Here is a 60,433-nt window from a genome sequence, read left to right as displayed (position 1 = left end):
GACCACTTGCCACACTGTATCCGTCTGGCTCTTTGGCAATACGTTATGGCTTCTAAGCGAGATAATAGAGCTTGGATCAACTCCCTAATTGAGGGGAGAAAATACCTCCGCCAATGACCGCTGCCTATGATACAACATTTCTCGCCACTTTAGTGGCGTTAGAATCAATGCGGAAATTCCAGTCAAGGGAAGAGCCGGACAGTTTTGTTGGGCTGACTACTTTAAACAACTCTTCCGAATCTGAAGTGTCGCAGGTCTGCAAAACAGGCAGCCCGTGAAGCCCAAATCAACTCCGAGGCTCCGAGATGCCTAAAGTTGACCCAGTACTGCACTAAGGGCAAAAACGAATGCAATTCAGAATCGGCCGGCGAAGCGTGAAGTGCCCATCCAACTTGGTCCACTAGCCCCCTGTACTGCCGGCATCCGTTGCATCCTCTTACTGTGTTACAACCAAATACAGTCAAGATTAAATTTTTGCAGGATAGTTGTCTGGCAGTTTACCAACATATTATGTCTAGTCTGTCCGTCCGGTTTCAAATAACTTGCGCCAATTCGTGGTTCACATTTCGTCTCCATACTCCATTCTTTTATACACTGCGAAAGATGGTTTTAGCACCTCTTCGTTCAAAATCTTTTCTTCCTTCTCTTTGAGCAAAATCCACATTTCGTGCCTCAACCGGTCAAATGAATATATCTTCTTGTTATCTTATCCTGGTGTGATGCCTTTTAGGATATCACCTGCATAACAATGTTTCGCCAACAAACTCGGTCCATGGCTGTCGGTCTCCAATTTCTCGAATGTTTCACACTTTCCAGGTCTTGCTCCACTTGGTCTGACCATCGAGCACGCTGCGCGCCGCCACGTTTGGTACCAATCGGATTCGAGGCGAACACCATTTCTGCGGGGTTGTCACAACATGTTCCACCAATTGTACTCTTCCAGCTTTACCAAATTTCTGAACACTGGTTTCGCCGAAGATCAGCGCCAGCTCGTGGTTTATTTTTCTTCTCCATAAAGCAAAGCAAAGCCTAAGTGCTACATTTCGTTATCGAAACTTGACCTTCTATTTTTATACGACAGACTTCGCAGCCAGCTGTTAGAGTACAGGACAATTCCACTTAGAGGACAGCACATTCCGCTCCATTGTATTCGGTGCAGGGCTATTCGTCTCCAATTCGTTGCGAGTCTCGACATACGCAAGTCGGCTTCAAGCCACCTAGCACCTTGGGCCCCTCTATTCTTGGTGCCGGTGGGGACCGATTTCACTGCACAGTCGTCCGGTATCCTTGCGACGTGGCTGGCCTACCGTAATCTACCAACTTTCACCAGGTGTACGATGGGAATCTCTTCAAGCAGTGCCTGTAGCTCGTGATTCATACGCCTCTGCTACTCTCCGCTTTCCATTTGTACTCCTTAAAAAATAGTTCGCAACCTTTCGTTCAAATACGGCAAATGCATGTATGTTCCGTGAGCAAAGTTACTGTCTCAAGTCCGTAGAGGACTACCGGTCTGATTAGCGTTTTGTACATCGTCAGCTTTGTGCGGCGGCGTATGTTCCGTGATCGAAGCGTCTTGCGGAAGGAAAAGTAGACTCGATTTCCAATCTTGTCTGGCTTAGATTGCCTTCGCCGTCCCAAGGTTTATTGTAATCTTGTCGAGGTCGTCAGCGAATGCAAGGAGTTGACTACTCTTGCTGAAGATCGTTCCTCTCGTTTCGATGGCCGCTCGCCGGATCGCATCTTCAATAGCGATATTGAATAACATACAGGAAAGTCCATCGCCTTGCCGCAACCCTCTACGATTCGAAAGGACTCGAGAGCGTCCCCGATTTCTGTCGAAAAAGAAAGGTAATGTCTAAAGACGGTATGAACCCAAGGCTTTTTTTTTTTTGAGTGTCCCCGAAACGCGCACCTAGCACATCACTCGCTTGTTCGCATCACTCAGTTTGTCCGGAAATCCGTACTCTTGCCTTATCTGCCATTCACCACCCACCACTGATGGTTACGTTTAACTGTATGTTAAAAGCACAATTCATAGACGAATTCGATCCCAATTGTTTTGACTTTCGGCGAGGAAACTATGTTGCAATCAATTCCGCCTTAAGAGAAGTTGACCGGAATTTAATCAGCAGTTGCGATGATCCGGATGAAGCAGTCTCTAGGTTCTCCGTAAAAATACAAGATCAGGCTTCTTACTAGGCTTAATCGCTTACGGAAATCCGCTCTTCGAGCCTATCAGAGAAATCGAAACCCTGTTAATCGATATCGTTTTACCTTGGCAAGCAGAACATATAAAGCACTGAACAGAAATCTGTATAAAAGTTATGTACGGAAAACTGAACGCAACTCACGGTTGAATCCGAAAAGTTTTTAGAGCTTTATTAATTCAAAACGGAATGAGGACGGGCTTCCCTCTAGCATGTTTTTGTCTCACAGCGAGGCGTCGACAGATAGCAGCAAATGCGAATTGTTTGCTGAGCATTTTGCTAGCGTCTTTAATACCAGACGTGCTTCGTTGGACGATATTGCAGCAGCCATGGTGCTTATTCCTGACAATGTGGTCACCGCAGAATTATTCGCAGCTACTGAAGAAGAAGTCGCTAAGGCCGTTCGTAATATGAAGCAGTCCTATCGCCCTGGCCCCGATGGCATTCCTGCTGCTTTGCTAAAGAATTGTTACGATGCTTTGAAGTTACCGCTAACTTCTATCTTCAATCTTTCGTTGCAAAGTCATCAATTTCTTTGTAGCTGGAAGGAGGCGTTTATGTTACCGGTGTTCAAGAAGGGCGATAAACGCAATGTAGAACAGTATCGAGGGATTTCCTGTTTGTGCGCCTGCTCAAAAGCTTTTGAAGCAATTGTCTACGATCGTCTAATGTTCAGCATAAAAAACTACATTTCTACGGCTCAGCACGGATTTTTCCCTGGCAGATCCGTAGCTACCAACTTATTAGAATTTACTTCTTTCTGCTTGCGTAGTATGGATCGAGGACTTCAGGTTGACGCTGTCTATACAGACCTGAAGGCGGCATTTGATCGTGTCGATCATGGAATACTGTGTGCTAAGTGCAACAAACTCGGAGAATCTGTCGCGATGGTAGAATGGTTGGAATCGTACCTGCGGAATCGCAAAATTGCTGTGAAATTGGGTACGTTACAATCCAGTTGGTTTAATAACAATTCAGGGGTTCCACAGGGCAGCATTCTGGGACCCCTACTGTTTTCGTTATTTATCAATGATATCACAAAGCTGTTACCTCGCGGTACACGATTATTGTATGCGGACGACACTAAACTCTATCAGGTTATTCAAACTCGTGATGATTGCTCCAGACTTCAAGCTTTAACTAATCTGTTCGCTGACTGGTGCCGACGTAACTACATGACATTAAGCATTTCAAAATGCACTGCGATGAGCTTTCACCGCAAAAAACAGCCTTTGTTATTTGACTACCGTATTGATGGGATATCTCTTCAACGCAAGGAAGTCGTAACTGATCTTGGAGTAATTTTGGACGCTCAACTGACATTTAGGCAGCATTACTCCATGATCATTAGCAAGGCAAATCGTCAGCTAGGTTTAATTTTCAGATTCGGCAAGGAGTTTGACGATCCTGGGACCTTGCGGGCCCTCTATTGCTCGCTGGTACGCTCTATTCTAAAGTCTGCCTGTGTTGTATGGGACCCGTATTATGACATTTGGGTGCAGCGTATTGAGCGTGTACAAAAACATTTCATCAGACGTATCTGTCGTACACTGCCATGGAGAAATCCTGAGAGCTTGCCATCATATGAAGACCTCTGCTTGCTAATAGGAATCAAACCCCTCGAACAGCGACGAAAGCATATCATGTCTCAAATGGCCCATAAAATTCTAACCGGTGGCTACGACTGTCCTAATATCCTCGCTATGTTGCAAATGCATTGTCCTTTGCGCCCGCAACGTCATCAACATCTTCTACGCTTAAACGTTTATCGTACGAATTACGGCCAACATGAACCTATCCATCGTCTGGCAGTGGCTTACAATCTAAGTGATATTAGTTTTAACTTTTAATATGTGTATACTGCTGTTTTTCGTTCATTTTAAATTATTGTAATTTGTTATTCTTATCCATTTAAGTTATTGTAAAGTTTTGATTAGCTGATAAGTTTTATTACTTTATAACCTTCTGTGAAAAGATGCAGGGTTTTTATGCCGGCTTGAAACTGTCATTTGTGCATTTCAAGGTGGCTTTTCCCTGCCATATTTCAATTTTCATTAAGACAACCTATGTCGGATGAAATAATTAATAAATAACAAATACCAACTAGGAAAACAATAACAAATACCATAGCTGTTCGCGTTCAACTGTATCCTATGCTACTCTGAAATCCACGAAAATATGATGCGTGGGCACGTTGTACTATCGACATTTCTGGAGGATTTGTCGGAGGGTATAAATTTGATCCGTAGTAGCACGAGCCTCCATAAAGCCCGCATGATACTGTCCTACGAATTCTCTTGCAATTGGGGATAGACAACGCAACAAAATCTGGGAGAGCACCGACGTTAACCACTGTGATGCGCGGGATGTACAGCAATCTATCCGGTCGCTCTTTTTGTAGATGGGACGACTACACCTTCCATCCACTCCTCCGATAGTTTCTCCTCCTCCCAGATCCTAGAAATTATCCAATAAAGTGCCGTTGCTAGTGGTTCTTGGTCAGTTTTGCAGCTCTGCCGGTAGTCGGTTCTTTCCGGCGGCTCTATTATTTTTCAGCTGGCGAATTTCTCACCGGATCTCTTCGAAATCGGAAGCCGGCACCCCGTTGTTGTGTTGTCGTTTGTAGGCACTCCGAGGTTAACTTCCTTCTGCTATATCGCCGTGCTCATCGAAATACTGCTCCCACCTGTCGACCATCTCGCGCTCATTTGTGATTAGATCCCCTCCCTCGTCCGGATGACCGGAAAACAATATTCATCTGAGAACCCGGTAGAGGTCGACGACTTCGAGGCAGGCCACGTACTTGTTGGATGTGCGCTGTTAACAAGGATGCTAGAACAGCAGGTGTTACGGGCGATTGGAGACCCAAACCACTTACTTACTTACTTACTTAATTGGCCTAACGTCTTATGACAAGGCCTGCGCAGTAAAATTTCTCCATCTATTTCGGTCCATGGCAGCTGGTCTCCAGTTCCGCGGGCACCCATGGCTCGCCAGACCTCGCTCCACCTGGTCTTGCCACCTTGCTCGCTGTGCCCCTCTTCGTCTTGTTCCTACCGGATTTGATGCGCAAACCATTTTTGCAGGATAGTTGTCCGGCATTCTAGCAATATGTGCTGCCCCCCCTCCAGCTTTAACCACTTTCTGAATACTTGGTTCGCCGTAGAGACGCGCGAGCTCGTGGTTCATTCTTCGCCTCCATACACCGTTCTCTTGCACTCCGCCAAAGATGGTTCTTAGCACCCGGCGTTCGAAAACTCCGAGTGCTCGTAAGTCCTCTTCTAGCAGTGTCCACGTTTCGTGCCCGTAGAGGGCAACCGGTTTAATTAGCGTTTTGTGTGGGGGCTCAAATTGTTCGACCGCAAGTGTTTGTGGAGTCCTTAGTATGCCCGACTTCCGCTGATAATACGTCTTTTAATCTCACGGCTGGTATTGTTGTCCTCTGCGCCAGTGAGCCAAGGTATACGAACTCGTCTACTACCTCGAACTCATCCCCGTCGATTACCACGGTACTGCCTAAGTCGCCCTGTCGTGCTCGGTCCCACCCGCCAGCATATACTTCGTTTTAGACGTATTTATCTTCAATCCAATCCTCTCTGCTTCGCGTTTTAGTCTGGTGTACTGATCTTCCACCACCTCAAATGTTCTGCCGACAGCATCCACGTCGTCAGCAAACCAAATAAATTGACTGGATTTATTAAAAACTGTGTCCCGCATTTCGATCGCCGCTCGTCTTATAACACCTTCAACCGCAATGTTAAATACCAGACAGAAAAGACCATCTCCTTGTCGAAGTCCCCTGCGAGGTTCGAATGGGTCCGACAATCCACCCGAGATTCTCACACAGCACTGGATCCCATCCATCGTAGCCATGATAAGTCTAGTAAGCTTACCCGGAAAGCCGTTTTCGTCCAAAATTTTCCATAGCTCTTGTCGGTTTACGCTATCATATGCGGCTTTGAAATCGATGAATAGGTGGTGCGTGGGGACTCGGAATTCGCGGCACTTCTGGAGGATCTGCCGCAGGGTGAAGATTTAGTCCGTTGTAGACCGACCCTCCATGAAGCCGGCCTAGTAGCACAAATCTATTGGCTATTGGCGATAATTGATGAAAGATGACTTGGGACAGCATTTTGTAGGCGGCATTCAGGATAGTGATTGCTCACCTTTCTTGTAGATAGGGCAGATAACCCCGTCTTTTCACTCATCAGGTAGTCGTTTCGTATCCCAAATCAAGACAATCAGTTGATGCAGACAGCCGGCCAACTTGTCCGGGCCCATTTTAATAAGTTCCGGTCCAATGCCATCCTTTCCGTAGCGGAAACTTTTCAAAGCTCTTGTTCTTCAGCCGCTGGATGGCTACTTTAACTTCCCTTATCGATGGGGGTGGCACATCTTCGTTGCGTGCTACACCAATGTGGTCACTTCCTCCACTATCATGGTCTTCCGCCTGCACGCCATTCAGGTGTTCACCGCACGGTCGTCAGTCAAGATACCTCCATCTTTATCTCTGCACATTTCGGCCCGCGGCACAATGCCTTTGCGAGATCCGTTGAGTCTCTGATAGAACTTCCGTGTGTCGTGAAAGTGGTACAGCTGTTCGAGTTCTTCGCTGTCCTTCTCCTCTTGGTGACGCTTCTTCTCCTTGAAGAGTCGGGTTTGCTGCCTCCGCTTCCGTTTGTATCGCTCCACATTCTGACGGGTGGCTCTACGCAGCATTTGTACCCGCGTTGCGTTCTTCTCAGCCAATATCTGCTCAAACCATTCGTTACGTCGATTCGGTGCCACGCTGCCTAGGACGTTCTCCGCTACGCTGTTAATGGCTGTTTTCACGGCATTCTAACAGGTCTCAAGAGGGGCTTCATTCAGCTCACCCTCTTCCGGCAGCGCGGTTTTTAAGCTGAGAACTCGATAGAGACCGATGACTTCGAGGCAGACCAAATACTTGGTAGATGTGCGCTGTCGACAAGGATGCTAGAACAGCAGCTGTTACAATAATAATCATTCTTCTACAAGAACCCTCCATCAAAGATCTAAAGTTGTTCATTTGAGCAAAGACTACAATGCAGCACATGATTCAGTTTGGTGCAATGGAGGATCTTGCTCGTAAACGGTTTCTCAACCAAGTTGATAAAGCTGCCACAGTGCCACTCTCAACGACAACACAGAATAGCAGGCAAAATGTCGGACTCGTTAGTGACTCTTGGGGGTGATGTCTTAAAAATTACTGTTTAATATAGCATGTAAGTAAAAGGGTTCTACTTATGATTTGATTCGAGCATGTAGACTTACCGTTTTCTCCCAGGGGGGCTTCCTATCTAACCGATGTAAAACGAGTAGAACTTTCCCCGGACGCGCATTGGCTGCTTGGCGGGCACGGGACCGTTGTTCGGCGGGCGGGGCTATTCTTAGGTGAACGACACGAGGCTGTCCCCTGGGGTGCAAACTCTTCTTGTGGGTGGATTTCTAAACTCTTCGCGCACTGACTGACACTTAGTCCGTCCACTATAGTGGCTACCACGTGCCCGGGTACATTTTTTGGAATAGAGTTCTTGCACTGGCTCACCCGCCGATATTTTACGGAAACGGGCTATCGAGATAGCAGTTATTATTTTCGCGGACACACTTCACCTCAGGGCACACGGATTCTTCCTTCTCTCTTCGGCGTTTACACGGATCGACACTAAATCGTGTTTCGACTCGTTCGCACGATTTACGCAGCGCGGGTGTAATGCGGTAGATTTAAGTAGCGGGGGTTTTTTCCAGGCTACGCACAGCACTTCACGGAACACGGTCGATCCGAACTTCCTTCTTGATACCGCCACGTGGATACCGCCTGGGGGTAGCAACTCGTTACTCCCACTCTTAGGCACGTCCGATCGCCTCGCTTGCCAGAACAAAAAGCCCCGATCTCCTTGCTGATCGCAAGCAACTCCCTCTTGTAGCCTTAAGCGGAACTACCTTGCGTTACGGCAGAACTCCTCCGCTCTCGGTCGGTTCGTGCAGTGGAGCCAATGGTAACCGCGGCGTCTCGATAAGGGGGTTTTATTATATAAATAAACAATTTCTTTTTTCCTTACTCCTAACATGCAATACAAAATACAATTTTTTGAACTATTTACAGTTACTATGGGACATGGTCACATGTTACAAGCATTATTAGAAGACGTTGTATGAAAGTCAGCTCGTGCAAGCAAATGACATCATCATAACTAGGCGAATATTGGCCACGACTAGGAACCTTCTTTGGGTTGCAACACCATCTGAGGTTACTAAGCTTAGATATTCATTCTAACTTCAAGCTCAATAAGAAACCTATGCTCCGGTGGTGCTCTAGAGTCATGAGGTTTGATTACTAAAAGAGACTAACTGGAAGGTACCAAGCGTTTTTAAGTTTAATATTCTTTGATCTGTTCTTGTCGGAAAATTTTCATGTTTCTCTATTTACAGGTTCTATTAAAATATTCATCGAAGGAACACTCAAGAAAAAAAGTTGATCTGCCACAATCATTCGTTTATTTTAATTTGGCTTAAAATTTTTCCATTTTCGAGTTTTTTTTTAATTCAGCCAAAGTTTGCTTTTGGTTGGTACGATACTATAAAAGAAAGCTGTGGCATGTTAGAATCTTAGAATCGGGGTTCTTCTATGCCTTACGCATAAGGCATTTTAACCAGTAAATTTTTGAATGTATCTAGTAGAGATACCATTTGTTTACGATTGTGTACCCAACAAACACCGAAGCTGAATTACAATGCTACTGATTTGGTCACAGCTGATTTAACTCTGAATACAGGTGGTAGACGCTGAATAAATTGAAGTAAATGCCTCTGTATTCTATAAGTGATTAAGCAGCCAACGAATGCGCTGTAAATCAGCTGCTTCAAATAATAGTGTCACAAGCAGATTGGACGCATCTTCAACCTCTCCACAACCCGTCAATATTCTCAATAATTGTGCTACACTAGCTGAATAAACGATTTGTCATACTAATAAACAGCCCTCCCACGAAACATTTATGCGCTAATTAAATATTTTAGCAGTCATTATTATTCAGCCATAGGTGAATATGCATCAAATAAAATTTATGTATACTTATTCAGCCGAATTTGGAGCTTAAACAACCTATTTCGTTTGAGGCAGAAAAAACACTTGTTAAGCAACTATATCACCCTTTATAAAACCTCTGTGCGCCTTGTTTTCAGCTTCGCGCAAATTGGTTATTGAAAAACGCGCAAAAGCCTATATTAAGCTCCATTGCAGCTTCGAAAGCAGCTATTAGCAGCCACTAAATATACATGTTTAAGAGCTGAAAAAAGGTTTTTATTTCTAAAACTAAACCATAGTTCAGTCATAGGTAGAATAAATGCAGCTAAAAAAGCGTTTGATCAGCCTGAAATTGTTACTTGAGTAGCTGCTTTTAAAGCTGCAATGGAGCTTAATAGAGGCTTTTGCGTGTTTCGAAATAACCAATTGGCGCAATGCAGTCAATTCTATTTTTAGAACGAGAAATAGTTTTGCAATGCTTTTTCAGTCGCTTAATCAACGTCTCATCGACCTTTATGCAGCCAAAAAAATAATCTATTTTTAAATTTCAAAAATGGAACGCGTCAAATTTATTTTGCTGTGGCGTCATAAGCTATATTTTAAATTTCGAATAACTTGAATTCGTATATGCAAGCTAATTAAAAATGCAAGTCGTCATCTTTCGGGAATTAAACCGCCATCTTCTGAAATTAAAAACTTTCCAACTAAATTCTGCCATTTATATTTATTCGTGACAGATACGTATTTCGCCTACGACATGCAGGCTTCATCAGTGTCTGTTTTCAAAAAATCTTTTACACTGGATCGCCTTAAACCAACCCGTAAACAGCAAGAGCAATTGTTGTTTACGAGTTGGTTTAAGACAATCCAAGCTGCATAAAGTAAGCACTCAAATGGTGTTTGATCAAGCGATGTTTAAGCTACTTTAAGTTTTTCCAAACCCGCTTTTCTCCAAAGCTGATAAATAAGCTTAATAGCGGATTTTTCTGCTAAACAATCCGCTTCTAAACAGCCATAAACATAGAACCGTTTTACGGTTGCTTAAAGGTGTTAAAGTGGCTTTATAAACCAGTAGACGCTTTCATTAGGCTCACAGCTGTCATACTTCTTTAAAGCAGCTTAAGGGTGTTAAAGTGGCTTTACAAACTAATACCAAGCTTTCATTCAATTCACAGCACACCTACTGTCAGATCATAGAGCTTCGCAATTCGACTGGCAGCGAAAATATGTCAGTTATCGACATTATCGACTGCTTCAAGTGTAAGGATATTTTCACTGTCTGTTCTGCAGATGCAGATGGGGCGGATTATACGATGAGTGCTTAGGGATCAGAAGATGGCGGTTCAATTCCCGAAAGATGACGACATGTAATTTTAATTAGCTTGCATATACGAATTCAAGTTATTCAAAATTTAAAACATAGCACACGACGCCATAGCAAAATAAATATGACGCGTTCTATTCTTTTTTAAATTTAAAAATAGATCATTTTTTGGCTGCATAAAGATTGGTAAGACGTTGATTAAGCGACTGAAAAAGCATTGCAAAACTATTTCTCGTTCTAAAAATAGAATTGACAGCATTGCGCAAATTGGTTATTTCAAAACACGCAAAAGCCTCTATTAAGCTCCATTGCAGCTTTGAAAGCAGCTACCCAAGCAACCATTTCAGGCTGATCAAACGCTTTTATAGCTGAATTTATTCTACCTGTGGCTGAACTATGGTTCAGTATTAGAAATAAAAACCTTTTTTCAGCTCTTAAACATCTAAGTCAAGCTTCGGGCTTGCTAATAGCTGCTTTGAAGCTGTAATGTAGCTTAATAGAGGCTTTTGCGCGTTTTTGAATAACCAATTTGCGCAAAGCTGGAAACAAGGCGCACAGAGGCGATATAACTGCTTAACAAGTGCTTTTCAGCCTCGAATAAAATAGGTTTTATAAGTTCTCCAATTTCGGCTGAATAAGTATTGTACAGTTGTTTACATAAATTTTATTCGATGCATATTCAGCTATGGCTGAATAATTATGGCTGCTAAAATGTTTATTCAGCGCATAAATGTTTCTTGGGTAACATTTATTTGAATATTTTAAATGAGGAATTAAATGATTCAGGGTTGCAAAATCATCTTTTCTCTTTTGGAAATCTGTAGGAATTTGACAATTTGCATTTGTTCGATTTTAGTTTTAGTCTCTCGGTACCTAGCCTTAATCTAACTCGATTTAATTATGTATTATGCTATGAAAATGCTGAGATAAAATTTACTAGCGAAACAGACGTGATACAGCTTCCTTTCACCAAATGCATAGGCGTTCGTAATCCACCAACCCTCAAAAGGAAAAGCCAAAGAATTGGACGTGACCGAAAGAAAAAACGAAAAAAAAGTAAGTCAATGTCCTCCAAAAATTCAGGCTGAATACTCCTCATGAACATGATGAAATATGATAGCAAGTAAAACCGACCACGTGATTAACTGCACGCGTACTGAAGAAGGATCGATCCGATAGTTTTTTTTCTGCTTTGCACTGCTTCCATGCTTTGCATGGTCGCGTCTGGCGTCGTTTTCTCGCAGATAATTATGCTCTCGCACACACGGGTCTTTGCATTCCACCACCCATGCACGATTTAATACCGGTTGCTCATGCCGGCTTCCACGCTGCGATGATTCATAGCCTGTCGCCGGTAGAAGTGCATTTTAAGGCAATATTACGTCAGATTTAGGAAAAATTTAATATTATTAAATGTAGGTTATAATCCGATTTTTCTCCGAAAAGCAAGCATGAAAGGGACGTTTAAAGGGACCGTCAATCAGCTGTTTGTTTACAAGCAAGCTTCGTACTCTGTTTTCCGCTTTTCCAATTTGTCGGTGGTGGTGGGAGAGTATGAGCGACGCTTTTCTCTTTAAATGTCAAAAAAGCTTCTGCTGCTGGCATTTGAGCAGTGCAAACTGTGCTACGGGATGTGGCTACCATTTTTACTTAAATTTACTGAAACGTTGTTTTACTAGTTAGTGATATTTATTTTTTACAAACTGCCACTCAAATTGTTAAGTTATCTACTGAATTCGAGTAGTTAAATTGTTTTATTTTTTTTTAAAGAATAACTTGGATTAAATTATTTCGATCTTTCATTAAACTACCGGTCGAAGACAATCCGTTGCAAGCGTGAAAACCGACTGGCACCAGTGGAGAGGAAAGCTTTCCGGAAAGTCACCTTGAAATGTCATTCTGGGTAACCTTTGGGCGAAAAACGGGAAAAAAGTCTTCAGTCGGACGGATGGTGGTTTAATAACTCCAGGTTGCATCTCCAAAAGTGCCACAGTATTTCGTGAGATCTTCGCTGGATTAAATTGAAAAGCGAGCAGAACCACACATCAGCTGGTGGTGGATCGACCGTGCGTTTGTTTGTGAGTGAGCAAGGCAGTTTCAGTGCAGTGTAATCAAACAAGTTTTTGGGCAAGGTTCGATTCGAACGACGACGACGACGTCCACGACGAGTGATCGAAGTTAAAGCAGTCCGTCGTCAGCAGTGCAAACGATTAGTCTGTTACGGCACCGTCGACAGTGAACAAGTGCATTTCCTCAAAGGAGCTTGATTTACAAGGAAGACTGCTCCTCTGATTATAGTGATTAATACCAAGTGTTGAGAGATAGAGAAGAAAAGTTGTGCAGAGTGCTGTGTTTTAGATTCGCAGAACAATGGCAAGCAAAGCTCCGGTTCAACGGTTTATCCAACATGGAGCTCACAAGGGCAAAGGAATCGCCGTCTTCACCAGTGGCGGTGATTCCCAGGGTATGAACGCAGCTGTCCGTGCCGTCGTCCGTATGGGCATTTATGTGGGATGTAAGGTAAGATTTTGTACCGATTGCGTTGTTCCTAGAATCGCTTGTCGAACGCAGCAGAAGAGATCTAAAAATACATGCGTTTCCCAAAGCGCGCCAACAAAATGGGGCCACACTGAGTCAAGTACGTTAAAGCAAAGTACATCCGCCTCATTGGCCATCAATTAAAGTCTCGGATAGACCAAACACGGAATCAGTTAAATTTAATTCATCATCACTTTCACTCAAGGGTAAAATATGTCTGAAGGGTGGTGGGTGTGTGTGTCACAGTCAGGCCCATGCGTAGTGCAGTGCAAGTAGCTCAATCAATGACATTTCGAAAAGCCAAGATTGATATGATTATATGATTTCCATAGGAAATCAGCTCAACTTTTTCTGCGTGTCATATGGTCAGTTATCCAAAACGTGCACAGAGCACGCACGTTTGCATCGTCCAAATTGATGGATATAGGATTTTTTTATTTTTGCATGCTTACCGCAGACATAGACATAAACGTTTATTAGCCCTGGCGGCGCTGCGTGAAGAACGAAGAAAGGTCAAGCGAACTTGTCTGCTGGCTGGCGGTCGTTTTGTCAAAATTTGCTGAAAAGCACAAAAAAAAGAAAGAGAGCAACAGTTAAAACTTTGTTCAATTATACCAATTGACTTTTTCAACCCGGCTGATTTAAGGAGGGCAGCAAATTATATTATATTCACTTGTGATAGAAGATCAATGATGTTCAGAAGAGAAAGATTTAATTTACCGCAAAATGATGATCTCAGCCAACTTGAGGCGAGCCGGTTAAAAAAATTAACATTTTTTCGTTATGCATCTCTAAGTTTTGACTAAATTTCCAACATCAGAAAACTCAGCAGAATCTAACATAGCTTAGAAGTAAACGGTTGGGAAACAGTACAACCAGTAAATTCAAATTTTTACATATGTCATACATATAAGTAAAATCAGTAATTATTTCTAAACTGAGAAACTGGCGCGCTTTTATACGCCTTCTTCAAAGAAATGAAAATGACTTTTTGTTTACTCTACGCCTCAGCTATAATGGCTGTTTACAATGCAGTTTAGTAAATATGTCTGAAGAAGGAGGTCGACTTTGATTTACCACTTGATTGTAATCTTTGTTTTTTTACCTTAATTCTGTTGGTTGCGCGGTATGCTACAAAATGCGGTACTATTTACTAGTCAAAAGAATTGTAAATATATAAACTGCTAACACCTTTATGAAATCAGATATTTCATTATAAATGTGCTTTTTACGAGAATTAAAATCAGCAATTCCATGAAAAAAAATTTCGAAATCGACTTCATTCAAAGCTCATACACTTGTCCTGTATTAGAAAATTTACAGACTCGTATTTTTTGATTTGGCGCTTGAAGTTCCCCTTCTAAACTTGGAGTCCAGTTTGAATGTAATAGTTATTGATGACTAAATCATTTAGATTTCGTAAATAACTCAAATAGTTGTGTATACCAGAGAATATTTCTCCCACTTGTGTCTGTATTTTTAAATTGAATTTTATTATTTTACTCCGAGTGACCGTCCGAATTAGCCCCGCAGATAGGAAAATATTGTTTTAGGAAATTTTCGCGGTAGTAGAAAATTCCAAAGAAAAGTTTAACGGGTACGGGGTCTGCTTCTAAGCCTTCGCCCTCTGTTGGATTCTCTGCTGAATGTTGTTTTCATTTGTCTCTCATCCGGCATCCTTGTTACGTGGCCAGCCCACTGTAGCCTGCAGTGTTTTAGACGCCTTCAATATCTGTATCTTTGTATACTTGGTATATATTTACACTCCTTCTTGTAATATGCCGCCAAGAATTGATCGTTGGATCTTATGCTGAAAAACGTCAAGAGCTCGTCGGTCACTTCCCTTCAACGTCTACGCTTCGTGACCGTACAGTACCACCGGGAAAATTAGTAACTTATAGACCGTGAGTTTCGTACGGAGTTACAGGCTACAGACAGGATCTCAGTTGGGTACGTAATCCGTAGAAGGCCCTGTTGGCAGCAACTAACCGCCTTTTCAATTCATCATTCACCTCGTTGTCGCATGTCTGAATAGCACCTTACAATGCAATATTGTACTGCAAATTCTATAGCCCGTCACCTTCAATTTACCTAATGAGTATGATGTATTACTCGCTATTCTGACGCTTGAGTCTAATCTAATCAGGTTTGTTGGAAAACCATGTTTAAGCATAATTCACTATATCTCATTTCGTTTAACTGAATCGTACGCCGCCTGTAAATAAATGGTGAGTCAGTATGTTGAATTCCCGGAATTTCTCAAGAATTTGCTGCAAGGTTAGGTGAACATTTGGTTCGTTGTGGACCGTCCTTTTCGAAAATCGCACTGGTATTCGCCATCAAAGGCTTTCTATAACGGCTTCAGTCTATGAAACAGGATACGGGAGAGAATTGGCGATCAGAAGCACTTTCTTTCCCCGCAAAGATATCCACAAAGTCACCTGGAGATCACCTGACCAACGAACTTTGAACCAAGTCGACCATATTCTCATCGAGGGTAGGCTTTTCTCGAACATCACAAACGTGCGCTCTTTAGGTTGTGCGGATATCGACTCGGACCATTACCTAGTAGCAGTGCATGTGAGCTCGTTTATACCTCGTGACAAAGCCGCCCTCTTCAGTAATTAGTCAATCCGCGAGCTGCCAAAACCTATACGCACGAACTGGATGAAGCTCTTCCTTCCTCTGTGGAGCTGCTTCGACCCTCGAAAACGGATGGAGTATGATACGCCCGTCCTTTAATGGAGTTGCAACCACGGTGCTAAGTGAGGAAACCTCGAGCGCATGAAATGATTGGCTTGACAGGGGATGCCAACAAGCAATAGAGAAGAAAAAAGAGCTTGGAAAAACTATCTAAGCATATCCACGAGGGAGAATTTGGCCAAGTATCGACGAGTGCGGAATGAGTTGACCACAATCCTGAAGAGGAAAAAGCGCCAGAAGGAGGACAGAGATCGTGAGCAGCTGGCACAAATGTTTCGGGCTACACACCTAAACCTGACATGTGTAGGGACAAGGGAGGGAATCTAATCAGAAAACGAGCACGAGGTGGTTGACAGGTGGAAGCTTCTTCTTCTTCAGCAGCAGCATAGAGCCGGGGTGGCTCGGGGTAGTCGTCTCAGAAGTTGCAAATCGCTTTCGACCTGGTCGAGCCATCGTGCACGTTGGGCCCCCTGTTAGCCTGCTAACTTTCCGTAGCCTGCTAACTTTCGCTAGATGTATGATGGGAGTCTCCCCAAGCAGTGCATGTAGCTCGTGATTCATACGCCTCCGCCACTCTCCGCTTTCAGTTTGTACTCCGCCAAATATCGTCCGCAGCACTTTCCGCTCAAACACGGTAAGGGCGCGTATGTCCTCCGTAAGCAGCGTCACGGCTTCAAATCCATAAAGAACTACCGGTCTAATAAGAGTTTTGTACATTGTTAGCTTCGTGCGGTGGCGTACGCTTCCTGATCGTAGCGTTTTACGAAAGGTAAAGTAGGCCCGATTTCCCGCTTGGATGCGCCGCTGGATCTCCTTACTAGTGTTGTTGTCCGCGGTCACCAGCGATCCCAAATACACGAACTCCTCTACCACTTCTAGTTCGTCGCCGTCAACGGTTACCGTCCGTGGGAGACGCGCGTTTATTTTTAGCCCAATTCTCCTAGACACCGCTTTCAGTCTGGCGTAGATTGCCTCCGCCATCGCAAAGTTCCTGGCTATGATATCGAAGTCATCTGCAAAGCCTAGAAGTTGGCTACCCTTGGTAAAAATCGTGCCTCTCGTTTCGATGCCCGCTCGTCGGATCACCCCTCAAGAGCGATGTTGAACAGCATACAGGATAAATCGTCACCTTGTCTCAACCCTCGCCGCGTCTCGAAGGGACTCGAAAGTGTCCCAGAGATGCGTACGAAACACATCACTCGATCCAATGTAGCTCCGATCAGTCGCATCAGTTTGTCCGGAAAACCGTGTTCGTGCATTATCTGCCATAGCTTGTCTCGATCGACTGTATCGTATGCTGCTTTGAAATCAATAAAGATGTGATGCGTGGGCACGGCATTTCTGCAAGATCTATCGGATAGTAAAAATTTGGTCCGTAGTTGCGCGAGCCCCCATGAAACCCGCCTGATAATTCCCTACGAAACCTTGTGCCATCGGTGACAACCGGCGTAACAGGATCTGGGAGAGTACCTTGTAGGCGGCGTTTACCAGCGTGGTAAATGGCTGGATAATGTGGAATACAGACCCCATAGTGGTCGTTAGCCTCTTATCCAGCAACTTCGATCCCGACCTCCTCGTGGTACCAGCCGGAATACGAGCAACCTTTGCGGAGATCGGGTAACCAACCCCGGGTGAAACTAAGGTCGTATACTAACCAGGAAGGAGGTATAGTGAGTCTCGGCACTATAAGATGGCAGCCCCATCGCGAGACTCGGTAGTGTTGTCCCAGTAAGGCTACACACCTAAATTAAATTACAACACTTACAAAAAAGTGTACCCACTAGCCGCCATTAAGCGCGCGAAAAGGTGAATAATGCTTGAGGACGTTCACTTCCGACATTTCTGGAAGATTTGTCGTACAATAAAAATTTGATCCGTAGTAGCACGGGCTACCACAAAGCCCGCCTGTTACTGCCCTTCGAATTCCCTTGCTATTGATACAGGATAGACGACGTAGCAAAACCTGGAAAAAGACCTTGTAAGCGGCGTTATTTAGCAGCGGTAATTACAGCAACTGAGTCAATTGCCCTTTTTCTAGGTGCGACCAGCCTTCGGTAGTTTCTCCTCCTCCCAAATTCATGAAATCATCCAGTGAAGTGCGTTGCTAGTGGTTCTTGCCCTTTTTGTAGAGCGCTGCCTGGAGTCGGTCTTTACCGATAGCTATTACCGATAGGACCCGCGCAGGCTCGGCTGCGTGGTCTCTTTTTGGTGGGACCTTTGTTGCTGATATTCGGCGACGCCGTATCAGCAGATCGTTGCCTTTTGGTAACGACCAGGTCCCGCTGGGCAGGCTGGCCGGCCGGCAGAAGGGCGAGTTCCTCCGCTTCCTCCTTTGAGTAGCCCTTGCTACGATACCACTTCTGCCGTCGCCGTTGCGCATTGGAGAGACGCTTGGCCACATCTCCGGAAGCCTCAGGTTGCCCCTTGACTTCAGGCAGCGCCGCTGGATCGGGAAGGTTATCCGCGTCACTCTCCGCATTCCCGGTTGGTGAGTTTAAGATCAGGGATGAAGCCGAGAGTCCTCCTTCCAGCGACATGCTGTCGAGGTTAAAGTCCTCTTCTATCCCAGTGTCCATCACTCCACCAGTATCGACCGAGCCGATCGGAGTGCGCACTTCCGGTCTATCCTCGTGCGCCACCTCTACACCTACTCCGGTGTTTATCACCAACTCTTGGGAGTTGCCCTATCAGTTATTTTTGAAAGGTTATCCATGGCGATGGTTGTACTCTGCTGGGGAGAAAATCAACTGTCCTTTACCAGCTTGGAACAGAGGGAGCAATTTACTGCACAGGGTGCTCTGGTACCATGCAGGCTCCGTTCGACCTTGGGAAACTTTATTAGAACCCCCCAAGCATTCATCCCTAGGCACGGGTCGCATTACACCGAGGATTGGGGTCCTCTTCCGCATTTTGCTCAAAATGTAGCATGCTTCTAGACTACTTGCTACATTGAGAGCAAAAGATTTTTACAAGATTTGCCGCGGAAGAGACTCGATGTGCGGTTCCGGATGGATCCACCACAAATTTGCCATGGAGCCACCCGGAGACGCACGCCGAGCGACAAATCTTAACACTCCTCCTTTATCCTGGCTTGTGACAGACAGCTCGGGCCCCGATCCAATTTCCCCATTACCCGTTCACTCTTTTTTAGGGAGCCACACGTGGCGGTTCATTGGCAAAGGTCCGTCACTGGCGGATTTCACTAAATAGAATTGTGGATGCCAATTTACAACATCTATGCAGCCAAAAGGCTGATAAACAGCAACCCGCAGTATAAAACGCCAGGGATGCTAATAAACGATTTACATGCTTATTGGTTACCTGGGCACTGTACGGCCTATTTCATTGCTATTGGCAGGTAAAGGGCCGGCTGTACGCTTCAATGGCACTCCCCTCATATAATTTTCCGCTCTTTGCCTTTCACGTTTTATCCCTATACCAGCTGATTGCCCGGCCTCACTCGGAGCTCCTTTGTCTTTCAGTAACTTATACATCTGTTATTACAAACGAAAATTCTCATAATACAAGAAACAAAACCCTTTTTCTTCATTTGAATGTGCCTTCACTTTGTCAGCTCTCGCTTCCTGTTTCCCCCCTGCCATTTGTTAATCTGCGTCTTTTCGAGAATCCATATAAAGCGCGACAAAGTTTTTTTGACGTAGGACTACGTCTTTGTTTACTATCTGGGACTGGGTAGCACTTTGTGAAAACGAAAATAGAAGTGTAACGTTGGAATGAAAGATTTCAAATTCTAATAAGGCCATTGCAAATCATTTTAAAAGTTTTTGTCCCCCCCCCTTGGAAATTGGCTTGAAAAATCGGGGGGCAAAAAAATAATTTGTAGGATATGAGTTAATTTTTTTTATAAAATCAATTGTCTGTGGGCTCTACAGCCTGAAAAACTTGAAAAATGAGTATACGAGTTGAGTTAACGCTTCTAGCATGAAATAGAAATGAAAATTCAAACAGCGGAATTTCCGAAAATCGGCCAAAAAAGTTATCTTTCGTTTTTGTCTTTTTTTCGTAGATTTTTGCATGGAAATTAATAACGTATATATTAAAGCAAGAATAGATTTGGTTTTCACGTTTGAACTTAAAATAAAAATGCCTAAAATCCAATTTTTTTTGCTCGATTAAAAAATTCACTTTGTTTTTTTTTGCCCCCCCCCCCCCCTTCCGTGGCCCAACACCAGAGGGACAAAAACTTTTTAAAATATTTGTAATGGCCTAACTACTAAACTACTGAACGAACCAGAACAATTTATATATCGTTGGAACGATAAAATGATCAGATCAGAGTTTTATGGAGGGGCGACAGAGCACTTTTATGGACGGTGTAAGAGGGGGGGGGGGGGGGGCACCTATACAAATGAAACACAAATTTCCTCAAAACTCGAGAACTAATCAAGCAAATGTAACCAAATTTGGCATGTGGGGGTTTTAAAAGGTAAGATTTTTTTCGATGATTTATGGAGGCATGAATTTATTTTATGATGATTTGAGACCCCTCATCCCTGTGGTAGGAGTATAAGGACTCTCATACAAATAAAACAGAAATTTTTGTGTATGTGCCATATTTTCTGCTATGTAACAAGCGGTAAGCTGTGAAAGTAAACTAGTAAACACTCAGCACCCTGTTCTCCCCTGTCAGAAATCCCCTCTTGTTGTTCAGCCACTTGAACAACCAAATGAAAATGTTCTAAATGTAAGAGAAACGCAACCCTTTATCCATTTGAACCTTCCTTCCCTCTTGTAAGAGACAATCTACCTGTTATCTTCCTTCTGCGCTGATTTTATCATGTCAAAAAATATGTGTGTCAAGTTTAATGAAGTTGTTTGACTCAGAAACGACGGTGAGTAGAATACGAAACCTGGAGTTAAATAAAAGGAAACTTATCCAATTTAATTCTACTATGTATATTTATTCTTATTGATAGATACGTATTTCGCCTACGACTTGCCGGCTCCCTCAGTTCGAAAACAGACACTGAGGGAGCCTGCAAGTCGTAGGCGAAATACGTATCTGTCAAGAATAAATATACATAGTAGAATTAAATTGGATAGGTTTTCTTTTATTTTATTCCAGTTTTCCTCCAATTCGCGGCTGTACTTCTTGTCATAGGAGCAATATCAAAAATAGACCAGCTGCCGGGAAAGTATACATGTTAGGAATATGTTGATTAAAATATGTAGAAGATGTATTAATCCTGATTTTCCAATTTTCAGTAGTTTATTCGTATTCCATCTCGGCCCGAACTTTTCTGTCCATCAAGTTTATCGATTTTGATACTAATTTCCTCCAATGACAATTTTGGCAGTTCCAAACATCTCTTAGAATATCTTTTGACAAAACTAACATCAAAGTGGAATTCTAAACAAAACACACTTACTTTAATTTATTGGCAACCGACAGTCCGTCATCGCAGCGTCATCGATCCTGCACCGAATGAATTATGGTCCTCCAGTAGGATCTGTACTGTCGGTCCTGGGCTACCGTTCTCCAATCCCTTCGATCACCAGTTGACCGTACGTCGTCCTCAACAGCGCAAAGCTCTCGTCCATAGGCTACAACCTCTTCCTTGCTCTCTGCTGAAAATAGTTTTGGCTACTCTTTAATCGAACATTTTGGCTACATGTCCAGCCCACCGCAGCCTGCCACATTGTCTGCCTACCTTCATTATGTGCACATATTTGTATAATTGATACAGCATGTGGTTCATGCGTCTGCGCCACATTCCGTTTTCCATTTTGCCACCAAGTACTGTCGTATTGATCGCAGAATTTTACGCTCAAGACCCCCAAGCACTCATCGGTCAGCTTCCTTTAGCGTCCATGATTCATGTCCGTACGGGGCCAACGGAAGGAAGAACGTTCGGTAAAGCGCGGTTTTTGTGAGAATTTGCAAACTACGGGACTTCAACTGGGTACGTAAAATCCGTAGAAAGCTCGATTCGTGGCTACAATTCGTCGTTTAACTTCGCGGCTTACATCGTTGTCACGTTGTCAGGTTAGAGAGTGCATCCGCTTGCTTCAGTCCATCCAAAGTCACAAGAGCGGCTGAGGTCTCACTTGCCATTCTGACGCATGATTTTGACCCATCCAGCGTCGCACAAATCAGCGTGATTACTTTCGTCGGAAAACCATATTTTAGCATTATCTGCCGCAGCTCATTTCGTTGACTGAATCGTACGCCGCCTTAAAGTCCACAACTGATATGGGGTAAACATTTGATCCATCGTGGAGCGAATTAAGCATAAGCATAAGCATAAGCATAGGATACCGCCCGTGTGCTGCTACTCCGTTATTGACCAGGACCGATGAAAATTGCAAAATGATGGCTGGAAAGAGCATACTTGGGACAGCACGCTATTCCTCATTGTGCAACCTTATCAGGTCCCTGCATGCTGATCAATACCGACGCCGGCCACGTCCGAATGCGGGTCCTGGTGGAATGGGAAGGAATGTTAGTCCAATACTTGTTGATACTAAAGACCAGGGAATCCTCTGCATCTTCACAAGTATTTCGGGAAAGGAATTGTTGTTAGTAGATGGGGGGAGTTATATGAGACTAACCTGACTATTCAAAAATTTTCTGGTAAAGCCAGTAATTACGAAAATTAAGATACCTTTAAAAAATACCTTTTGATAAATTTAATATAATGTCATTGGTGCTCATATACAACCATAATTTGATAATTTATATCTAAAAATATTATGCACATGCGAGATTTAAAGTGACTCGAAAACCTCGTGACAAATTTGAATTTATTATACCTGAAAACAAAAATCAGGCATAATGAAACAAGCCAATATAGTTCCTAAGTTGATAAGCATTTCCTCCTATCAACGCTAATATGCAGAGATATAGCGCCCTACACGCTTTTTGATCCATCGTGGAACGAATTTCGCGAAAACTAGCTTGGTACTCGCCGCAGTCACGAATGACCTAAGCTGTTAAAGTGACTATAATTAAACAAAAAAAATCTTATAGGCATTCCTGATTTATTGGTTCCATTGCATTGTATAAATGAGCTCCCCCAGAAAACTGCTCGAATGCTTAAATATTGAAATCTTTCAGGCGTTGTACAGTTGTTTAGTCTGTGCTTGGGAAGTTTGAGAAATCGTAGAGAAAATAACTGCAAAGAAGATTTCAACTAATTTTTTGAAAAACGAAAAAAAAATTAATTTGTTAAATAAGTTAAATAAATTAACTTAAATTGCCCAGAAATACCGTATGGTGCGTTATAAAACGATATAAGGAAACATTGACGACGATTCGGAAGCCTCAAGCTAATCATCGGAATAGAACTGTCGACCGGAAACTACGTGGTAAGATTTTGAAGATCATCAAGGAGAATCCCAATCTGTCGATCCGTGATTTGGCCAGAAAATTCGGTGCTGCCCATAGTACCGTGAGAAGAATTCGACTCCGGGAAGGAATCAAGTCGTATCGAGCTAGCAAACGGCCAAACCGAACCATAAAACAGAATAGTGTGGCCAAAATCCGCGCTCGAAAGCTATACGACGGGGTGCTAACCAAGTTCGGCGGGTGTCTTCTGATGGACGGTGAAACCTATGTCAAGGCTGACTTCGGGCAAATGCCAGGTCAAAAATTTTACTCGGCAACGGCCCGAGGGGATGTTTCAAGCAAATTTAATTTATGATTTAGCAGGGCATTTGCAGCTGTAGCAGAAAAACGAAAGTTTTCGTTACAAATAAGACAATGACGTCGGAACTGTACCAAAAGGAGTGTCTCCAAAAACGAATTTTGCCGTTCATTCATCCCGTGATGTTTTGGCCAGATTTGGCAAGCTGTCATTACAGTAAAGTCGTTCAAGAATGAGGTGCAGTGCCTTATTGTGGGTAAGGAACAGCATGAAGAAACATTGAACGTATTCAAACAAGTTTGTCGAGAGTTCTCTCTGCTCTATCAGTTTGTTGATATTGGTTTGACGACAAAGTAATTTAATATTTACCATATAAGTATGGTCATCTCATTCGGATTATCTCTAATGTGGAGTGAAACAACATATTTGTTCGACAAGTCCATGGTCTATAAATCAAAACTAAAGCAATCCACAAATATTTAATACGTTTCCTTCTCGTTCCCTCTCTTTCAGGTGTACTTCATCCGCGAAGGCTACCAGGGCATGGTGGACGGCGGCGATAACATCGTAGAAGCGAACTGGTCCTCAGTATCCAGTATTATCCACCGGGGCGGTACGGTAATCGGTTCGGCTCGTTGTAAAGATTTCCGCGAGCGTGCCGGCCGTCTGCAAGCGGCCTACAATCTGGTCAGCCGTGGCATCACCAATCTGGTCGTGATCGGTGGTGACGGTTCGCTGACCGGTGCCAATCTGTTCCGGTTGGAATGGGGCAGCCTACTGGACGAACTGCTGTCTTCCGGGAAGATTACGCAGGAGCAAAGGCTCAAGTATAAGAGTTTGCATATTGCCGGTATGGTCGGATCGATCGATAACGATTTCTGCGGTACGGATATGACCATCGGTACCGATTCGGCGCTGCATCGTATCATCGAGGCCATCGATGCGATCGTCAGTACTGCCTACTCGCATCAGAGGACCTTCATTATGGAGGTTATGGGCAGACACTGCGGGTAAGGTTTTTCGTTGAGTGGCGACACTTGAGCCTCTTTTGAACGTAGATTTAGTAACTGACCTCTGAAAGATAGAACAATTCGGTTTGTTTTGGAAGAAGCAAAATTTGGCAGGACAGAGTTAGACGATTTTAACCCGACCAATCAATCTATCTGATTCTCTTTTTGGTGAACGTTCTGATCCGTAGATATCTTGCAGTCGTTGCTGGTGTGATTTCCGAGGCTGATTATGTTTTCATTCCAGAATCGCCTCCCCCTCATGACTGGGAGGCAAAGATTTGCAGTAAACTAGAGCAGGCAAGAAACGCACTTTTAGAAACGTGATTAGGTAACCATGAACGTGCCTCCACCCTTTCGAATGTTCACACTTTTTCTCAATATTTCCCTATCTTGCCGCCCGCCCATATCGTTGCATTGTTAAAATTGTTCCTGAAATCTGTGTTGTTTGATATTCCTTATGAAAAAGGACTTGTTATATATATTTCATGACGCATAACGACATGTAGGTGAAGCAAATTTACGACAAAACGTAATCGAAATCAAAGACGACTGAATCAAAATCAAAGTCACTAATCAAAGGCAACCGAACAAACAAATCCATTCCATTCCAACCATTCACAGTTATCTAGCAGTAGTTGCCGGTCTTTGCGCTGAGGCCGACTACATTTTCATCCCCGAAGATCCACCAAAACCAGATTGGCCCGAAAGACTCTGCAAACAATTGTCACAGGCAAGAAACTCTGCTCACAGCACGCTCCTTTCATTGTTCTCGCTAAACTCTTAAAAGCATATACTACCTTCTTCTGTCTACAACGAGTTCTGTTTGAATTTAGTCACTCGAATGCCGCCACAACATTAAAAGCTGCGCTCGCTCGCTCGCGAGATCACTTTCATCCGTTATCAATCAAAATAATTCACTCGACGTGTAGTTTTCTTATAGACATACTACTGCCACCGTGTACACTTGAGCAGTTGCAAACACTACCTTGCTTATCTCGTCTCACTAATCACCACCGTTTAGGTTTAGCATTCGTCATCCGATAGAAGTGTTTACTGTTGTTCTGAATTCTGCTTTTAATTTATTTGCATCTACAATACAATACAACACCACCAGTCGCGTTCGGTTTGTTCGGTGGAGAGCAAAATTTCCATCTAGAATTCATCCCTCTACTTAGCAGCCCTACAACAGCAGTCCTACGATGCTGTAACCTTTCCGTTCACTCTCCCTGGTGACGTTTCGAACAGTCAGTCAACTGGTTTGTTTACATCGGAATACGAGTGTAATCGCCGGAAAGATGTAACGTTTCACGTGCCTGGCCTGATCATGTGCTGCAGCAGATAGGATCGGGATGGTGAAAGCGTGCAACATTACATCACATAACTCTGTGCCGCGGGATTAGATCCCGGCCGCCGCCGTTGGCGGTCGGCGAAAGCGTGTTTTGAAATGGTTTTTTTCTGGTAGACAACCACCTGACCTGATTGTACCGAAACGTCCTTTCACGTTCCACTACTGGATCGAATTGCATGCGAAAAAAAATTAATAGAATAATAATTGGTTGTGATTCTTTGTCCTAGTTCACAGTTAATTGGTTTGTAGTGAGTGCAATTGGATTTTTATTTTCCTTTGATTGGCTTCTTCCATATCTCTCCAACAATAATGACACAAACTCTTACGTCACACACTTCTGTTAGTCTTAAGAGTTTACTGCATACACGCGCGTCACCAACATCGTACATGCACACACAGCATCTTCGCCGTTTCTAATCGAACCGCTCCGTACTGTGGGTTCAGATTAAAAACAAACGCAAAAAAAAGAGTGGTTACAGAAGAGCTTTTGGTTTTAGTTAGTAGGTAAAAATAATCACGCCTAGCTGATAAGATTGCGATGATGGGTGTTCGGAAGACCCGAAAAGAGAACGACGGGACACGGGAAACGCGCTTCTCGGTGCTAACGATGAAATAATTTGTCCAGTTTGTTGGTAATTAATTTGTGCAAATAAGCAATTCCTGCCTTGTTGTAATCTAATCTATTATATTATGGATAGTTCAATAGGTCGTAGTAATGAACGAACGAAAACGAGCGTTTCTTCCCGCTGTTTTACACCCTTGTACCCTCTATCTATCCCCGGGTGAATTGATACCACTTTAGTTTCCCGTTTTTTTTGTACCACCCATCTCTTACATACCTATATGTTTTGATTCATCAACCGTCATCCATTTATTATTATTTTATACAGTTACTTAGCCTTAATGGCATCATTGTCTAGTGAGGCGGACTATGTGTTCATACCGGAAGATCCAGTTCCGAACAATTGGCCGGATAAGTTGTGTGATAAGATCCTGCAGGTACGCATTGGAGTTCCGCGAAAGAAAAAACTACGCGGAACCGGGTAACGCTTTTCATTTGTATATACCTATATCGATACCTCTTTTCCATGTATATTTGTTTACGTTCAACAATCTACTACTGGTGTAAAAGCAACAATTGACGTTTTACGGTATTCTTCCAGATTTAATTACATGTCATTATAATTGGGTGGGTTTCTAGAGCAAGATATTTAATAGTTTGGAAAAATATGTATAATCGTCTTTTTCGTAGAAATGCTGATATAATAGCGACTCCGACATGAAAATTCAGAATGTAAATCACATATTGTCACTTTCCACAAAAATATTGATGGGCTTCTGGAGTTCAGTGCAACCTTTAAGAGATTGGAAGTACCCCGTAGATGTCGTCAAAAATGGTCCGAGCTTGCTTCTTTGCGGAACGTTTTGTTGCAATACTCGCTGCTTGAAGATGTGCTATCCTAATGTGAACGTCTAACTAAAGCAAGATTTTTTTCAATTTGAACTCCGCTAATTTGACATCAACGATCGTTAACATAAATAGTCACACACTGTCATTAACGTGAGTCATTGACGGTTAATTTGACTAGACGATATAAAAAATGAACCCGGTTGGTTAAAGTGTAACTTACATTAGCGGGTGGCTCACGATTCCTGGTTTCACTAAGAAGCGATGAATATTTGGATACCATTTTAACCAATTTCCAAAGCTCGATGTGGTACCCATACGAGCTTTTTCGATAATTAAGTTATAGATCAACCTCATGTTTGTTGTGTTGAATTAATAAAATGAAGTCAGACATTTGAATAATTTTTTATAACGATAGATTTTCTAAGAGGGGAAGGGAATTGTAGAAGAAAGTAATGCATCAAAGGTATTGATAGCATCTCCAGGGTGAAACAGTCAACACTTTTGATTCATTACTTCCTTCTACAATGCCCTTCGTCTCTTGGAAAGACTATCGTTGTAAACCACTAAATTAAGTTATAATAAACAACATAGTCAAAGGCACGCTTTGTATTTTATCATGTAAGTACAGCCTATCTGTGAAGCAATCTAGGGTTAGCTGTCTCAACGGATCCTTCCAATATCATAAACATCTTTTGCGCTCTGCTTAATCATAGCAAAGTTAATTCCATGTCGGACTATACTAAGCAAGGCTCAACATCGTCGAGACAGGTAACTAAAATTAAGTTTTTCGCACAAGCTTTTTGTTTCAAACAGAACGCGACTTGTTTCATTTGTTAAACAAAACATTTAGAACCAACTTCAATTAAGGCGGGTGACTGTTTCAGGTGACGATGATTTTTATAGAATAATGAGAAAATTGCAGGAAATGCTATTCAATTTCAATTCATTTACAGGCAAAGGGTTGATCGCTTTTTAAGCATTTAAGCTTAAGCAGAATGTTTGAAAGAATTAAAGAATTACAAATAAAAAAATTAAAAATGAAATCTTATAAGCGATCGTCATGATGAATTGCAATGCGCTTGATGGACGCTGATTGAAGTCTGCTTCGAAGCGAAACGGGGCCATTTCGGTTGAATCCAAAGATTGTTGACGCTTCATCTTCTCATCATTCCACCATCTTTATTTGAACCAACCACAATCCGTATAATGAACACTAAAAGAGTGCCTGTCGTTTTATTACCAAAACGTGCGTGGATTTCTCTCCAAAATTTACGACTTTTTGACTGCCGTAGTTGGATCTCTATTTCATTCCGATCATAAACGAGATCCGATTAGTATTAATGATCATATTTGTTCTGTAATCTGTAATTTATTCATAATATTAACGAGAACCGTTCAGTTACATAAAACCTTTACTCAAGTCAAGGACGGTTCTGTTCAGGCTCTTGGGCGTTGCGCTGCCACTTGACGCACTTGACTTCGTGAAATCACAATATTTTAACCAACTTCTTATAAATTATAACATATGCTAGTCGTACATGACGAAATGAACTACCGGAAGGCGGATTTTCTGTCCTAACCGAAGTTCAGGGACACTTGGTAATCCGGGACGTCTGATCAGTCTAACTTAGATGCATTTGGGAAAAATATATTGGAAGATACTGCATCGGAATTGCTTTTAGTGATCCAATTAATATGATTCCAATCACATAGAAATGCAAGTAATAAACTTGGCTTTCCGATCAATTCTGATATTTTTTTTGAAAGGGGTCCATAGCCTTTTTACCTAGGCCCAAACAAATGAGGCCCAAACAATTGTTCTTACAATCCACAGTGGTCCAGAAACGAAAGTTTAGTAAAAAGTTACTTTTGCAGTTATGCGATTCATAATAGCTTCCCACAATGTTCAGCAAAATTGTTCAACTCTAAAAGACAATTAATGTGAAATTAACGGCCAAGTTCCAGTTTGGCTTGTAAACACATAACACATAATAACTTTTTATAGAAAAGAGATAGAAGAATAATTTCTTCGGCAAAGTTGTAGCTAAAGAATATATAGGGTATATTGTGGTTATGGTCGGGCCATCACGATTTTACAGTTTTAGTAACTCATGATATCTATGCTACAACCGTTGTAAAATTTATTACTGTGATAGCTAACTTTTTACTATATTGTGAGTTTCATTCGGGTATTCAAAACACCCGTACTGAATTCAGTGACTAAATCCTACAAAAAAAAGTTTTCCAAGCGCAATGAACTTTGCTTCAAGAAATGAGTCATGAAATGCAATAATCGAGATAAATTATGAAAATGTATGAAGTGTGTTGTGCTGCACACGAAGACTATAGAAAAATCCCCTCCAGTAAGGTGTTTGGGTAGGCTAAGGTGAAATACTAGAAAAGCGCTGTTTGTAAAGGTCGGGCCACTTGAGTAGTCATGGTTGGGCCACCATAATTTTAAGCGCAGAAGCGCAATAATCCCTAGAGAATGTCAATCACGTAAAATGTGATGAAATAAAGCAAAATTAATGCGATAAAAGCCTAGATTTTTGTTGTTTTTTTCATTGCAGTTGTACACTTCGGAAAAGGCGATTGTAGCAATATTGATTTTACAAGGTCGCCAAAATATCGCAAGAATGCAATTAAAAATAGGATATTTGTACTTATATGAGCCGTTGTTCACGAAATTCATTCTTTTCATGTCTCTATATAAAATTTCAGAACGTATGCCTTAGATTTTCTGCGTTGGCCCAACCTGTACAACACGGCCCGACTATGACAACATTTTTTGTCTTCACGTAAATGCCTATACCTTTTATTATTTTTCAAACAATTAGTTTAAAACTTTCCGGAAATATGCCTTAGTCTTAGACCTTTGCAACGATGTATTTAGATTTCCAAAACTCCTTTTGAAACGAATGGGAGAAATTTCTTTTTGACTATTACATGTTGGTTCTAATTTGGTTTTCAAGAAGATATAAGAAAATGCTGCGTAGTAGAAAATGGTCAAACTTGGAATAATTAAACTCAAATTACTCGAGTTAGAGAAAAAACCAGTTTTTTTACTTTCACATATGTTTGAGATAAAACTTCAAGCTTTCATAAACGGTTTAGTTTGATTTTTTTCGTTTGCCCCTTTTTGAAAAATTCTGTTCTGAAAAAGACTAAAAAGAAACACTAGAAAAACGATAGAACTCGTTTCACGTATGAGTTTTCAACATACAATGTTCTACAAAAATATGTCTTTTGATAAGAAAAACAACTTTGTAAAACATTAAGTTGCAATAAAACCTATAAATTTGAAGTGATTTGCGAAAAAGTGATTTTGGGTAGGTCTTTATATAAAACACCCTGTGGGTCAAAAACTATGAGAAATACGCCTACTATGTCTTTGGCAAAGTTACTTATATATTCTTTAGCTACAACTTTGTCGAAAAAATTATTCTTCTATCTCTTTTCTATAAAAAGTTATTATGTGTTATGTGTTAACTCGACCGATAATTTCACATTAATTGTCATTCAGAGTTGAGCTACTTTGCTGAACATTGTGGGAAGCTATTTTGAACCACAAAAAACTTTCCACTTAATTTTCGCCTCTGGACCAGGGCTTAAAAAGGGATCGCAAGTTGAATGTGACTGCCGTGAATGCGAACTTTCCGCATTCAAACTCCGCTTTTTGAACGATCATTTGACTGTTTTTGGAATCCAGTCAATCTGCCGCTTGCGCTCCTGCCGTCTTACAATTCATGCGGCATCTCAGCAGCAAAAGCAAACAGTCGATCTCCCGTTTTGCTTTGCGCTTTGAGAATGTAAACTGCAAACTGACTGGAAGCATACGGTGACGTATTTTTTCGTTTCTCTTTTTGTCTCCAAATCGGCTGCTCACGGTAATAGTTTGTCACCCGGACGTCGGTCCGACGCAAGCAAACTTTTTCCATGCACATGTAGTGGTTGTTTTTTTGTAGCATTGAATCATACGATTGTGCGGTTACTTTTCGTTAGCGTGTTGACTGCCACTCATTTGACTTTTTTGCAGTCATTCGCTGCTCCAAACGGTAAAGGCAACTTGATCGAAACGAAAATGTTAAAAAGCTTTAGAGTGCGTTCGTTCTACTGCGTGCAATCGGCGTTTGACTGAGCAAACTGCCAGTTGTGTTATGCATAGCGTTCGTATTTCACCACTAAACGGACGGTGTGAACTTGAATGCGCGTTGGTGTGACTGCGGTAGAAAAAAGGATCGGTCGAAGCCTTGCTATGGACCACTGTGCAATCGTTTCAAACAACAATGTAAAGGTAACAACAATGTAAAGGTAGGCTCGATCGAACGCTAAACAGGAAACTGGGCTTTCTTTGCCCTTCGGAAAATGGTCCGTTGAAGAAGTATACGCCGCCGTACGAAGCTGATAATGTACAAAACCCACATTAGACCTATAGTTTTTGGACTTGTAGCGCTTTCGAGCGGAAAGTATTGCAGATGATATTTGACTGAATATAAACTGAAAACGTATGAAGAGGGAGGCGTTTGAATCACGAGCAACAGGTATCGCTTGAAGAAATTCCGTACACTTGGCAAAAGTCGGTAAGATACGGTGGGTCGGACACTTTGTAAAGATGCTGGAAGATAGTGCGACGAAAACAGATCGCTTTAGCAAACCCCACCGTTCCCAGGAATACAGGAGCGAGATGGCTCGACCAGCTCGAAAGAGATTTGCAACTTGTGAGACGCTTAGGAAATTGGCGCCGAGTGGCCCAAAACCGAGCTAAATAATGGAGCCGATTGCTTGAAACAGCGCGAGTCATCCCGGCTCTAGAGTTGCCGGGTCTACCTTGTTAGGTGAGTGGTCTTTTCGGTTTGGTTCGAATCTAGCATGGGTTTATTTACAGCATTTACCAACAAAGAAGTCTCTTGCCAGGGCTAGTTATCAAAATGGTACTGACTCGTGGTGCATTGGAAGTCCCCTGACTGTGGGCAAATCATAACTAGTATGCGCTCTTCCAGACTCTAACGAATGAGATTGATTGAGAAATAGTAAAAAAATATGAAGGAAAAAAGTGAAAACGCCGTTACTTGAGCACGAATAATAACCAGTTTGCTTATTCAATAGCGATAGTGCAAAAGAATGAAGTGTGGAATACAGAAAAATAATTGAACGATACCGTAATAGATCGCAATACTGGTCGCAGTGATAACGAAAACCTGAACATTAATCTTCGAGGTGATCCAAAGCTAAGTCCGGCTTAAGAAGTGATAGCCAAACTGCGCCCCTTCGTGATGATTCGAGCGGCCCGCGGGTTTTGAGCGATGGCAGACTTAGGAATGATTTTTTTGATGATACAGGCGTCACTCGGTTCAGTCGTAGTACCTCGTATTTCCGGTTTAAATCTTGTGGTGATTCCCAAAAATCGACTTTTGCTGGCGCCTATTTTACATTTCGGTATGCGCAAGAAAGGGCAGAGGTCATTGCGGAGGCCCGCGGACTCATGGGGCGATCGGATTTGGCCCGCACCACGCCTATGCCTGGGCACCACTGGGTTCAAGGAACCCGTCCCCTTTCGCGTGATACTTCTTTATGAGAGTGGTAACGTCCGGAAGGCATTGCCAGTTGCTCAAACACGGTCGTCCTCGACTGACATTTCCACATAAAAATGTTGCTCTATTTTGATCAGGTACTTGCGCACCTTTTGGTCGGCTGCGTGGACCTACCGGCGCAAGGTACGGGACGGTGAGGCCACCTTACTCTTGATCTTTCTTTTCAGCTTCTGTTGCACTTTATGGTCGCGTAGGAACTAGATTTCCGATCGACACCCTCACCTTTCTCCAGAAAAGAGAGAATGTTGTGATGCCGGATCGGCTGTATCCAGCGGCGCCGATGAAATGTCTCACAATATCAACACATCTTCGCTCCGAGGTGAAGCTGGCTGCCAGTACGAACAAAGCATCGAGCGTAATTGCTTGACTCAGCTGATAACGCTGTCAACTTTTTATCTATGCACATCCAGGGGAATTGAAACCAGTCCATTTTTAATGCATAAATTATTTACCAAAAAATCTATGCTTCTATCTATTTACCTATTGTTGTACCATATGTTCCTATCCTATTATGACGTGCACGTCAGGTCAAGCAACTCGATTCGACTCAGTCACTGATGCCGGGTGTCGAGTACGGGGTGAACAGACAACAAAGCGGCTCAATGCATGACCGAACTCACAAAACAAACTCACTCGTCGTTTACTGACAGTCGAGTTACTCATATTATATCATGTCGCATGTGACTTATTTAATAACAAAAGTACAGACCAGTCAAGCAGAGTGACACCAGACAGACGTGAGCTCATAATGGAACGCTAAATAAAATCTTCATAGAGACACGCCAGTATCACTTATACTGCCTGACCATAGTATGGTAACATAGTATCAACGATTAGGCAAGAAAACGTAACCATATTACCTTTGAAAAGGGCCAAAACCAAAGGCCGAAACGTCAGGCAGTATAAAAAAGCCGTTTTCAATATAAGTCGAAAATCCGCAATACAATATATGTGCTTCAGTCGATCTTAACAGTTATATCTAAATTTTTACTACTGAAAGATTAGCAAAAAGAAAAAAAATACATCAGTTAGATGATAGTCTAGAATGTACCTACTATTTGTTATTACGATCAAAACTATTTATGCCAGCAGGTTTCTTTTTTAATTGGGCTCTATTTATTCTATATCGCGTGCTTCACCACTTAGACGAGTTTGAATTGCTTAAATTACTGATTGCTTTTCTACCTCTTTATTTCTGTCTCTGATAAATTGTTTTGGTTCGTCTGACCTCCACAGCTGTTGGGAAGGGTAAAAATTTGCATACAACTGGCTTTCTTCCACGTTTTTATATCGTACCCGAAACAATACGAGAGAATAGTTCCTGCCTTTTCAAACTTCATTGTTTGTCGAATTACAAAAGTTTTAGAATGATTTCAACATCCACCGGTATGGTCGAGTATCATTGGGGAAAGTCTGTACATATTCGCAGAGAGTTTAGAAGTGTGGAAGAATACGGGAAAACCTTAATTGTTGCTAGTTTATATATGTCAATAAGCGTAAGAAGGGATGGTTTAATTAAAAAAAAAAGAAAGTATAACTTATGAGCTACTTACGTCAATGGTTGTTGTTTCTCGACGCTTACAAATCGAATCTGGGGGCTTTAGCTGTATTACTTTCGTGCTGGTGTCGGAGTTATGATTCGAAGAATTAACAATCCATCCGCGGTCATTGCAAGCTTTATTGCTTTTAAGTATGTTAAGTATACATACATACTTTTGGTGTGGTGTAAGTTTAAGTTTAATTCAACATGTCATAAAACAGGTGACGGTTCTGGCTTAACTCTCCACCTCATGCAGAGGGTCACGCTTCAAAATCATTATAGTATGTCATTGGGTCACTTCAGGTAGAACGTATTCCTTAAACAATTATTATAAGAAATGTAAGATAGGCAAGAATAAGTTTGTAAGTTATCATCTTATCAATTCAGGAGAATTAAATTCCATGAAATGCTGCGTGTGTACATAAACATGAAACAACAGCAATTTTCATATATTTTCATCGTTTATCATCATGCTTTGCTTAATTTTTACTTTTTTAAGTAGGTTTAATTCTTACCAATCCAACCAGGAGAAGTCATTCAAATCATCCAGATGAGCATTCCATGTCGTGACGTGACTGTGTCGTTCAGCTGTACAAAACACATAGATAGTTTCAGTGTCGTAGATTCGATTAAACCATCTGTAAAGAGCTCCATCCAATATAATACATCAATTGGCACATTATCATCGCCTTTTGCGCTTTCTTTTCAATTATGTTATGTTCAGTTTGCTTTAACACTAACTGATTTTTTGCGAATCAAAAAAAAACTCTCATTTGAGTTTTGACTTCTAACACTTGATTCTACCGAGAATCAAACGCTAGTTCTAATCTGTCATTTTTTCCTATCCACCGTCATTTTTTTGCTGAAATTTCACGCAACCCCAAACAGGAACGTTCCGCCGGCCAACGGTTGAACATCATCATCGTGTCGGAGGGTGCGATCGATCGCGAAGGCCAACCGATCACGGCGGAAAAGGTCCGCCAGGTGGTGGTGGACAAACTGCACCAGGACACCCGAATCACCGTTCTCGGTCACGTCCAGCGTGGAGGCAATCCGAGTGCGTTCGACCGTGTGCTGGTAAGTTCGAAGACCTTCATTATCTCACACCCCACTAGATTAACGCCATAATTTCGTTCGTCCGAACTAACCAGGGTTGTCGCATGGGCGCGGAAGCCGTCCTTGCGCTGATGGAAGCTCAAGAGGACACGGTACCGTGCGTTGTGTCGCTGGATGGCAATCAAGCGGTGCGCGTTCCCCTGATGGAGTGCGTCGAGCGTACGAAAGCCGTCGCACAGGCGATGGCCGACAAAAACTGGGAACTGGCCGTCCAGCTACGGGGTCGCTCGTTCGCGCGCAACTTGGAAACCTACAAGATGTTGACCCGCCTGAAGCCACCGAAGAGTGCCTTCGACTCGCAGGGCCGCGGCGTAGGTGGCTACACGATGGCCGTCATGCATATTGGTGCTCCGGCTTGCGGCATGAATGCCGCTGTGCGATCCTTTGTTAGGAACTGCATTTATCGCGGTGACACCGTCATGGGTATTCACGACGGTATTGAGGGATTGGTCAATGGAAACATCAAACGGATGGAGTGGGCCGATGTAACCGGCTGGGTTGGTCAGGGCGGTGCCTTCCTGGGAACGAAGCGCACACTGCCAGAGGGAAAATTCAAGGAAGTTGCCGCTCGCTTCAAGGAGTTCAACATACAAGCTCTGCTGATTATCGGTGGTTTCGAAGGTTACCACGCTGCAGGTCAGCTGGCTGATCAGAGGGACAACTTTAAGGAGTTCTGCATACCGATTGTCGTTATTCCGTCAACCATCTCGAACAACGTACCTGGAACGGAATTCTCACTCGGAGCTGATACTGGTCTGAATGAAATCACGGAAATATGCGATCGTATTCGTCAGTCCGCTCAGGGTACCAAGCGCCGTGTGTTCGTCATTGAGACCATGGGAGGTTACTGCGGTTATCTGGCTACGTTGTCTGGCTTGGCCGGTGGTGCCGATGCTGCTTACATTTACGAAGAAAAATTCTCCATCAAAGATCTGCAGCAGGACGTTTATCATATGGCGTCAAAAATGAGCGACGGAGTGCAGCGTGGTTTAATCCTCCGTAACGAGAAGGCTTCGGAGAACTACAACACCGAATTTATCTATCGTCTATACTCGGAGGAAGGTAGAGGATTGTTCTCCACCAGATCAAATGTGCTGGGTAGGTTCCCGTAAAGTAGTATAATTTCCTAGGAATAAATTAATAAGATTTTTAACGGGGTTTCAGGTCACATGCAACAGGGTGGATCTCCGACACCGTTCGATCGTAACATGGGTACCAAGATGGCAGCCAAGTGTGTCGAATGGTTGGTTGAGCAGCTAAAGGCTAACACTATGCCCGACGGTAGCATCAATGCCAAATCGCCGGATACCGCTTGTCTGCTCGGTTTGATTCGGCGCCAGTACAGATTCAGCCCGCTGAAGGACCTCATCGGGGATACGAATTTCGAGTGAGTATAGGCTGAATTGTTTCCAGTTTAAATTGTGAAACCCATTATTTGTAATGTTCATTAGGATTTTTATTCGTGGAAATTATTTTACTTTTGTTATAAGAAGAAATTTTATCAAATTTAGTGATAAATGCACGCAACTTTTCTTTTCGAGATTACGTGGCTTTTTGGCTTGACGTATGAGTATGGTCTACCGTCAACGATAGTAGCAATGACTTAAATTTTCCACCAAGTGCAAGTACCCCTTTAAACTTTATTTTAATGCGCTAGAAAGTGGGAAAATTTCGCTTGTGATTTTCAAATGGGACACGAGTTTGTTATATGTTGTTTTCGTTCATAAATCCGTATTTCATGCGAAAATTCTGCGATGTCTCACCGGAAACCAGTAAGACAATTTTGAAAAATCCATCTTCAACGTAAAGTTGTACAGACAAACATAACGCATCACCATCATGTTTCGTTGTACCTATAGTTTGAGCGATGGGAAAGCTGCCATGGTAAAATACGTTTTCCATTTTTTCTACTTATGAGTGCGTGTGGAACATTGTCGGATGACATCGTAAGCCATCTTTCCAAGAACTTAGAACTTAGAGGGAGGGAGCTTAGATCTGAAACTCCGCGAATGTCCGTGGATATTTTCAGCCTTGTGTATTGGAGTAAGACGCAGACAGGGAAGAAGGAATAGTGGCCCCCATCCACTTTAAGATGGCAGCCCCATCAGCGGGGTAGAGACTTTAGACTAACAATCTACTATACCCGAAAACACCACAAATTACAGAAAATCAAAGAAATTGATCTGAACGAATGAAAATATGAAAACACGGACACAAATCGGAACATGGAATATGCTGACCCATACCTAGCCGCCTGAACCTTGAAATCCGGGGGCTGAGCGAAGTCCGTTGGCCAGATACTGGCGAATACAACGCACTGACCATTTTGAACAACTCTTTCGAGTGTCATATGTCAGAGACCAACAAAACCAACAGCACATAATGCCAATAGATCCTCGCATTTATAGCATCAACTCTGAGGTGTCATCATTGGATGAAATTCAGGTAACAATCAAAAGTATGAAATCCAAGAGAGCGCCAGGAATAGATTGTATTTAAGCCGAGATGCTCAAAGCTGACCCATCTTTGTCAACTCACATGATGCTTCAACTTCAATCGAATATAAATATTGCTGAATGTTTGGGATACTGCAATTTTTCCGGTGGACAGGAGACAAGGCATATTGATCTAAATCCCTAAAAAAAGAGACCCAACTATATACGGTAACTGGCATGGCATCATGCTCCTCTGTATTCTTCTCTTCTTCTTCTCCTCTGCTGGGTACTCTTACCACTGCGTCCATCCGAGGTTAAATATCATCTTGTACGAAATTGAAATTCCGAAGATGATATTTACTCGGACAATATCCTGTTGCAAGACCGGTAAGCTTGCTGAGATCTCTCTTATTGAGACTCAGCAACTTTTGAGTAACCTAGGGGTGGATACTCGACGTTATATATTTATTTTTTGGATTGTTTGAGCGATTGTACAGACATCCCACTGGCCATAACTGTTCGGCTCTCCTTTTGTTTCAGCCCACCCTCCAGCACACAGTCAGAGATCAGGCAGAGTGAATCTCGACCCGTGAGTAGAAAATTTTGGAGCCACATCTTCATTTCTCGACTCACAACGAGTCGGCGTGTTGAGGATAGACGAGGATCAGGACTGAATCCCTGCTAGCGCATCGTACAAGTTCTGCTCCTCCCCTACTCTCCTCTCCACCTCATTCGTTTCTTTGTTTTTCGGCAGAGAGAGCTTGCATGGTAAGAAATCGTCCACTGCATCAGTGACCGGCTTGATGCAACAAGGGCAAATTGCTGTAGAGGGCGCCTTGGTACTCCACAGGCTCCGTTGCGGCGAGAGAATTTATAGAACCCCTCCACCATTCATCCCTCGGCACAGGTCGCGTCACACCTTGGATTAGGGACTTATCCATTCAAGTTTTTACATTATAGCCATGGATAACAGCTATTACAACCATCTCCTTTAGAGGCTTTGGACCCTCTGCTTTGGTTCCTGGGAGTCAAGAGAACTGTCCTGCAGGCGGAGAGTTTACACGTCAGCCTTCGCATGAGTGCCCCTTCCCTGTCCGTATACGACCCTAGTTTCCACCGGTTGTCCGATTTCAACTAAGGAACGTATCCCGGATGGTACCACGAGGAGGTCGAGATAGGAGTTGCTGAATAAGAGGCTGTGGAACCTCATGGTGGTTTTGGAGCGCATTATTCAACCATTTACTATCCGCTCCTCTGTATTTCTTGAAAAGTACTTTGTAAGGCAATCTTCAACCTGCAGGAGAGCGGCACTGCTCTCTGGGTGCCGTGCTGGCCATTCATGTGTAGACCATATCACAACGCTCCGCATTATACTAGAGCAGGTCAACGAAACGCAGGACTCTCTTCTGCTAGTGTTCGTTTGAAAAACCATTTGACCGACACAAACACGTAAATGTCTGGGGCGCACTTAGGCGTAAGGAGTTCCGGATAAGCTAGTCCATCTCATCGAGACCCAGTACGAGGCATTCTCGTGCAAGTTTTGGACAATGGCGTCGTGTCCGACCCACCCAGCAGGTTACCCGCTAGTGTGAAACAGGGCTGCATCGTGATGGTGTAACATGTGACCATGTCCCAGAGTAAATGTAAATAGTTTATCGTAAAAAAATTGTATATGTTTTTGCATGTCAGGAGTTAGACCAGAAATATTGTTCATTTTTAAAATAAAATTCCCTCTCGAGACGCCGCGGTTACCAACGGCTCTAATGCATGGACCGAACGGGAGCAGAGGAATCGCGTAACGCTGAGGAGTTCGGGTGAAGCCTGCATGCAAATCGCATCAGAATACGTGGTTTTTACCAGTGTCCTGTGAAGTGCTGGAAAAAAAAACACTCCCGTCGTCGATCCCGGTCCTAGCCACAAGGTGCCGCCAAGCGTCCGGGGAAAGTTGCTCCGTTTGAATACGCTCAGTCAGGCAACCCCTGGGAATCGGTAAGTCTGCAATGCTTTAATCTAGCCGTAAGTGAACACGCTCTTACAATGGATGAGATATTAGTTGGAGCGATTGACGGTAGACCAACTAGAGCATTACCTGGCACCAGAAATTCGTGAACCTAGACGAAAGTGAATCGGACACACCTTGGGAAAAGGAGCGAATGAGATCTTCAGAGAAGTACTTGACTGGAACCCGCAAGGACAACGTAGAAGACATTCATGGCGACGAAGCTTAACCAACGACATCCGGACTGTAGACAAGAACCTGTCCTGGTGACAGGTGAAAACAATGGCGGATAACCGTTGACAGTGGCGATCAACGACCAATAAGAGAGCCTCTATTGCGGTCCATTAATACATCAACTTTTTCGCCAGGTGATAGTTCTGATGCCCGGGATGCTAGTATTTCGACGAAAATCCTTCTAACCTCAGGATTTTCCAGCCGGCGGACGTCGTAACGGCATCAGATTTTCTCTTCCTGTCGTTAAAGGCGAACGATGCGCAAACGTATCTCGGTCGATGATTAAGAGGTGGTCGTATGCGATATCCGTATATATCCAGCATCCTTAGTAGCCAACAACGTCCCAATATATGATCAAACACTGGGTGCCATTGGTATCAATCATGATACCATGCTCAAGTGGTCCTTCACTCCTGGACCCGATGGGGTACCTTCCGTATTCCTTAAGAGACACAAAGACTGCTTGCTCCATATATTGCGAATGGCCATTTCCAGTGGAATTTTCCCGTCGTGTTGAAATTTGCACATGGCATATGTTCCCTGTACACAAAAAAGAAAGTAAACGAGATTAGACAACTATCGCGGCATCACATCGCTGAGCGCAGTCTCGAAACTATTTGTGCTGGTGATCATGGAACTTCATTGTAAGCAATATTTAATTGCTGACAAACATGGCTTCACTTCCCAGCGCTCTACCTTTACTAACCTACTGTGTCTTACATCATACATAACGAAAGGTATGACCTAACGAGATCAAACACATGTTTTATACACCGACCTGTCAGCAGCCTTTGACAAGATAAACTACGTCAGCACAATTGCAAAACTACATAGACTGGGTATTAGCGACTGAGTGGTAACCTTTCGCAATGGTTTCGCTCGTATCTAACCGACAGTTGGTGGTTGCTGTTGCAGATTATCGATCCGATAGCTATCTAGCTTCGTCAGGTATACCTCAAGGAAGCCACGTAGGCCCTCTGTCTGATTTTTCTGCTATATTTCAACGGCGTGTAACCGTCGGCCTAGTCTCCGCCCAAGATTTAGGAGACTGTCGCGCGTGTAAAATGTCACAAATGTCACAGAATAAATTGTCAAGAAAGTAGTTGGAACACCCTATTTCGTACAGCTTTCCTCGGCGACGAACGCAGCCATACGTCAACGGCTTCCACCCACCCACAAACAGGGGGCGGAAAATGGAGCAAAGCAAACATGGATTGCGGTGGGCAATTAAGAGACAAGAAAACGGTAAGCGAGAGACAGTGGAAGTTTTAACGCGCAAAGGTCATAGGTCGTTGGACAAAAGATAACCTGAGCTATTACCTTGTCTGAAGTCAAAGAGAACAGAGACAGTGAAGAAGCGAAGACAAATCTAAAACAAAGGTCTGAGCTGTGTATGAAGCTACGTACCTTAGTGAAAGACAACTACCAAGATTAATAGTTTCAAAGGAAAACTAGAAAGACGTGCGGAAAGAAGCAAACGACAGGTATGACTATTAGAGAAGTCTTCTAGCAAATTCCCGACCATGACCGCTAAACGTTAAATAATCTGTCTAGTGACCAGGACCCCTGTACTTACCCTGTGCTTACCCTGTATTTACCCCGATTACCTGACGTTACCAACGTGACTCGGAACGAGACCTGGGTTGTACCGAATTTGATCCTCACGTCCACCGCTGCCACCACGATCGTCAACCCCGAAGCTGAGAGAGCGTCCCTGCCATCGCAGTAACGTCGCGTCGTCGCCATCGCGCTTGACAGAAGCCCTGAGTGAGCCCGCAGTCGGAACGCCGGAGGTTAGTCGTCGAACCCCGTTCCAACGTCGCCGACCTGACCGCAATTGGATCCCGATCAGCATCGAAACCGGAAGTGAAACCCCGAAGCCAAAAGGTAGGAGTTATCGAAGGGAAAAATTGTGAATAAACGGGAAGAGTTGAGCAGAAGGTTTTCAAGTGTTTTCTTGACAGTAAGTCGCGAACGTTTGCCGTCCCTGAGGCTTGATTTAGGGGGTCTCGTGAATGCTGGGAAGTTACGACCCCGTCAGTTACAGACGTTAATTTAGTCATAAAGGTCAACGACTCTCATATGCAGAACTTAAAATGTACTTCCGGATCCACTCGACTGACGACTGTCACTTTCTTCAAAATCAACTCGAGGCCTTTGCCTCGACTTGGTGCGAACTGTATGCTGCCTATGGATGCATAGTTGACGTAAAAACCCAAATGACCAAAATGTACTTTTTCAGCCCTACGCACTCTTAACTATGTTGTTCACATGCCCAATATTCAAACAACATATGTTTGTTCGAAATCATTCGAGAAATTTAGTAAAATTGAGCTACTCTGCTATTGGTTTCACGTAATGCTACTGGTTGACGTATTTCCCCGCATAATCAATCAGCATAGTAACCTATTTGTTATTGTAGCTTTACGCCAAGTTATGGGAATAATCGTTCAAAAAACAGTCTGTTTATTCGCACAAACTGGCGTTCGCATTTTTTAAACACAATAAATGAGGAATGAATCATAAAGTCCCCTTAGTCCTGTTTTGATTAATAAACTCTACTGAGTTGATAGATTATTCGATTGAAAAAGTTTATAGCAAAGATTATATGGCTTTAACGTTTTGCACGATAAAAATGCTGTTCGTTGGCTTACCTCGTGTTATGTACCAGAGCAAGCGACAAGAATCGGTTCCGCCTATTTTTCTTGGTCCGTCATTCCATCATCTACGTTGAAGAAAAAGGAGCATATCAATTTCAATCTGAACAAAAGAGCAAAGTTACTAGTGCCAAAGAAAAATTACGCTATGTATTACTGTAGCATTGGCGATGGATAGATTTGTGTTTCTAAAGAAAACCTAGTGAAAAACCCTAAGTTCCAAGTTTCCTAAGTTTCATCAATTACCGAAGACCGTTCTTTTAAGAATGGACAAATTCTTATATGATGATGCAAAAGATGTAACTAAAACTGCTAATACTAATACTGCTTATATGAAGATATAAAAGATCTTTGTTCTCCGCTGATCACTATAAAGTTTATTGGTCCAGCAATAATTATTACAACAAAACATTGAGTTTTGTTTTAATTCGTTTTCCTGCTCATTTGTTGCGGTCAATAGTGTTTGATTTGGTGTTAACCTGGTTTTAATTGCTATGACTTGTTCACGGCAGACAAGTTTTCAGTGTGACGATTATTGAAATTAAAACTACTGCGCGCTGCGCCACCGCTCGTGTTGCCGTTGGTGGTACATCACAATAAGGAATTATCAAGCCAATTAGCAATCAACGAGAAAGGGTATTTAATTCTCTTGTAACTTTGTTATAGTAGAATTGAATAGATTTTTCCATCAACTTTCTCGTTGGTTCCTGAATTGTATCAAAACTTATTCGAAAATAATTGTAAATTATTCCAACCAATCACGAAGCAAGAATTTATACCTCGACGAAGAGTTGAAACTGCTGTCTAACTACCGAGTTAGAGTTATTTTCAATTTTTCAATGGCACGCATTGAAAATCAATAGTTTTCTATATTTTCCAATTCGATTTTCCGATCTATTGGTGTAAATAGCTTGGAAATCTATTGGGAATGACTGAATTATAAGGCGAAGCGTGAAAACGTATTACCACTTTGATGACGTCATTTCCAACAACCAATCACGAAGCTAGGATTTCTAGATGGACAAGGCTTCATTATTTCCAATTTAGTGCTCAAAATCTTACATTTTTCGTGACACTCGCATTTTTCGATTTTTTGGAATCTCAAAACTTGCCGTAAGACGTAGTCCTACGTCAAAAGTTCGAGATTTTATCAGAACCAAGAAATGCAAACCAGTTATTTATGGCTTTTTTGCGACACTCCAGTCTCGAGTTGCCCGCCCAGTTAGCTCCGGGGTACGATCCTGGCCTAATAAGCCAGTCATCGTATGTTCGAATCTAGACTGGACGGGGCCGCTACAGAGTTAATAGGATCTTTGCACTAGTTCCGTAATTTTCCTATATTCTAATAACCGGCTGCGAAGTCTGTCGATAAAGAAGGGATTTTGCAGTCTCGAGTTATAGATTGTTCTATGCGTCCAAATTTACTTTTAGCCAGGCTTTATATAGTCCTCATTGAAAACTTTTTTTTAAATTTTGCTTTGCTAGGGTGCAAAATAAAGCCAAGCCTGCCATTCCGTTATCGTTTCGACAGACCTCGCAGCCAGCTGTTATAGTACAGGACAATTGCCGGGCCAGTGCAACGATCCTATTGACTCTAACAGCCTCTTTCAGCCGAGATTTGGACATACGATACCTGCAGCGTACTTCGAGAGAGGGTGGTGTACAAAGAGCAGGACAGCCCTGAATTGATTAACTAATCTATGTTCCTGATTGGCTGATTTAAAGTTAAAGCCTGTATGAAAAGAATCTTATCAAGGGCGTACAGAAATTATGCTAAAGAAATAAATATCAAGTTTCCTTGGTAACGCAGATTATTTATGTTATTTGCTACAAACAAACTGCAAAACATTTCTAGTATCGCATTATTTCAGCATCGGAACAGATTTTGTTATATTTTATCGGAAAGGTTTCTGAATTTAATTTAGGTGATCGGTAAAAGTAATAATGATAACGATAATTTTATCAAAGTGCTAACCTCCATTTTTTCTCTTATCTACCTACAGACAACGCATCCCGAAGCAACAGTGGTGGCTGAAGCTCCGCCCGTTGCTGCGTATCCTGGCCAAGCACGACTCTACCTACGAGGAGGAAGGTCTCTACATAACCGTCGACGAAGAAATGTCCACCGATTCTCCGGTAGCTTAAAGAAGGGGAGAAAAAAATCGTGATTCGCAGCCATTACAAAACAGTGAAAACTGTCCCTAGAGAGGAGCATGGCACGCTGAGATTGGGAATCGGTGCCTATCATCAAATTTGACTGCCGATTGACAGTTTGTTTGCTGATAAAACTAAACCGGTTTCCTTTTGAAGCTTGCGATGTCTTCCTGAGAAAGCTTCCGTATCGCAAAGCGATACGGGATAATTCAGCAGATAGTATGTTTGTAATTCTAGGTCAAAAATAATCAATTCTCTATCCATATTTACACGAAAGGAATTTGGTTGTGTAAGTGTAAGTTTAATTGAACTTTAACAGCCAAGATTCCTTCCGAAAATTCATAACGAATTCATATGTCATATACAGTGTAATCGATATCTTAGACTGCCTTCTTCTATCTGTCAAACAAAAAATATTATGAATCCTATAGGAAAAAAAAAGAACATTATCACAAACAAGAAACCCAAAGAGAAATACCTCAGTTAGAAGAAATCGAAAGGTAAATAAACAAATCTAAACCCATGTTATCGGTGTGAACAATTTTAACCCTTGGTTATCTATTCAGGCTCAGGGGTTAACTGAATCTGTGAGTAAAGGCAAAAATAAAACAACCGCGCACACACTCAGCTTTTGCAGAACTTAGCATCGTTTAGATTTTAGTTTATTATATGCATGCCGCGCCAGTGTACTAATCTGTAGTAGTTGTGTTTTGTTTTTTTGCTCCCACACCTATTATGTACCATAATTAGAGTTAAATTTGGTTCGTAAAACCTTCGCGCGGACAGCATCCATTCAGCAAGCCGGGTGAAGTTCATGACAGTAACTTCAAAGTAAGAAAAAATCTCATCTCCCGAAAAGAAAAATTAACTTATTTCATGGCGTCACAATTGAACGACAAAAACAAAAAAAAAAGAAATTATTTATTTCGCTGCTTTACTATGTGTTGAGTTACTTTGTAGAAAGTATTATTTTAGTTTCGTTCTTACGAATCATAAAGTGAGGTTTTTTTTATCAATAGAAAAATTTTATTTTCTCGTTTGAAAAACAAATAACGTTTCCAGTCAAACAAAAACAACAAACGGCAAAATAAACGGATACAGATAAATAAATGTTTTGCGCAACATACTGTTTTGAAACGTGTTACAATGTCTGAAGATGCAGATTGTTAAATAGATACTAGAACAATTATAAATCACAATCACAGTGTCATTCCTCGCTAATCGTACCGAGAGAAAGCCGTTTCGAGCATTGCTTCAACAGTCGTGCGTTGACCATTCCGCAGCTGCTGGCAGCTGTCGATGGAACCAGACAGTCCGCAATTCTGGCCTTAGCGCACGCCGTGGAATCAGGTCCCTGATCGGTGGATTGGTCTCCGAGTCGAAGACGCCTTCCCTGGGCACTGGTGCAGCCTGCCTTTGCACAGTAGAAGTGTTCCACGTGGGCCGCAATGATCAGTGAAACGGCATCGTAGCGGCAGGCGTTCACTTCGAATGCATCGCCGTGCGATGATTCGATGTACCAGTGGAACACTTTCAGCAGCATCGGTCCGCCGCCTTCCTTCAGCTGCTTCGATAGTACGGTGTTATACTGCATGGGCGAAACTTATATCAAGGTTAGTTCGACGAAAACAGTGGTAAGTAGCAATCTAACTCACCCATTTGTAATGTTGATAAGCATCGTAGCTCATCTGAGTCTTTTGATTTTTCTTAGCCTTGCGATGCTTCTTCAGCTCGTACAAGCTAACTGTACACACATTGTCCAGTGCGATAGTCGGACGAATCCTAAATCCAAACAAAACATTGAATGCAATCAGCTGAAGCCAAAACAATGGAGTCGATCGATGCGATGCACACTAACCTCTTACAGTTATAGCTAAGATAAACCACATCCACACGTGGTATGGAGGGCGGCTCGTCGGCGGCGGCCGCAGCGCAGTCCTCGACTCCATTGCAATCCATCCTGGCCTGAGTGTAGAGTTGATAGTCCGAAAAGAAAACAGAAACGGCTGCCCCTAATCACTTACCTCCAACTAACAGACTTCACACAACGAGAGAGGATCAAGATCTTACAACGAGCGATAGAATGCGACTGAACTGTACTGCCAGTCGACGAAGAGATTGATCCTGAACTTAGGTATGACTTACCCACTGTTGTATTTGTCATCGTGTTGCACTACGGGTAGCGTTTGCTGATGTGGTTGATGTGTTGACTCAGAGAGTATGAACTTACACGCTTTAACGTTACAGGTAGTAACACTGTACTACACAGCTAAATAAGTGATTGGTGGCTGTTCAGATTCGTCTGTCGGTACGACATGTCTCTCAGGTCAGGATGAAAATTATCTTTACGTGGCTGGCACATTTGTCACACACACGAAATGGATCGAATGGATCGGTAACATGGCGCGAAATCATCACTTATCTGACAATAAATGTAATTTGATAAGGATTGCTTCGTGAGATGCTGTCTACAGCATGTCAAATCCATCACTTTTGAGCGATAGATTATTGGACAGGTATATCCATTTTTAATTTCAGCTATCGAATGCTCGTTTATATCACACTAAAAACGGTAATCAATAGTTAACGTTTCTTATTGAATTCAAATCGTACAATTTGGTAGTAATTTTGAAATAGATACTAGAGGTTGGTTGAATTTCAATATTGAACTATTCCATGTTCAATGGTGCAAATAAAATATTTTTGTAATTTGTCAATTACGACTTACATAAAACTTTGAATGTTCTTTTTAAAAAATGTAGGATTTCGAATTAGGCATGGCTCGGTTTTGGCATGCCTCGAATACAAAATATTTCCTTCACAAAAATATGCTTAAATATCAGTCAGTCAACGCAAAAATGATGCCCTCAGTGTATTCATGAAAAAAACTTTGCTGTTATAAAATGTTTTGAACAATTATACTATTTTTACTGTCGTAGGACTACGTCTTACCGCAGGTTACTTACGCCGCACTATGGGATGAAACCCAAATCTAGGTGGACAAAAGTAGTTACGCTAAAACCGTTAGTCCTAGGTATATAGTATCTTCGTAGTAAATTTGTTATTTTAACTTCCACATTTTTTGGTGTATTTGACATTAGGGTGGCCATCATAGTAAGCGAGTGCCAAATATATATTTTTTATGGCATAAGTTAGCTGAATAAAATGTCTACCAATAAATAAATAAAATATTTAGCGAAGTTAAAGAACGTTAAATTTTGAATTACTTTGCTAAACAAATAAAGTCCTATCTCTTATGGTTGATAGGATGCAGCAATTTAAATTTTTTTGGACGGGGTGGACCTAAAAAATCCGTTTTGAAGGAGGACTACATCTTTCAGGAAGGTAACTGGTATAGGGGGTGATTCCAAAAAATCTTTCTCGAAAAGTGATGACGAAGAAAAGTATGGATTTTTGATGTTGAACTATTGAAAAATTGGAAATAATGAACGTATGTTTAACCAGAATTCTCGCTTCGTGATTGTTTGTTGGAAATGACGTCATCAAAGTAGAAACGCGTTGTCACGCTTCGGCTTATAATTCAGTCAATTTTCAATATATTTCCGTGATATTTACACCAATTGATCGGAAAATCCATTTAGAAAATATTGAAGATAAAGAAAACTATTGATTTTCAATACGCGCCATTGAAAAATTGAATTATTTTCATATTTTTACCTTCCCTCGTCAGTGCTTCCCTAGCACGGATGACAGAAATATATACGATATGAGCTATGGGTTATGCTTCTTATGATTGTATTTAATTTACGCCCTATAAAATCCGATCGAAAATTGTTGAGCTTCAGCTGTTGCTGCTTCCCACGGAAAGGCAACGAAGACATGCAAATTCACCAAGCGAGGTGTTGGAGCTGGAGCACTCGTCTCGCTGCCGTGATGGAATATCTGACTGCTGAAGTTCTGAAATTGGCAGGAAATATGCTGCTCGCGACAACAAAACGACCAGAATTATCGTCACTTACAGTTGGCCATCCGCAACGATGCAGAGTTGAACAAATTGCTGTCCGGTGTCACCACTGCTCAGAGAAGTGTCTTTCCGAACATCCAAACTGTTTTGTTGCTGCCCAACTAGACGGAAAAGAAGGCTTAAATTTCCAACACATCACGTCGACAAAATGTTCTTTTAAGGACGAAACATAATGTTCATTAAGATTTGAGGAATTTCCGCTCACTGATTTTAATTTTATTTAATTCGATTGATTCTAATTTTTCGCTTCTTATCAAATAATTTTAACCGATCATCTCTCGCGCTTCTGTTCGCTTGTTGCTGCCGGTTGAGTTGGCCGTCTCGGAAGGTACAAAAGCAGCCAACAAATATACCAGCTCCAAGTAAATGTACTCGGTCAAGCGTCAAAATGCTTAAAACCATGGGTTTAATAAAATGAAATAGTTTTAGTAACATCTTTAGCATCTTCATATAAGAATTTGTTCGTTATTTAAAGAACGATTTTCGGTAATTGATGAAACCTAGGAAACATGGAACTTAGGGCTTTTCACTAGATTTTCTTTAGCAACACAAATTTATCCATCACCAATGCTACAGTAATAATACGTAGCGTAATTTTTCTTTGGCAGCAAAAGGCGAACGGCTCACTGGTAACTTTGCTCTTTTGTTCAGACTGAAATTGAAATGCTCCATTTTATTTAACGTACATGATAGAATGAAGGATCATGAAAAATAGGTGTGTGACCCATTCTAGTCGCTTGCTCTGGTACATAACACGAGGTAAGCCGGCGAACAGCATTATTCAAACGCTAGCTGAGCTACTGCCAACATCGTTTGCCGGGGCAAACGAAAGTCACACTCGACGCGTGCACGTCTTCAGTTCCCGGTCGGTCGTGTTCATCGGCTGCTTAGGAAAGGAAAGTATGCTGAGCGTGTGTTGGATCTGGAGCACTCGTTTCGCTCCCGTGATGGCTGCTGAAGTTCTGGAATCATCCCACGTCACCTGCAGCTGGCCACTTGGAGTAGTATTTCATCGTGACTCAGGACCATACACGAACGGCTTCGTTGATCGCATAGCTGCTGAGGCTTTCCGGTTGGTCTGTTGCAACAAGCCGTGCCTGGTTTGCGGTAATCGGTACTCCAATTTACCGAACAGAGAATTACGTTAAGTCCGTTAGTGCAAGTTTATTGCAAGCTGGAGTTATGATAATCAAACAATCGGTCCTTTTAAGGGCCACACAACGATTGAAGAGTTTATTATATTTTCTTGCCCAGTTAATACCATAATAACACAGGCAACGAGGGAGTTTTGAATTTTTCGCCATTGCGGACGACCAATTAATGACGGAAATAAGTTTTCTGGTCACGGACGACATTTTCTGCGAATTCCAAAATGTCTGCAAGTTGTAAATGCTTTATTATCAGTGTACTTTTGTGAGCCGCAGAAAAGTTGCGCAAAATTTTCAACTTTTTGAAAACTCGCGCGTACCGTCTACCGATTACCAGAGGAAAAGCACTGTTCAACGTAGAAACAGATCATAAAATTTTTTTTATTGTTTGGTTTAGTGTGACTTGGTTTCGTATTAATAAAATAGATTCAATCAATTCATGGATATAACTCCAAAATCGGTTGGGTATTGGACGTATGCAATGTTACTACTTTGATAAACGTTACGTATATAGCTTGTATATATGAAGAATCGTATTATTACATACATGGATATATCCTACTATCGCTACAAAGAGATTTACGTAGTCCTACGTCACCTATGCGGTCGTGTCTTGTTCACAACCCCTCCGATTTTTTCTTAATATCTCCTTTCGTGTTTATTTCTTACAAATCTCATCCAATCCATCTCATCACATCCAATAAAAATTTTTTTCTAAAAAACTGCATTTTTCAAATGTCAATAACGTAAAACTGCTCAAAAGCAGCAAATCAAATTTTTTATAGATGTTTAGTACTATATTGACCACCGAAATTAATTAAGACCGCATCGGTCCAGGTCGACACCCTTTTGCCCGACCGTATTTATTTATTGATTCTTTGTCTTCGAAAAATACTCGTACAGACTGTTGCTTAAGTTAAATTCTTAATTCTATTTACAAAATCGTTCTTACTAAAATGAAAGACAAACTGATCGTAGACAACGTTAAAAGCACGACTGCAGGCACTGAATGGGTTACTGTACCCATAGTTTGTCCTATTGAGTGGCAACAGAAGTGCATCATGAGTTCGGAGAATGCGAGCTGGAGCATTTATATTTATGCTTGTAAGTAATGATGGACAGTCGCTGCGGTTTGTGAGAATGTCGAAAATAAACACTCATTGAAATTTTAGGCGTCTAGCGGAGAGTGTTTCCAAGCCAACCAGTAAACAGCGTGAGGAGGCAACTCTGTAGAATTAGTTTAGGGGAGTTGACGAAGGGCAAACCGTATAAAATGTTTTTGGACTCGTTCTAATTTGAGGGCGTGCGACACGTGATAAGCTGGTGCTGCATACTCAAGTATACTCCGTACCAATGAGCAATACAGTGACTTAAGAGCATATACGTCTGTAATAAATGCTGTATGGCGGCGAACGGTACCCAGAACAGAAAAAGCTTTGGCAGCAGTTTGTTATCTAAAACCACACCTAAGTCACGTATAGAATTTACTCATTGGAGAACGGCCGAGCCAATCTTGTGAGGGAACTCAGTAGTAGTTAGGCAGCGAATAAAAGGTATTACCTTACATGTCTAGATGTTCACAGCCATACCGTTTTCGTCACACCACAACAAAAGTTGATCGATGTCGCTTTGCAAGGCAGCGCAATCTTGGGCGAATGATATCACCCGAAAGAGTTTGAGGTCGTCAGCGAAGAATGATTTTCCGGATTATATCCGATATGCGAGGTCGTTTACGTGCAGAATAAAACTAAGCGGGCCCTTGACGAACTCCTGAAGTGACGTTGAATGTTGTTGAGGTTTCATGGTCAACCTGTACAAAAGCTTTTCATCCGGTGAGGTATGATTCCAGCCACTCAACTATCCAACTCGGGAAACCAAGATGGGCAAGTTTGTCGATTACAAATGTGTGCGGAACAAGGTCGAAAGCCTTCGAAAAATCTACGTAAATTGAATCTACTTGGCGACGGGATTCAACTGCAGGGAACAACGTGTTGGTTGGTATAAGCCATTAGGTTTGTAGTTGTAGAACGAAGTTCGACGAAATCATGCTGATCAAAGGCTTTGCAGCATTGCTCAGGAAACGATGGACGACTGTTTCGAAGACTTTAGCAAGCAACGAAGTATCGATATTCCACGATAGTTATCAACGAGTTGAATGCTTCCTGATTTGTGAATTGGGACCATTTTAGCAGTCTTCCAAATGGACGGGAACGTACGGTCAACAAGGGAACGATTAAAAATCAGAGATATCGAGGTAGCCAGTTCTTGCGCACAGTTCTTGATGATAAATGGAGTCAATCCATCTATTCCAGGACGTTTTGTTACATCAAAATCGTTCAGCACTTCAAGTACATCCCTATGCGAGAAACGAAAGCTCGGGATGTCCACATCGTATGATGGTATCAGATGAAGTCTTTCCGGCTTGGTTGCGGGCAAACTGGTGCGGAACACGCTTTTAAAGAAGTTAGCAAACAGGTTGGCAGCTTCTTTGGCTAAACTGGAAACACGTCCTTTGTACTCCACGTTACTCGGTGTGCGTTTTGACGACCTGTGGGTTCTTATGAAAGCACAAAATGACGACGGATTCGATTTCAGGTTCGATTGCACCCTGTCCACGTACGCTGCAAATGACACTGTAAGTAGATCACTATAGTCACTTTCGATGATTCATAGACGATTACTGTTTTCTACAGATCTGGTGCCACAGAATCGGTTTCGGGCTTTCCAAACCTTATTGCGTAAATTTCGGAGCTGTGGAGTCCACCAAGGCTTGCGACTAACGGAGGACGTGATAATTCTGCGGTGTGGTACAACCCCATCGAATATGTCATACAACGCGTCGTAGAAGGCATTTACGGTCTCATCTACAGAAGAACAACTCAATCGTTGCGTCCAGTCGATTGTCGAAATTTTATTGCTTAACAAGCTGAGATCTGAAGTCGAGGGCAACGTCATCTATCTCGACGTTATTGCTATAATTTGGCACCGTGAGGCGTGAACTATGCGTCGAGTCGTAGAACAAACGGTTTGTGATGCTCGTCGATCTTTAACAGTGGCAGAGGTGGGCCGAAAAGTTCGACGTAGTCCAGAACGTTAACATATGCTAAATCGAGAATTCTGCCGTTGACGTTACGCAGCGGCTTTCGCAGGTGCATCCCGGTGGAGGTATATTCACTATCAGTTTGTTGCTAGGTTCGGTGTTACTGGTGACAGAACAGGAATCTCCGAAATTTTTGGACGGTGTAGTCCTCAAACTGGCGAAACATTATTCCTTCTGGCCATGTTGAACGATCAAGCGCTTTGTCCTTCAAAACGGGATCAAGCCCAACTTTAAACGAAATAAACGACATATTGCTGCTGCTGGTGTCAGTCCCTTTGGCCACTAATTTGTAAACATCAGGGTCGTTGTCTAGTTCCAAATTTGCCTTCACCATTGAAGATATAGCATCGTTGGTTACGTCTGGTTTAATACGTGACAGATAAAGCCAGCACTTATTGACTGGTTTATCACTGACAGGCACAAATATCACGTTCTGGCTGTCGTTGGCTAAGCTGCGTTGCCATGAGTCTCTAGGTCTGCCTCTTCTACGCTTTTCTTGTGGATTCCAGTCAAGTGCTTCTCTGCAGACTTCGTTCGCTCCTTTTCTCAAGGTGTGTCCGATCCACTTACTTACCTACTTACCTACACTTACTTCCACTTACGTTCACAAATTTCAGTGGCTATCGGCCGTTGATGACACCGACAATGGACTTTCTTATTGGAACACATTTCTTAATTCAGCTCCGGACCCGCTCCGGATCAAACGCTGTCGTGAGCCGCTCCTAATCTGAGGTGCAGCCGCTCACTTGGTTAGGAAGTCGTCTAGTAGCCGCCACTGACATGGTAATAGATGCTCAAGGCTGATAACGCTAATTGTCGTTACTGCACTCAGCCTGCCTTCCCTGTCGATATGCGATCTTAGTTATCTGACTTATATCTGAAGAATTTTACGCTTGGATTCTTGTATTTACACTGCACTCCACCCCTTAAGTTTGTTGCTTAAATTTGTTTTTCATTCAATGTTATTAATTTAATGACTCACCTTTATTTACTTACTTACTGGTCCAGGTCCACCGGTCCGACACAACTAAGGGATTAAATTAGATATCCACTGCCGACGGTTACCCGTCATGGCTTTCACCTGTCGCCAGGACAGGTTCTCGTAAACAGCCCGGTTGTCGTTGGTTAAGCGGCGTCGCCGCTTGGTATGCCTCTTCCACGTTGTCCTTGCCGATTCTAGTCGAGTGCTTCTCAACAAATCTCGTTCATTGTTTTCCTCAAGGTGTCTCACCTCTAACGAGTTGAATATCTCACCCGCTATCCTAATGCTTGATGTGGACCCAACAAGGGTGCCACAAATACATTTTGCTTGATTGAATCATGCATCGCCTTGAAGTTTATAAATTGATGGTACATCATTCATTTCCCTATGAAGTAGAATGCGAGACAATTTTATATGCACAGTTGAGAGTTATTTTTCGATAAATTGAACACATGACACCTTGCAAACGGCCTGGGATGAAGTCATCGTTATTTTCCTGAAATAAAATTGATGCGATTCCGTCCAACTTTATTCCACACAAACTAATATTCGCTTAATCGATTCTGCTGCACATTACTGCCAGTTAGTTAACCAGTGGACGACAGCACTCTAATTACTCTACTGGACTACATCCTTCTTTCGCAAATTATTTCCAATAAAACTGAAAATATTGACTCACTTTGGGAGCAAATGAAAATCCCCCGAGTTATAGAGAGGTCTATTATATAACGTTTTTAGTAGACCACAAATGCACGCACCGCACAGGGCGAGGGATAGTTTACTGTGAGATCCTTGGAAACCGGGTCTATTTCTCCGAACCTCGACCGGCAATCGATCGCAGCAGCCGATTACCGCAGAGGAATGTAAGCACAGCTAGCGGAATCAGATAGCTGATCGTTTTGAACATGTCCAGCTTCAGCCAGAAAACACCGAACAGTGCGAGGATTGCTCCGAAGGTCAGGTGGAAACTGAGACCGCTCAAAGTGAGCGGGAAATTAGCCACGTTAACACGCAGCTTGGCCCACAGGATCAGCAGCAGTGCTAGCGGAGCTAAGCACAGGGCGGTAAACAGATCCGATACCAGCCGAGGTGGACGTTTTTCCGGTACGCGGAACTGGTGAACGATTTCCGGCAGTGGTTGCCGGGGCTGGTTGACGTTGTCTGAAATTAAGACAAACATTTTCATCTGCTGTTCTGTTCCTTTTACACATGAGATTACTGATAATTTACCTTTAGCTGTTTCGCCGGAAAATTTAATGTTTACATCAGCAACCAACCATTTGAAGGAATTAGAAATCAAAGCATCTCCTACGATTAACTCAACTGAGTAAAGTCCGCTCTTGTAACCGAAATCGGCACTTCTTGCTCCAACATCCTAGATAAAATTGAACCATCATTTTGCACTCTAGAAACTAGTTGGGAAAAAAGATTAATTTACCATTTCAAATTTGTACGCCTTCGTAGAATCTGCCTCGGCAACGAAGATAATTTCTTGCTGGGTCGCTTTGTTGCGCAGCAACACAAACGCCTGATGTACATTGACCGGCTTGTCGGTGGCTTCATCGGCCAGCTGAACACGTAGGACAATCTTTTGCTGAGCATCGGCAGCCAGTTCGGTGTTTAGCTTGTTGGAGTACTGGACTGTGTGCTTTTTGATGGCCGACGTACTGTCGGAATCGCCGACACCGATTTCCAGCAGGCTAACCTTCACCTTTCCGAGTACATTAACTTTGAGCGTTTGTTTGTAACCACCTGCGTCGATATCCACTTTGTATTGTCCTCTTGGAGGGTTCAGCGATTTCAGGTTGTACGTAAAGATGCTTGGGTTGGAGTTGCTTGGTACCAGATTAACTTTGCTGGCGAGTGCTTCGTTGGACAACTTTGATTTTACGGTGGCACTCACAACGGCTAGGGCCGGAGTTAGCGGTTTTCCCAGGAGGTCACTCACCCTCACACTAAGGACCGGAGATTCGGGCGACAGCTGACCATTTCCGGAAAGCATTACACAGATGGGTGCAATTGTTTTTTGCCCAGAAAGGGTGTTCAATGCTTCCAGCAGGATGCTCACGCCTTTCGGGGTTTGTACTGAAGCACGGGACAGGAAATAAGTGGCAAATTTCACCGCCTGTTCGGCGTTAATCGGGAGTGGCTTTTGCAGGCTGTTCGAAAGTTTGAATGCACTATTCACAATCAAAGCGGTAATACTTAGACCACCTTCAAACTGAAGCATCTTTCCATCAACCTCATCAGCCTGAACGAAAGCTTCCTCAACTCGTTCGTAGGTGGCCTGACCATGGCTTCCGATTTCAGCAGCCACTGCAAACGCATGACCCAGGCTGCTCAAGGAATCGTCTTTCAACAGCACAAATTGCAAATTCTTAGCCATACGCACTTTTTGTGCTTCATCGATTGGCAAATTAAGATTTTTAACCGCTTGGAAGTAAAAGTACAACTCCTGTGCCGAACTAAATTGTTTCTGGGCAAAGCTCTTTACAGAATCTTGAACTTTAGCCGGGACGGCGTCTTTACAGTTGAAGTTCTTCCATGCACCTGTTAGATAGAAATTCTTCTCGACATCCTACAAGAATAAAAACCCTTGAAATAGATCAAAAGTAACAAAACAACTAAATAGGTATTACATTAAGTTTCGACTCTCCGAAGACCGCAACGAGACGCTTGCAAGCGTCCTGCGGTTTTTCAACTTCCGCTGCATTTACTGAGGAGTAATAGACGGCCTGCAAATCATTCGATTGCAGCCCTTCACTGAAGATGCTTTGGTATCGGTCCTGATCCAGAGGGGTTATAAATTTGGACACCGTTTTCGCAGTCCAAACCGCCGGAATTAGGCAGCCGATCAGAAGTAAAAAATACCCTGCAATACAGTGCGGAAATTATTGATGATTAATCTACTAGACATCATTTTGGACGGATGTTGTTTGACGTTTGCACAACTGCTTTTTCAACAAAGCAGACCGGTTGGCTTGTGGGTTGTGAACACATTTTTGTGATCAATTTCCTAAGCAAAATCTTTGATAACGGTCACACAAAACATCACCGAAGTGCTCACTTACCTATTAACTTCATTTTCCGACTAGTTATCACTGCACTCTTTGCTAAATAAATAAGGAAAATTAGATTTCAATCGCACCGGTATGCGAACAAATTAACACTCCAGCCAGCAGGCGATACCCACCACGTCAGAAGCAAAACGTTCGCACAAACTTCCAGCACAGTGACAGTGACAGCCTGACAGCAACGTCTGAGGTCTGACAGCAACACAAGTGCGCACAGTGGCGCCGTTTGTGAATACGCGTTGCCCCCACCATTCGAAAAATGATGCGAAACATGCGAAACATCCGTACAACGGGTCTGCCAATGCGCTTGACAGTCAGCATTTCAAAAATAATATAATTTTGAGACTGCAGTATATATTAATAAAATATATCTTGCGATTTCCAACAATAACGTGAAACACCCCTATTCTGTATTTCGAACGAGTTGTTATTTCGTTCGACTTGCTTCGAACGAGATGTTTTACCCATTTGATTTTGCTGGCGGAAATTTCGTTCGAAAGAACTTTCGTTACCGAAATATCAAGTTCGTCGAAATATATAATAGCGGTGAAAACATTGGCGTAGCTACGGGGGGGGGGGGGGGGCTAAGCCACCCTACACACTTAAGCACCGAATTCGGTAAAATCTTACCGAAATCTAAACAGCTGAACGTTCGGTAAAAATTTCGATGGTGCCAATCGATGTTTACAGATCATTAGTAATGTTTGGTGCAATAAAAAATTTTACCGAACGTTCAGCTGTTTAGATTTCGGTAAATTTTACCGAATCGTTTAAGCACAGACAAACAGACATAACTCTTGGAAGAAAAATCAACAAAAATTATCGTACCTCACATTTATCCTGAACACTAGAACCATCTTTGATCGACATTCCCAAATATCAAATAGCAACATGGGTATCCCTCGAAGTAACAAGTATTTTTTATGGGGAATTCCCCTTCTTTCGTCAAAAAGCGCCACTTTGACCAAAACGGAGACATTCCCAACTAAGCCCAAATTTGAAATGACGGTTTAATCGGTACGAATAATGGAAAACGAGTGTTATGTCTGTTTGTCTGTGGTTTAAGTGTGTAGAAGACATTTAGCCCCCCTAGAAAAATTAAGCTGGATTTTTAAATTTAAGAAAAAACTATAGTTAGATAACTTTACATAATAAAAACTTGAGAGTAATTTTTATATGCATCAGAACTTAAAGTTCCTATGCATCAATGTACATTTAATTTTGATATGCCAAGGAAATAAAATGGTCGAAAAAATGCCGGGGGCTATAGCCCCCCCTAGAAATGAGCGCTAGTTCCGCCAATGGGTGAAAACCTGATTTAATCCACCTTAGTGGTGAAAGGAACCTTTGTTATACGGTCTTACTTGTTATTTGAGATAGAAATCGACACGTCTTCGGAACATAATTCATGTTGGTCAATGTTGCGTTGTGCGTTCATGCGTTGGTTTATATCACATAAAATTTTCGGAAATTGAATAAGTTTACAAAGTTTCAACAAAATAGAAGCACTTTTAAATTTTGATAGATTTTTCAAAGGAGTTGCTGAGTAAGTATAAGTAAGTTGTTATTAATTTGAGTAAGTGCAAGAAAAAGTAAGTTGTAGGAGAAAATATTATTCTTTAACATATACAATGCCTGGTAAAGGTCTTAGTTTTTTGGGATTTTGAACTATGTATAATTTCCTGTAATACCATTCTATTTGATTAAAGTTTTCTTGAATAAATATAATCAATTTTAATTATTCAATGCATTAATAATTTAAACTGTTGGGGAAATTGATCAGTATAACCGACATCACGGAAACCAAGCGAGCAGCAAGTGAGGTGTACCGCAATTGACCCCAACTGGATTTTTTTACTCATTTCTTCATATAAAATGGTACAGTGGGATTTCGAATTTGTCATGGCTCGATTTTGGCATGCCCTGATTTTGGCAACACAAACCATTTCACTTCCAAAAATATGCTTAAATATCTGTCAGTCTTCGCATACATGCTTTAAATGACGAAAAAATGATGCCCTCAGTTTGTGTTAATGGAAAAAAGTTTGCGGTTATAGAATGTTTCGAACAATAATATTTTTATTGCCGTAGGCAGAGATGATTCCTCCTCAGAAGAAAAAAAGAGAAGGGAAATTCAAACTGTGCTCAGTCTTCAACGCGATTTATTCTGCTCCGTTTCATTTTGACGTTTCTCTTTCTTGCTGAACGCAGTTGTATGAGCAATCGCATACTGTGCTACTCCTTGAGGAGCAACAGAATGTTAATACACTTTGAATACGTTGATGCGATGCGCTGACGTATGACAACTACGGGTCGTTTTAACATGGGTAGTGCGTTGAGAAAAAACGACGATTGTAAATAGCGGTCATTGTCATCAGAAAAATATTAATCCATTAATGCAGTTGAATCATGATTCCTACATTTAGTATTGCAGATTGCAGGAAAAATCCTCACATTGCGGTTATCTTGACAACTGAACCAACCACCAAAAGATAACCGCATGATTTAATATAGTAATTAAGTATTTGAAAATTTACCAAATCAATTATTTTCCACCACAAACACGTTACACAACTGATCTTTTGTCGAACCACAAACAAGAAAACCTAAATTTTAATTTTGCAGTTGTCTCGCGGTTATCTCCTAAGCGCGTTACCACCATTTATTATAAGCGCCGCAATATATTCAGTTGAGTTTGGCTGCCCGTGAACGCAACTGCATCATATGGTTAGGCATGTCACAACGGCAACAGTGCGAGAAATGTTATTTAGATATGACAACATTGGAATTCCCATGCACTTGCTCCTTGACGCGCACCTACAGGAAAGTCCCATTATAAACAAAGGTAAGATTCTCCGCTAAGATTCAAAATTTAACGACGTTTGATTGCCTTGACGCCTCTGAGTCTATAGTTTTTGTACACGCACCGGTTGTTTTGTTTTCACGTTTACTGCTGTAGCTACCGAGAGGACCGGGAGTAAAACCGAAAGTTGCTCATTTAAAGAGCGCATTAAGAAGTTTTTCTGCGCGTCAGTTTTTCTCTTTATGTTTAGTCTGTTTCTCATTGTGTGGATTTATTTCTCATTTCTGAAAGCAGTTCTGCTCATTGTGTTGAAAAAAAAAGTTGCACTTTTTCCACAATGAGTGAGGAAATAACAAGCCTGACCGTAGGACTACATCTTAGCGCAGGGTGCCAAACACTTAACACACAATGCATATGGATTT

The 60,433-nt window shown here is 42.3% G+C and overlaps 3 protein-coding genes across 3 annotated transcripts; 1 reads left to right on the top strand and 2 right to left on the bottom strand.

Annotated features, from left to right (window-relative positions):
* The first annotated feature begins 12,502 nt into the window (after positions 1-12,502).
* LOC128734390 (ATP-dependent 6-phosphofructokinase) lies at positions 12,503-46,110 on the top strand. The gene is made up of 7 exons (XM_053828564.1): positions 12,503-13,096; positions 23,938-24,434; positions 26,673-26,781; positions 35,213-35,401; positions 35,476-36,538; positions 36,605-36,827; positions 44,769-46,110. The coding sequence occupies exons 1-7, from the start codon at positions 12,947-12,949 to the stop codon at positions 44,908-44,910; spliced, it is 2,373 nt and encodes a 790-aa protein (XP_053684539.1). The 5' UTR covers positions 12,503-12,946; the 3' UTR covers positions 44,911-46,110.
* LOC128736728 (uncharacterized) lies at positions 45,991-46,878 on the bottom strand. The gene is made up of 3 exons (XM_053831214.1): positions 46,778-46,878; positions 46,575-46,701; positions 45,991-46,507 (listed from the first exon to the last, which is right to left on the bottom strand). The coding sequence occupies exons 1-3, from the start codon at positions 46,876-46,878 to the stop codon at positions 46,127-46,129; spliced, it is 609 nt and encodes a 202-aa protein (XP_053687189.1). The 3' UTR covers positions 45,991-46,126.
* A 7,767-nt stretch (positions 46,879-54,645) lies between these two features.
* On the bottom strand, positions 54,646-57,348 carry LOC128738508 (dolichyl-diphosphooligosaccharide--protein glycosyltransferase subunit 2). Its single transcript, XM_053833697.1, has 5 exons — positions 57,206-57,348; positions 56,774-57,006; positions 55,573-56,712; positions 55,365-55,509; positions 54,646-55,295 (listed from the first exon to the last, which is right to left on the bottom strand). The coding sequence occupies exons 1-5, from the start codon at positions 57,216-57,218 to the stop codon at positions 54,940-54,942; spliced, it is 1,887 nt and encodes a 628-aa protein (XP_053689672.1). The 5' UTR covers positions 57,219-57,348; the 3' UTR covers positions 54,646-54,939.
* Between the last annotated feature and the right edge of the window lie 3,085 nt (positions 57,349-60,433).

This window comes from Sabethes cyaneus, chromosome 2, assembly GCF_943734655.1.
Source record: "Sabethes cyaneus chromosome 2, idSabCyanKW18_F2, whole genome shotgun sequence".
NCBI lineage: Eukaryota > Metazoa > Arthropoda > Insecta > Diptera > Culicidae > Sabethes > Sabethes cyaneus.
The sequence above is the reverse complement of the archived record's forward strand: the minus strand, read 5'-3'. Positions and strand labels throughout refer to the sequence as shown.

Bases quoted from the DNA above. Each gene is read 5' to 3' on its own strand.
- LOC128734390 (XM_053828564.1), top strand. From the start codon at position 12,947: ATGGCAAGCAAAGCTCCGGTTCAACGGTTTATCCAACATGGAGCTCAC. The intron at 24,435-26,672 runs GTAAGGTTTTTC...TATTTTATACAG, and splicing joins GTTATGGGCAGACACTGCGG to TTACTTAGCCTTAATGGCAT. The intron at 36,828-44,768 runs GTGAGTATAGGC...ATCTACCTACAG, and splicing joins ATCGGGGATACGAATTTCGA to ACAACGCATCCCGAAGCAAC.
- LOC128736728 (XM_053831214.1), bottom strand. From the start codon at position 46,878: ATGGATTGCAATGGAGTCGAGGACTGCGCTGCGGCCGCCGCCGACGAG. The intron at 46,702-46,777 runs GTTAGTGTGCAT...GTTTGGATTTAG, and splicing joins CTTAGCTATAACTGTAAGAG to GATTCGTCCGACTATCGCAC. The intron at 46,508-46,574 runs GTGAGTTAGATT...TCGCCCATGCAG, and splicing joins CTTATCAACATTACAAATGG to TATAACACCGTACTATCGAA.
- LOC128738508 (XM_053833697.1), bottom strand. The intron at 56,713-56,773 runs GTAATACCTATT...TTATTCTTGTAG, and splicing joins TCGGAGAGTCGAAACTTAAT to GATGTCGAGAAGAATTTCTA. The intron at 55,296-55,364 runs GTAAATTATCAG...TCTTAATTTCAG, and splicing joins TTCCGGCGAAACAGCTAAAG to ACAACGTCAACCAGCCCCGG.